Raw genomic sequence first — 72,089 nt, 5'->3', positions numbered from 1 at the left:
TCGAGCGCATCAATCAAGCAATACAAGTGGATCGGTCAGGATCAGCAATCCTGGAGTTCTTATTTCTAGAACCAGATTCATCTTTGCATATTATGCCAAGTTTGAACTACAAGGAGGTACTGGCGGCCGGATGTTGGTATCTGTGGTGGTTGCGACGGCAACATACACATCATGAGTCTTGTCTTCCTCCTTTTCGATGGACTAGTTCAGTTTTGGCAATTGTTGCAAATTTTATGAAGTCTCGGTCTTCATAAAATTTGCAACAATTGCCAGAACTGAACTAGTCCATCGAAAAGGACCGAGACACGATTGCTAAATTTTATGAAGTCTCGGTCGGAACAAGGATATGCTCGAGCATAAATGGAAGACCCCGGAACTGAAACTTACTAAATTAAACGTAGATGCTTCCTACCATGCAGAGGAGGGATCCGGGGCGATAGGTGTTGTCCTACGGGACGATAAAGGCCGTTTTATTGCTGCTCAATATAGATTCATTCCGGTGGCAGCTGATGTATCGGCAGTTGAGGCCAGGGCAATGCGAGATGGTTTAAACTTGGCAAACAGTTTGGGATTTAATAGAATTGAAGCGGAATCTGATTCTTTGAGTGTGATGAATTATTGTCAGGGGCAAAATCAATGGTGGGATGCAGCAGCTGCAATATTTGCAAAATGCATTGATACAAAAACTTCAATAGGGAAGGTCATCTTTTTACGTTGTTATCGTGATGCTAATTCGGTAGCTCATGAGCTAGCTAAATTCAGTTTTTGTAATAAGAGTGATGATAAATGGTCTGATGAACCTTCGGATTTTCTTATCAGCCAATTACTAAACGATGTAACTATTCTGTGATTTAATAAAGCTAGCTATGATGGCCTCCTCCCCCCCCCCCTTCAAAAAAAAGAACTTATTAATTAGCAGCCAGGAGCCAACCACTCACGATGGCTTGCCTGCGGGGCCATTAATTTGTTTTCTATTTTCTGTCTTCTTTATAAAGGCTATTTTCTGTTTTTAGTACGCCCTTGATGGAGGAGGTGAGGGACATTGCATCACTCGTTGAAGGAGTCTGTATGTGCCCGTGGTTGGCATCTAAGTGCCGAGTCAATCTCGGTGTGTTTAGTTCACCAATGTTGCACCGGTTCGTAGACAGGACCGTGGTTGCGTGTTCTTCATGTAGCAAATACTTCGTGAACCAATGGGTGGTGCAACGTGAATCATGTATGTGGAGGCAAACCTGTTGCACTGCATAGGAGATGTACGGACATGTGTGAACGTAATTTACTACATAGCCCCCCATAAGGCTGCTATAAGTCATAGGGTTGTCGAACGGCGTGTCGTCTATGGTAGCGAGCTTAGGAGAAGTGACCATGGTTGAGTTCATAGTGGCTTGCAATGTCATGGCCTCAAGGAGTGATGCAATGTACAAGTTCAAAAGGACATGACGTGCAACTTGCAAGGGCTGAAAAAGACAAATGAACAGGGCGCCCAAGCGAACACGGATGACTAAAAAATGCTCTTTTATTGTTTTATCCCGCGGAAGTGAACATCATGATGTGAGAAGATGAAGAATGTGATGACAAGTGTGTTCAAGTCAACAATAACATGGATCATAACCAGCGGTGGAGAAGACATGGGCAGAACGTGGAAAGAGTCCGGGTCGCATGGACTACTGCACCGTGCCCTTAGTTTCAAGGTCCTTCACATAAAACCCGAATGATCAAATGAAATGGTACAATTATTACTAGAAGTGAATTGTTGAACAAAGATCAAATATGAATAGTAATAGGACTATAGGAGTAACGAGAATATGGCATAAAAGAATAGGACAATTCGAGAAAAGAGTAGGGAGTAAGAGGTGGTTGGATGTGGCAAAAACGACGAAGGACCCGTTAACCTTGACAAATTGTCGATAGATAGTATGGATGGAGAGTGAGTGGAGAGTGCAAGCACTTGCAAACATGTGTAACGTAACACCCGACTCCATGTACAGGGACCATCGAGGGGTGTTATCGAACCGAATAGCGACGGAGGAGTGTTGGGCAAGCCTAGTAGCGCAAATATTTGGTTACTCCTTTCATACATGCCACATGTTGTATTTATCAGCCAATTATGATTAGGATCAGTGGCGCCGCCAGGAATGGGCCAGACCACAGGCGATTTAGGACAGCCCCAGGACACCTTCGCGCACTGTAGCTACAATGGTTGCTACATGCAACAAAGGGATTGGGCATTTCACAAACACAAAACAAAGAGATTGGGCCACACACCCAAAGGCCATGGCCCGAGCTGGGGTATTTCTTTGTCGTTGATAAGGATTGTACTATTTAGGATTGTTTTCTTTTTTTGCAGGGGTTATTTAGGATTATTTTCAGTCTTGTACAATGTAATTATATTTAACTAACACGAGATAGGACTATGGCAGGAAAGTCAGAATCGTGTCTCGGTCCCTTGAACTTTAAGATCAGTAGGCTACTTCCACATTATTCCATCATGTGTGCCCATCGCGCCAAGACACATACACGGTTCAATCGGCGCCGTAACACCATTCCTATCCACCTACCACTAGGATGAAAATGAAACGAAATCGAATAGAACAGGGTAGTACCACATTTGTTTTCATATGTTTTGTGGAAGCAGAAACGAATACAGAACCTTAAAATTGAATATAGAAATTACTGGAAACGATCACAGAGCGAACACGGAGTGGACATGGCAATGGGAGCGGCTGTTGACCAGAACATAGAAACCTATTGAGTTGTAGAGAAAAATACAAGCAAAATAAGAAAATAATCAATTGTTCACATGGCTATAAAAGAATATCATTAGGTTAGCAATTTAGTGTATTGTTGTAGTAGTAGTACTGGACAATGTTGTGTGATAGTAAAAGTTGGGCCTTATATGGGTCATTTTGCTCAATGTGTCATAGTTGTGTTGTTTGGTGGTTTTGGCAAATGATCTAAATCCACATGTAGGGAGAGGGCAAGAGAGTGACGGGGAGTTATGGAGTGGCGATGGAGATGGATGGATAACCTTTCGTACGATGAAATGGTTTGCGCGAGGGTTTGCTCCAAGCAAGCAAATGTGTGGCTACGTCCGATGTTGGGAAACCTCGAGTGCCAGAAGGCGTTCGCTAGGTTGAGCGAGATTTCTGATCGCTCGTCACATATCATTTCCCTAAAATTTTACTCCTTTATTAATTTATTGCCCGAAAGTGTAGATCAGGACGCAAATATTTGTTTTTTTCCTTTTCATACTTATCGCCTACCATATTTATCCACCAATCATGATTAGGATTGTATTGGGATTTTTGACAGGTGTATCCCGTATAATCTGTTCTATTAATATAATAGGCGATATGACTATTAACTAATTTGATTCTATTAATTAATACGCGATGGACCCTCAAAAAAAAATTAATACGCGATGGCACCTATAGGGATTGCATTGCGATTTTTTGAGATACAGTATGTATTCTATCGCCACGTCATGCGGCACCGTTCCTACCCGGCTACCCTACCCCCACCACGTAGATGCAGCCGCGCTGTACCGGGCCCCGAGCGACGGCTGGCCGATATTATGGACGCCCGTCGGTCACTCTGACCCGGGCCCCGCAGGTCAGTCGCGCTCGGTGTGAAACCTCGTGGCCTGACCGGCTGACCCCGACGGCGCCCCAGGTCAGCACTCACCACCACCGCTCCCTCCGTAGCTCGCTCCATATAAATCGGGATGCAGGATAGCAGATAGGGGAAGCAGAGCGAAGCAGGCAAGAGGCGAGCAGAAGGAAGGGAGGTGGAGATGGCGCCGATCAAGCTGTACGGGATGATGCTGTCGGCCAACGTGACCCGCGTGACCACGCTGCTCAACGAGCTCGGCCTCGACTTCGACTTCGTCGACGTCGACCTCCGCACCGGCGCCCACAAGCACCCCGACTTCCTCAAGCTCAACGTGCGCTCCCTCCCCTACCTCCCCCTCCCCTGCTCCGTCCTTAATTAGAAGTTCTTCGCCAAGATCTGACATCCAGGCGCTAATTTTATTTGCCTCGCTTCCCTTGTTCGTTGCAGCCTTTCGGGCAGATCCCGGCGCTGCAGGACGGAGACGAAGTTGTCTTCGGTAACGATTCTCATCTGATTATTAACCCAGATCTGGTTTGGTAGATGCACATCAGTCTCACTAGGATTTTAGATTTACTGACGCCGAGTCACTGGCCAACACACGGCTCTCTGTAACTGTATCTTGTTCTTCTCTAATAATTTTATTTTATCCTCCTCCGCCGATCTATCCAAACTTGGAGTAGGATCTACTTATAAAATTTCTCGAAAAAGGTAGGAGTAGAATATACTTGTAATTTGCCTGAGATTAAAAAATTAGAGCGCGAGGATTTGGTCATAACAAATCTAAGCAAGATTCCGAGGAGCAGGTCTACGAGCAATTAACTAGTCGAGCAGAGCTTGAGATTTTTTGTTCTTGTTTTGCGTGGAGCGGAGCTTGAGATTAACCCCCCCAAATCATCAACGAATTTGGCTGCAGAGTCGCGCGCCATCAACCGGTACATCGCGACCAAGTACGGGGCGGCCCTGCTGCCGACGCCGTCGGCCAAGCTGGAGGCGTGGCTGGAGGTGGAGTCGCACCACTTCTACCCGCCGGCGCGGGCGCTGGTGTACGAGCTGGTCATCAAGCCCATACTGGGCGCCCCCACCGACGCGGCCGAGGTGGACAAGAACGCCGCCGACCTCGCCAAGCTGCTCGACGTCTACGAGGCCCACCTCGCCGCCGGCAACAAGTACCTGGCCGGCGACGCCTTCACGCTCGCCGACGCCAACCACATGTCCTACCTCTTCATGCTCACCAAGAGCCCCAAGGCGGGCCTGGTGGCCTCCCGCCCGCACGTCAAGGCCTGGTGGGAGGAGATCTCCGCCCGCCCCGCCTGGGCCAAGACCGTCGCCTCCATCCCCCTCCCGCCGGGCGTCTGAGGCCTCGCCGACGCCGCCGTGGGTTCGATTTGCTTGCTTGCTTAGCTGCGGCGAGAATGGAATAAAATCGCGATGATGGAATAAACAACTTTTTAGAGAGGAAGCTTGGAATTCTTGGCGTCGTTGATGATGTTGAATGTTGGATCTTGGTGTTGAATGTTTATGGCGCATCTGTTTATCCGGTTTTTGGCTTGAAATTTGTTGGTAGTTCGGCCCTTAATTGTTTGTCAGCACATTTGGTGGCGCGAGATCTGCTGAATTGATTACGCGCCTCTGTCAACCACACCGTCCCGTGCAGTACGAGTGTTTGCTGTATCGGGAGCTGGGCAATGGCGTTGCGGCTGTGGAATGGGTTCATGGCGACGACAGGGCTGCCAACCACCCACGTTCAGAGCGCACGCAGGGGTCAGGGCACGAGGCAGGACCACGATCCGGCGGCGATCTGAGGCGATCGGGCGCGTGGCGTGACGAGCGTGTGCGTGGATGGACCATGGAGTGCAGAATGCGGAACACGAGGAGAGTCGGGGCTTTGCTCTTGTTCAGCGCAGACATACCACACGCCCATAGCTTAAAAAACCGGACCGCTGTCACTGCTGGTTCAGGCCTCTTAGGTTCGTAGGAATTCGTTTGTAGGAATTCTATAGGATAGGATTTGTAAAGAAAAATTCCTTTAAAACCTTTTTGTTTGCAGGAGGAGAAAAAACATTAGGCTAGACTTAATGGAAAAAATCATATCCAGGCCTCCTTTGGTTTAAAGGAATTTCATATGAATTCTAGAGGATAGAATTTTTATAGGATTTTTTTTCTTTAGAGCCCTTTGGTTCATAGGAACGGATTCCTATTCCTACATAGGATTGGTTCCTATCCTCCATATTTCATAGGAAAATAAAAAAAGCCTAGACTTGATGGAAAAATTCCTTTGGTGTCAACCAAATGACATCTTATTTCCTATTCCTACTCATAGGATTTGAGATATATGTCATCTCATTTCCTACAAGATTTCTATTTCTATGATAATCCTATCCTATGAACCAAAAAAGGCCTCACTTCTTAGGGCCTCTTTGATTCGTAGGATTTTGAAAACGTAGGAATAGGAAAAGTGTAGGGTTGGAGTGGCATGCCCATTTGAATCCTATAGAATTAGCAATGATTGTTTGATGCCACGGGAAAAACAAAGGAAGTGTAAAAAGAGGTTGGAGTGGATGTTAAATTTCCTATGAAATGTAGTACAAAAGATTCTATAGGAAAAATTCCTAAGAGATCCAATCCTATGAATCAAAGGACCAATATAGAAAAAAAATCCTAAGGACTTCAATCCTCCAGGAATCCTATAAAATTCCTTTGAATCAAAGAAGCCCTTATAATTTTTCTATTCCTATAAAATTCCTATCCTATGAACCAAAGAAGACCTCAGTTTTTCACTGGTTCGACCACTGGTTCATCGGTTTATTCGCTGGTATTTTAATCATAAAAATAATAACTACTCTCTTCGTTTCTAAATATAAGTCTTTTTAGAAATTTTCATATGGACTATATATAAATGTATGTGGACATATTTTAGAGTGTAAAATTCATTTTTTTTGCTCCACATGTACTAGTTTATATTGGAATCTCTAAAAAGACTTACTCCATCGGCTTTTCCTTCCCATGGCCCTCTTCGTCTTTGTTTTCTCTTTTGAGATTTTCCGATATTCTCAATTGAAAAAGGACAAAATTAAAACCAAAGTAACTTAAAATAATATAACCCAAATCAATATTTTCCTAAAAACAATGTCTTGCGTTAACTCAATCAAATCTTCCCAAAGTAACATCTAAATTGAAATTTTCCTTTCCTTCACCTTAAAAAACCTGAATCGAATCAAAGTTCTCAAATACATTTATTTAAGAAAATCCCGGTAACTTTATTCATACTCATAACAATTACATGTACACTGATTTGGATCTGAAATTTAAGAAAATACAAAGTAACTCTTATGACTAAGAACTACAATGAAATCTCTTGAAAACACTTTATTCACGGTGTCAATCTCTACTTGAAGAAATACTCCAAAGACTTCGGTAAAGAGGCTGCAATTGAACTGGAGCAATGTTGTTGTCACTCTTTCACCCGCACAAACATTATGAATACAAGTTTTTGAAAGCGCCTTGAGTCGCTCACCCAAAAAGATGGGAATCCTTGATCGATGAATGTACTTGGGCCGAGGATGATCCCCTAGAAGTGCAGGTCGTCGAATCACTACATCTTCACCATGGTGTCGACGAATGATTTCACATCCACAAAGAATCAGACCAACAAAAAAGGCTTGATACAACAACATAAACTCATTAGATGAGAATAATCGGATCTGCGATGACAGAAAACTCTTTAAACTCATGGGACCGCCAAAAGAACATGAGGAAATTTTTCTCACAAAACTATGATTTATGTTTTGATAACATATTAATATCACGAAGATACCAATTACAACCGGCCTCTGCACCAACAAGATATCAGAAGATATCAAGGATGCACACAGCCAAAGCAAAATTAAAAAAAAGAAATATAAAAACAAAGATCCCGTTACAGTGATGAAAAACTCGCAACAACGGCACTTTAACCACCACCGAAGACAACATCCAGACAACAGAAGAGGTTCTCCAAAAATGACGCCTCCAAGAAGGAAACAATGCTCAAGCATTGTCATCGTCCGACCAAGGATCTTGAGTTTTCACCTTGGAGAGAGTCCGGGATCCCAAAAACAATGCCTTCGCAAGACCACTGTCAGGTATAACCAATGAAGGGCAGACCTTGGGCTTTCATCCTGGAGATCGCGGCTCGGTACTCGAGAAGCACCCCAAAAAATGTTGTCCACCTGTGTTGCTGCCCCCTCCTGCCAAGGCCGCCCCTGTAAGTCCTCAACACCTGACACACAGGAACCCGTGCCGCCATTCTTCAACGCAACCAAAACTCCTCTCCACCATTACACGTCTCCCATTGCAGCCACCATGACTTTCTTCACCACTGTCAATGCCATGGAAATCTATACTTAGACATGTCCCATGGCATCGGCAAGACAGCAAAGCTTCATGCCACACCCTTGATACGTACATTTGCATCATGGTTTTATATCGATATTTATTGCATTATGGGCTGTTATTACACATTATGTCACAATATTTATGCCAATTTTCTCTTATTTTACAAGGTTTACATGAAGAGGGAGAATGCCGGGAGCTGGAATTCTGGGCTGGAAAAGGAGCAAATATTAGAGACCTATTCTGCACAACTCCAAAAGTCCTGAAACTTCATGGGAGCATGTTTCAGAATATATAAAAAATATTGGGCGAAAGAAGTACCAGAGGGGGGCCAGCCACCGTCCACGAGGGTGGGGGCGCGCCCTACCCCATGGACGCGCCCCCTGGCAACCCATTGATGCCCATCTTTGGCTATATGGAGTCTTTCATCGAGGAAAAAATCATAAGCTATCTCACGGGATGAAACTCCGCCGCCACGAGGCGGAACCTTGGCGGAACCAATCTAGGGCTCCGGCGGAGCTGTTCTGTCGGGGAAACTTCCCTTCGGGAGGGGGAAATCATCACCATCGTCATCACGAACGATCCTCTCATTGGGAGGGGGTCAATCTCCATCAACATCCTCACCAGCACCATCTCATCTCAAACCCTAGTTCATCTCTTGTATCCAATCTTTGTCCCAAAGCCTCAGATTGATACCTGTGGGTTGCTAGTAGTGTTGATTACTCCTTGTAGTTGATGCTAGTTAATTTATTCGGTGGAAGATTATATATTCAGATCCATTATGTATATTAATATCCCTATGATTATGAACATGAATATATTTGTGAGTAGTTACGTTTGTTTCTGAGGACATGGGAGAATTCTTTCTATAAGTAGTCATGTGAATTTGGTATTCGTTAGATATTTTGATGAGATGTATGTTGTCTCTACTCTAGTGGTGTCATGTGAACGTCGACTACGTGACACTTCACCATTGTTTAGGCCTAGAGGAAGACATTGGAAAGTAATAAGTAGATGATGGGTTGTTAGAGTGACAGAAGCTTAAACCCTAGTTTATGCGTTGCTTCGTAAGGGGCTGATTTGGATCCATATGTTTCCTGCTATGGTTAGGTTTACCTTAATATTTCTATTGTAGTTGCGGATGCTTGCAATAGGGGTTAATCACAAGTGGGATGCTTGTCCAAGGAAGGGCAGTACCCAAGCACCGGTCCACCCACATATCAAATTATCAAAGTACCCAACGCGAATCATATGAGCGTGATGAAAACTAGCTTGACGATAATTCCCATGTGTCCTCGGGAGTGCTTTCCTTTATATAAGAGTTTATCCAAGCTTGTCCTTTGCTACAAAAAGTATTGAGCCATCTTGCTGCACCTTATTTACTTTTATTACTTGTTACCCGTTACAAATTACCTTATCACAAAACTATCTGTTACCAATAATTTCAGTGCTTGCAGAAAATACTTTGTTGAAAACCGCTTATCATTTCCTTCTGCTCCTCGTTGGGTTCGACACTCTTACTTATCGAATAGGCTACGATAGATCCCCTACACTTGTGGGTCATCAAGACTCTTTTCTGGCGCCGTTGCCCGGGAGTGAAGCGTCTTTGGTAGGTGGAATTTGGTAAGGAAAAATTTATATAGTGTGCTGAAATTTACCGCCACTTGTTATTATGGAACATAATCCTTTGAGGGGCTTGTTCGTGTTATCTTCACCCCGACCAATAGAGCAAAGAGTTGCTCCTCAACCGACTGAACATACTGAAAATGTTTACTTTGAAATTCCTTCGGGTATGATAGAGAAACTGTTAGATAATCCTTTCACAGGTGATGGAACATTACATCCCGATTTACACCTAATCTATGTGGATGAAGTTTGTGGATTATTTAAACTTGCAGGTATGCCCGAGGATGTCATCAAGAAGAAAGTCTTCCCTTTATCTTTGAAGGGAGAGGCATTGACATGGTTTAGACTATGTGATGATATGGGATCATGGAACTACAACCGATTGAAATTGGAATTTCATCAGAAGTTTTATCCTATGCATCTTGTTCATCGTGATCGTAATTATGTATATAATTTTTGGCCTCGCGGAGGAGAAAGCGTCGCTCAAGCTTGGGGACGGCTTAAGTCAATGTTATATTCATGCCCCAATCATGAGCTTTCAAAAGAAATGATTATTCAAAAAAAATTATGCTCGGCTTCTCTCAGTAATCGCTCCATGGTCGATACTTCTTGTACTGGTTCTTTTATGATGAAGACTATTGAATTCAAATGTGATTTATTGGACAGAATTAAACGCAACTCTGAAGATTGGGATCTCGACGAAGTTAAGGAGTCAGGCATAACACCTAAGTTTAATTGTGTTAAATCTTTTATGGATACCGATATTTTCCGTGAATTTAGCACTAAATATGGACTTGACTCTGAGATAGTAGCTTCTTTCTGTGAATCCTTTGCTACTCAGGTTGATCTCCCTAAGGAGAAGTGGTTTAAATATAATCCTCCCATTGAAGTAAAAGTAGTTGGACCTATCAAAGTTGAAGAAAAGACTATCACTTATAATGATCCTGTTGTTCCTACTGCTTATATTGAGAAACCACCTTTCCCTGTTAGAATAAAGGATCATGCTAAAGCTTCAACTGTGGTTCGTAAGAGTAATACTAGAACACCTACTCCCTCTGAGCAAATTAAAGTTGAACATAGTGTTGCTATGGTTAAAGATCTCTTGGCCGATAATATTGATGGGCATGTTATTTACTTCTACGATGAAGCTGCTAGAATTGCTAGACCCGATACTAAAAATAAATATAGACCTGTTGTAGGCATGCCTGTTATTTCTGTTAAAATAGGAGATCATTGCTATCATGGCTTATGTGATATGGGTGCTAGTGCAAGTGCCATACCTCATTCCTTATATAAAGAAATTATGCATGAAATTGCACCTGCTGAGATAGAAGAGATAGATATTACAATTAAGCTTGCTAATAGAGATACTATTTCACCCGTTGGGATTGTTAGAGATGTTGAAGTCTTTACCCTTTACCTTTTATCTTTTATTGATGAATGCTAGAAGATTATCCAAACACACATTTTTGCTTTCTAGATGGTTATTCTGGTTTCTCTCAAATACATGTGTCAAAAGAAGATCAAGAAAAGACAATCTTTACTTTCCCTTTCGGTACCTTTGCTTATAGACGTATACCTTTTGGTTTATGCAATGCACCTGCTACTTTTCAAAGATGTATGACTGCTATATTCTCTGACTTTTGTGAAAAGATTGTTGAGGTTTTCATGGATGATTTCTTAGTTTACGGAACTTCTTTTGGTGATTTCTTAAGCAACCTTGATCGAGTTTTGCAGAGATGTGAAGAAACTAATCTTGTCTTGAATTGGTAGAAGTGCCACTTTATGGTTAATGAAGGTATTGTCTTGCGGCATAAAATTTCTGAAAGAGGTATTGAAGTTGATAAAGCTAAAGTTGATACTATTGAAAAGATGTCGTGTCCTAAGGACATTAAATGTATAAGAAGTTTCCTTGGTCATGCCGGTTTTTATAGGAGGTTAATTAAGGACTTCTCTAAAATTTCTAGGCCTCTGACTAATGTCTTACAAAAAGATGTTCCTTTTGTTTTTGATGATGATTGTGTAGAAGCATTTGAAATACTTAAGAAAGCTTTGATTTCTGCACCTATTGTTCAACCTCCTGATTGGAATTTACCATTTAAAATTATGTGTGATGCTAGTGATTATGCTGTATGGGCTGTTCTCGGACAAAGAGTTGATAAGAAACTAAATGTTATCCAATATGCTAGTAAAACTCTAGACAGTGCCCAAAGAAATTATGCTACTAATGAAAAGGAATTTTTAGCAGTTGTATTTACTTATGATAAGTTCAGACCTTACATTGTTGATTCTAAAGTAACTGTTCACAGTGATCATGCTGCTATTAAATATCTTATGGAAAAGAAAGATGCTAAACCTAGACTTATTAGATGAATTCTCTTGCTACAAGAATTTGATTTGCATATTATTGGTAGAAAGGGAGCTGAGAACCCCGTTGCAGACAACTTGTCTAGGTTAGAGAATGTTCTTGATGACCCACTACCTATTGATGATAGCTTTCCTAATGAACAATTAGCTGTCATAAATGCTTTTCTTTTGCTGATCAAATATTAGTTATTTTTCCAAGGTTTGGAGTCTCTAGATATTTAATGACTGATGGTGGTTCACATTTTATTCATGGTGCTTTCCATAAAATGCTTGCTAAGTATGATGTTAATCATATAATTGCATCCCCTTATCACCCACAGTCTAGTGGTCAAGTAGAATTGAGTAATAGAGAGCTTAAATTAATTTTGCAAAAGACTATTAATAGATCTAGGAACAATTGGTCCAAGAAACTTGATGATGCATTATGGGCCTATAGAACTGCATACAAGAATCCTATGGGCATGTCTCCGTATAAAATGGTTTATGGAAAAGCATGTCACTTACCTCTTGAATTAGAAAATAAGGCATATTGTGCCATTAAAGAGCTCAATTATGATTTCAAACTTGCCGGTGAGAAGAGGCTTTTTGACATTAGCTCACTTGATGAATGGAGAACCCTGGCTTATGAGAATGCCAAACTGTTTAAAGAAAAAGTTAAAAGATGGCATGATAAAAGGATACAAAAACGTGAGTTTAATGTAGGTGATTATGTATTGTTATACAACTCCCGTTTAAGATTTTTTGCAGGCAAACTCCTCTCTAAATGGGAAGGTCCTTACATCATCGAGGAGGTCTATCGTTCCAGTTCTATAAAAATCAACAACTTCAAAGGCACAAATACGAGGGTGGTGAACGGTCAAAGAATCAAGCATTATATCTTAGTTAATCCCATAAATGTTGAAACTAACGTTATTGAAACCGTAAACTGGGAGGAATACATAAGGGACACTTTCCAGAACGTTTCAGACTCCAAAAAGGAATATGTATGAGGTACGGTAAGTAAACCAACTCCAAAACAGTTCTAATGGCAATTTCTCTCCGTTTTGGAATATTTAAGAAAACAGGAAAATAAGAAGCAGTCCGGGAAGGACACGAGGGTGGAGGGCGCGCCCTACCCCCTGGGCGCGCCCCCTGCCTCGTGGGCACCTCGTGTGCTCTCCGGACTCCGTTTTCTTGCACGATACTTCTTTTGGTCGGTAAAAATTCATTATATAATGTCCCGAAGGTTTCGACCACCGTACCACGCAAACATCCTCTGTTTTTGTTTCGAGTTGTTTCTGCTGCAGATTTAGAGCAAGATGTCTTCTCAAGAGTCAGGCGGGGAGAGTCGGGTGTCTCATCCGACACCGGGGCCAAGAGCAAACAGCAATGCTGACCACTTTGGGCCATCAACTGAGGAAGAGATGGAGGCTGACTTGAAAAGGATAGATGCCATGGAGGAGGATGAAGAAGTTTCTTCTCATTTTCAAGTTGGATTCACGATGGGGGAACTACAAAGCTCAGCTATTCCAAACTCGGTCATCCCTTCCTATGTTAGATTTCTTTCTTATGAAAAAATGAAAAAAGTGTTACTTGTTCTCACGCAGCTATGCAACATCCTTGGGTGAAAGGAGCCTTAGCCATCACTGGCAAGCTCCGTAAGGAAATAATGGACCTCAAGCAGCAAGTCAATAAGCTCGAGGAAGAGAATCGTATCCTGAGGGGCATTACCGCCAAGAATATCACATCACCACCCCCGAAGAAAGAGACATAAACACATGGGTATGGGCACTCCCCTTGGCAACTGCCAAGCTTGGGGGAGTGCCCCGGTATCGTATCACCATCACACTTTTACCTTTACTGTTTTTCTTAGTTCGATTCTTTTGGTAATATCTTCATCTAGTAGAATAAAGTTTTAGTATGATCTAGTTTTAAGTTTTGCTTTATGATCCTTCTATGTAATCGAGTCCGTGAGCTATATATAATAAAGATTAGTGTTGAGTCAAGGGCTTGATTATCTTGCTATGATCTCGAGGGATTAAAAATAAAAGAAAAGGAATAAAAGGAAATAAAGAGATCATATGGATCTTATGGAGAGTAATGACTTCACATATAAGGAGTATGATGAATAAAAGTTGTTGAGAGTTGAAAAACATAGTTTTGGTCATCGTTGCAATTAATAGGAAGTAATAAAGAAAGAGAGGTTTTCACATATAAATATACTATCTTGGACATCTTTTATGATTGTGAGCATTCATTAAAATATGACATGCTAAAGAGTTGATGTTGGACAAGGAAGACAACGTAATGGGTTATGTTTTCTTACATCTGAAATAAATTATATTTTCATGGATCATCCAGCATGTTGAGCTTGCCTTTCCCTCTCATGCTAGCCAAATTCCTTGCACCAAGTAGAGATACTACTTGTGCTTCCAAATATCCTTAAACCTAGTTTTGCCATGAGAGTCCACCATATCCACCTATGGATTGAGTAAGATTCTTCAAGTAAGTTGTCATCGTTGCAAGTAATAAAAAACTGCTCTCTAAATATGTATGACTTATTAGTGTGGAGAAAATAAGCTTTATACGATCTTGTGATGTGGAAGAAATAAAAGCGACGGACTGCATAATAAAGGTCCATATCACAAGTGCAATATAAAGTGACATTCTTTCGCATTAAGATTTTGTGCATCCAACCATAAAAGCACATGACAACCTCTGCTTCCCTCTGCGAAGGGCCTATCTTTTATTCTTGTCTTATACTTTATACAAGAGTCATTGTGATCTTCACCTTTCCTTTTTACATTTTATCCTTTGGCAAGCACTATGTGTTGGAAAGATCTTGATATATATATAGCTAATTGGATGTGAGTTTTCATGAACTATTATTGTTGACATTACCCTTGAGGTAAAAGGTTGCGAGGCAAAACTATAAGCCCCTATCTTTCTCTATGTCCGATTAAAACTTCATACCCATAAGTATTGCGTGAGTGTTAGCAATTGTGAAAGACTAAATGATTGTTGAGTATGTGGACTTACTGAAAATCTCTTATATTGACTCTTTTCCAATGTTATGATAAATTGCAATTGCTTCGATGACTGAGATTATAGTTTGTTAGTTTTCAATGAAGTTTCTGATTCATACTTGAAATTGTGAATGAATTGTTACTCTAGCATAAGAAATCATATGACAATATATGTTGCTGTTCTAAGAATGATCATGCTGCCCTCATGTCCGTATTTTATTTTATCGACACCTCTATCTCTAAACATGTGGACATATTTTTCGATATCGGCTTTTTGCTTGAGGACAAGCGAGGTCTAAGCTTGGGGGAGTTGATACGTCCATTTTGCATCATGCTTTTATATCGATATTTATTGCATTATGGGCTGTTATTACACATTATGTCACAATACTTATGCCTACTCTCTCTTATTTTACAAGGTTTACATGAAGAGGGAGAATGCTGGCAGCTGGAATTCTGGGCTGGAAAATGAGCAAATATTAGAGACCTATTCTGCACAACTCCAAAAGTCCTGAAACTTCACGGGAGCACGTTTCAGAATATATAAAAAATATTGGGTGAAAGAAGTACCAGAGGGGGGCCACCCACCGTCCATGAGGGTGGGGGGCGCGCCCCCCTACCTCGTGGGCCCCCTAGCAGCCCTCTGACGCCCATCTTTGGCTATATGGAGTCTTTCGTCGAGGAAAAAATCATAAGCTATCTCACGGGACGAAACTTCGCCGTCATGAGGCGGAACCAATCTAGGGCTCCAACGGAGCTATTCCGCCGGGGAAACTTCCCTCCAGGAGGGGGAAATCATCACCATCGTCATCACCAACGATTCTGTCATCGGGAGGGGGTCAATCTCCTTCAACATCTTCACCAGCACCATCTCATCTCAAACCCTAGTTCATCTCTTGTATCCAATCTTTGTCCCAAAGCCTCAGATTGATACATGTGGGTTGCTAGTAGTGTTGATTACTCCTTGTAGTTGATGCTATTTGGTTTATTCGGTGGAAGATCATACATTCAGATCCATTATGCATATTAATATCCCTCTGATTATGAAAATGAATATGATATGTGAGTAGTTACGTTTGTTCCTGAGGACATGAGAGAAGTCTTGCTATAAGTAGTCATGTGAATTTGGTATTTGTTCGATATTTTGATGAGATGTATGTTGTCTCTCCTCTAGTGGTGTCATGTGAACGTCGACTACATGACATTTCACCATTGTTTGGGCCTAGAGTAAGACATTGGGAATTAATAAGTAGATGATGGGTTGCTAGAGTGACAGAAGCTTAAACCCTAGTTTATGCGTTGCTTCGTAAGGGGCTGATTTGGATCCATATGTTTCATGCTATGGTTAGGTTTACCTTAATACTTCTGTTGTAGTTGCGGATGCTTGCAATAGGGGTTAATCATAAATGGGATGCTTGTCCAAGGAAGGGCAGTACCCAAGCACCGGTCCACCCACATATCAAATTATCAAAGTACCGAACGCGAATCATATGAGCGTGATGAAAACTAGCTTGACGATAATTCACATGTGTCCTTGGAATCGCTTTCCTTTATATAAGAGTGTATCCAGGCTTGTTCTTTGCTACAAATTGGGCCATGTTTCTGCACCTTATTTACTTTTATTACTTGTTACCTGTTACAAATTACCTTATCACAAAACTATCTGTTACCAATAATTTCAGTGCTTGCAGAAAATACCTTGCTGAAAACCGCTTATCATTTCCTTCTGCTCCTCGTTGGGTTCGACACTCTTACTTATCGAAAAGGCTACGATAGATCCCCTACACTTGTGGGTCATCAACCCCGATGAAGCTTCTCTGGCCGAACATGAGGGCTCACCCGACCGGATCAATTCCGATCTAGACATCTAGTGGCGCCAAGCACCAAAACTTAAGATCTCTAAGAGGAAGACCGGAACCCGTCCATGTCCAGATAGAGGAGGCCCGCGTGAAGTCGGTCGAACTTTTGAAGAACGAAGAACAACAGGGTCAACCACCGCGGGACTCCTCTGGGTCCCGGCAAGGCCGGATCTGGGCAGCGCGCCCCCCCGACCGCCGCTGCCAACCAAGGCAAGAGTCGCCGGTGCGACCACTCTTCCACGACCAGGACGAAGACGAAGACCGGTCGTCTCCGATCTCCGCCTAGCGCCATCGCGCCCTAGCCCAGCGCCGCGCCCCACCCTAGCCCAGCGCCAGACTCCACCTGGAACTGAGCCGCGCCGAGCTCCCATACGCGGAGAGGACATAGGGCCCCATCGCCGCCAGCACCCGCGAGGCTTTGCCCGGTAGCACGGATCGGCGGCAGCGAGTGGAGGGGATGGCGGCGGGGGACTCTGCTCCGGCGGCAACTGGTTAATCTCCCGTGACGCGCATGCGGGGAGCGTCGCGGGAGCGATCCCTTTTTTGTGGGCGCCTTACACAAAACTATGATGGTCACTAGATGATGGCAAATAACATAGAGGTTTTGAAGATCCGAGGTCCCTCCCACCTCTCAGCTCCAAGAGGACAGCCGGAGGCGAGGGGACCTAAATTTCTTAGATGGCTACGGCGGAGGCGGCACGAGAAACCCTACAGATACATCAAAGGTTTGTCAAATACATTGATTTTCTAATAGTACTAGGCAACAACGAAGCCCACCATGTGACACATGTGGTAAGCAATCCAAACTATTCAAAAAAAAGGCACCAACGAAGCCCAGCTAGGGTTGTTCTGTTATATCCAGGTTACCTGGGTAGTACTCTCAATTCGTCTGAACTTCCACAAAATATTTTTCCGGTTGAACTGCACAGTTTTATTTCAAATTTTGCAGAAAACCTTTCAATTAATTTGATTTGTACTGGTCTAGTTGCAGAACGGTCCGTGGAGCTTAAAAAACCGACGCAAACAGTAAAGTCCATTTTAAACCTTATACTCATAGAGCCCGTCGGAATCGAACCCTAACACCGGAATCCCTGAAATTGATACCTTGACCTTTCTGATTCCGGTCAATATGAACCCTGCACTGATCCTAAACCTGTTTGTTGCACGAAAATAGGCAGTTCTGACCGGGATTACTAAGTTCTCTCATCGACTCAGGGGCCTTACATGTCATATTTTTCTTTCTCGGTATTGTTGCTTCGAGCTGCCCGATCGACTATGCTTACCTCGTTGCGAGCACCTGCAGCAGCTAGCACTGCGGTGCGTAGCAAATTCCACGGTATGCCCCAACGTTCCCCAGGTGTCTTTCCGCCGGTCGCCGGCAAGGGGTGCGCCAGTCCCATGTCACCTGCAGGTAGTGCCGCCGGCCGTTGCCGCATGTTGAAGACCCCGAAGCGACGCAGATCGATCAAAGCTAGAAGGCGTGTAAATTTCTACATACGTACGTGAGCTAACTCAGAATACATTGTACATCCACCTGCGTGCCTGCTTAAAGCCCGCTTCTATGTGTTCAAAAACAAGCCAGCTTCTACGTACGTGAAACTGTGAAAGTACGCCGTTGAAGGAAAAGCATCGGATGAGTCAGCTCCTCGTCTTGCCGTGGTCCGACGGCATGCCGGCGCCGGCTTCGCCTACCGCCGGGAATACGCTAGCTAGACACGTCTCCAGGCAGTATATGAGTATCTTGGTCGCCATGTTCATGGCGCGCTGCACCACATAGTAGCCAGCGATGTGGTTGCCGAAATGCCGAGGGAACTTGAGCACGCAGTCGAGCAAGCGGGATCATGTGTGTATTCTACGTGCACACAACATCGTGCACCTCCTGTCGGTCATCGTTGTGACGGAGCTCCCTGGCACGCGGGTCCGTCGCATCGACCTGGAAGCTCGCGTCGCGCTGCTCTACCATTTCTTGAATGGGCAAACACGGTTCCGCCAAGTCGACGTGAGCGCTGGTCTACCATTTCCTGGACGGGCAAACACCATTCCGCCAAGTCGATCGTGAGCGTGGCCACCTCCACTCCGTGCACGCCATCGCGTGCCGCCCTCCCAGCTCCCGTTCCTTTTTGACGAGTGACGACTCGCCGCGCACCGACTACATGAAGGGCACCTCCATAGATTCCCCGCGTGGGCCATGCGAACCGGAAACGCCCGCACCCGACGCCCTTCATCTGCGCTGCCCAGCCTCCTGCTTCTCCATGCGGCGTTGATTGCAGGAGAGATGATTGAGGATAGAAGGTGGATATGACATGTGGGACAGAGATGTTAGTGAGAACAGACTATGATCTTAGGCGGGATTGATATTTTGCCGGTGCGCCAAATTAGTCCAGGGTTGATGTTGACCGAGATTAGAGAAGTTAGATACAGATTTTAGGGATTCAGAGGTGAATGTTCAATTCCAACAAAGCCTACCAGTTTAAGGTTTAAAACAGACTTTACTCTTCTTTAACCATGCACAGCCCCTCACAGCATTTGCCCGAATGTGGCTGGTGGACTGTCACATTACGTCGGACGACTTTGAGGAATTAACAATTTACCAAGCGCCACCTGCAGAGCAGGGCCAAACCGACCAGTTGATTAAGCGGCGTGTTAGGTGGGGTGCCATCCGTGACTGCTCTGCTCTGCCGGCCACCTACCGGGATCCCCTCCGCAGCTGCTCTCCCGGTCTTGGATCTCGCCGGTCGCCACACCGTGCTTGCCAGCAGCAGAAGAGAAGCGATCCAGGCGCTATGGCCGAGGCGGCGGCGGCGGCGAGCACAAGGAAGCTGTACGGGTACGAGCTGTCGTCCAACTCGGTGCGCATCGCGGCGCTGCTCAACGAGAAGGGGCTCGACTACGAGCTCGTCGACGTCGACGACACCAAGGCGCCCGAGTTCCTCGCCATCAACGTCCGTACGCCCGGCCACGCACTCCCCTGCTACTGCCATCAGCCGATGCCATCGTTTAGTACTACTAATTTACTGCGTTTCCGTGCGTCGTGCAGCCCTTGGGCCAGGTCCCGGCGTTCCAGGACGGCGACGACATCCTCTTCGGTACGCCCAAGAAATTCAGACTTTCAGACTCGCCGGAGTTAATTGTCAACATTTTGGGCTAATCAACTGCACGAATTTGCTTGGACTTGGTTTGGGATCGCCTGCAGAGTCGCGCGCCATAAGCCGGTACATCGCGGCCAAGTACCGGTCCTCGGGCACGGACCTGCTGCCGGCGGCGCCGTCGGCGAAGCTGGAGGTGTGGCTGGAGGTGGAGTCGCACCACTTCTACCCGGCCGTGGCCGACCTGGTGTACGAGCTCCGCGTCAGGCCCCGGCTGCCGGGCGGCGCGGCGCCTGACCCGGCCGTGGTTGACGCGCTCGCCCGCAAGGTCGCCGACGTGCTCGACGTCTACGACGCCCACCTCGCCGCCGGGAACAGGTACCTCGCCGGCGACGCGTTCACCCTCGCCGACGTGAACCACATGGCGCAGCTGTTCGTCATGAGCCGGACGCCCCGGGCGGCGGAGCTGGTCGCGGCCAGGCCGAACGTGCAGGCGTGGTGGGACGAGATCTCCGCCCGCCCCGCCTGGAAGAAGACCGTCGCCGCGCTCCCCCTCCCGCCGGCTTGACGGACGCGCCGGTACAGGCACCGCTGCCCGGGCGTGGAATAAAAGCGTGATGTTTTGTTTTTAGCAGGAGCAAATTATCAAATTCACCAGGAATGTTGTTGATGTAAGTGACATACTGCTCTGGTATGAACTGAGTGAATTACACAAAACCATCACATTAGATTTACAGAAAACACTGCTTTTTATAAATTTCTGCCCAAAAACACTGATTCTCAACCTAATCTTTCGCAAGAAACACTAACGGATCGCTTTGGGCATTTTGACCTCCCCTATAATATGTGGGACCCACATTTGATGACATGGCATAACAGCTGGCGCTAGACAGCGTTTGGTATAATAATATAAAGGGAAGTGTTTATACCCGGCGCACCGGCCAAACACTCTGCCGGTCTCGCGTGCGTCGTGGGATTCTTGTGCGATCCAATGATCGTACGCAAGCCACGTGTTCTGCCAGGCCTACCCCACCCCACCGCTGAAGCATCTTCCTTCTTTATCCTCTCACGCGTGTACCACTCATTTTTTCCCCATCTCTTTCTCTGCTGCCATATCCCAGCACCCAGCTTCTCGCCCCGTCGAGCCGAACAACACCCCCCCTTTAATCCCAGCAATGGCTGCTAGCCGAGAAGCAAGCCAGATGTGAGGGTGTCATGCTTGGGAGGTTGGGCGGGGCTGTACAGGGGGACATCGTCGCATGCTCGACCTGGCCGACGCCGATACTTTTTTTTTTATCGACGGCGGGCTCCTACTGCACGACCGCGCCGCGTGCCGGAACCGGCGACGAACCATGCTGGAACCAGTCATCCGTCGTCCTGGGACCTGCGCCGGGTGGCCTGCCGACCATGGCGACTACGCCCGGTGGCCGGCAAACGGAGACGATGATTTTTTTTGTTGGAATCATTGTTTTTGCTGGAACGAGCTCCAAAATTTGCTTCCACCGTGTTTTGTTTTTGCTGGATCCATTCAAGTTTTTGCCACCACCATCCTTTGTTTGCTGGAACTGGGGCTCATCTTTTCCTAATTTGCTACCACCGAGTTCTTTTTTTGCTGGATTCAGCCAACTTTTTTGCTACCACCATCCTTGTTTGCTGGAGACGAGGGGCTAGATGAGCGTGGTGACCATGGACGGCGAGGACGGGCAGCGCTGCTCCAAGCAACATTTGGCGAGGACGAGCGGCGCGGATTATTGTGCGTGCAACATGCTACAACCGGCAATGAAAAAATTGCTACCACCAACGTCCTGTCTAGCTACAACCTTGTTTTGATTTTGCTACAACCTTATTTTGATTTTGCTGGAACCGGCTTATGTTTTTGCTTCCACCTACCCCCGCCCCAAATCTCCTCCCATGGTGTTTTTTGCTGGAACCGGCGAACGATTTTGCTACAACCGTTTTGATTTTTTGTTACTGCCTATGTTTGTCGAATTCTTGCTACATCTGATCTTCATGATATGCGAGACCCAGGATTCTGTTTCTTGCTGCAACCTTTTTGTCAGTCTTTTGTTACCACGGGTGTTGACGATTGCTACATTCATTCTCACGAGATGCTACGTCCCTGTGTTTTTCCGATCGATTATTTTTGCTACAACCATGTTTGATTTTGCTGGAACCGAAGTCAATTTTTGCTACTTCCATCCACGGCGGCGTTGCTCGACGACGGCGATGGATTTTTGTTGCTGCAACCGTATCGGAGTTTTGCTACTACCAGAGATGTCAGTTTGCTACTAACAAAGTTTGCTAAGATGGTGGTAGACAGCGGACACAATGGTACTGCGACCTTGACGGTGATGAGGAACCTGCGAGTAATATGCTGGAACCAGGTGGCTTGAATGCTTCGACCATTGCAAAATGAGCTTCAACCAGCTACTTGAAATGCTACAAGCGGCAAATTTGGTTGCTGGAACCATATATAGTGATTTTTTGCAAGTTACTTCGTCGTCTCCATTGGTCCATCGACTGCGGAGATAAGCTGTAAGCAGGGGACGGCGGCGGAGCTGCAGGCAGGGGACGACGGCGGAGCTGAGCTGCAAGCGGGGGATGACGACGGAGCTGCAATCATCAACGAGGCGGGAGCTGCATCTGGTGGCGCGCATGAGGATTTTTCATACTGGAACCGGCAAGGATTCGTGCCTCCATGCATCAATTTTTGAGCGGGGGGAGGAGATTGCGTGGGGGCGGCGAGCGGCGGCGAACGTCGGCGAGCCCGGCGTGCGGCGGTGCTTCGGACTCGGTCGCCTCGCGGGGGATTATGGCGGGGGGTCGATAGCGCCACAGCCTCCTGTAGCTGATGTGCGGCGCTCGCTGAAGAAGAAGGACAAAGCGGGGAGGGCATATCCAATGGCTAGCAATCATTGGCATCGCTAGGAATCCTACGGTCCTAGGTGGACCGGCCGAATCGTTTGGCCGGTGCGCCGGCGCAGAGTATCGCCCACTATTAAAAACTAGTCCCTAAAATTTTACATAGCCACCCCTCAATCATAAAGCAAAAAAGTAATTAGCCCCATGTGCACAGAACCCCGGCGGACTCTCGTCGCCGGCTTGGGGCGGTGGATCGACCTCGCCGGCATTGTGGTCGAGCACCAGGCGGGGAGACGAGAACTATGTCTGTCTGCACGCCGCAACTGGCCAGCAGAGCCGCAACGCCCGCAGTGAAGGCGAGCAGGTCACCAGCGACAAGCGGGTCCACGCGACGGCCATTGTGCTGCTGCCTTCCTTGCTCGAGCACCATGGTTGCTCCTGCAGAGAAGGCTGACGACGGTATGGCGGCTCGGTGCCCGGAGGCTCTAGTATGCTCTCGTCGCACCACGACGCCGCGCCGCTTTTACTCTCAGCCATGGTGGAGGACGTGACTTGCTCAAGCAGCACGGCAGAGGACGTGGCCGGACCAACGCGACCTTCCGTGCTTCATCCTCACGACCACGATGGCGAGGACGTGCGACGTGCAGCTCGCCCTTACCGGGGGGCGGCGTTCGAGGCCCTTTAGGCCGGCGAGCATGCCGGGGCATCCGCCGTGAGGGAGAGAAAGATAGAGAGAGCAGGTTATCCACTGGGCAGGGCATCCAAGGAGCTGGCAGGAGGAGTGTGATGGTTTGTAGGAGAGACAGATCCTGATCTAGATCAAGGAGGGAGAGAGATCTTTTTTTTAAAGGGAGGAGTTTTTGGCAAAAAGACCTTGTCTAGTGCCGTTACCACGAACTGTTACCCCACGCCAGCACAGAGCGCGCTCCATCTGTCATAACCGTCATCAAAACAGGCAAAGCCATCAACTAGTGTTTTTGTGCAAAAGATTAGGCCGAAGATCCATGGTTTCCGGCAAAAATTCATAAATCGGTGTGTTACAAACCTATGCATCAATATGGTGGTTTTCTGCAATTCACTTGGTCTATCAACGAATAACTCAAATCCTTTGTTCGCCAACGCCATGTGATGGCTTCTTAGGGTTCAGGCCAAATAAACTATTATGTTTCTTGCATTATTATGTTTGTAAAATTCATCTGGAATTCCTGTTGGCCAAAGAAGCTCGTGATTGTTTGACAAGGTAACCGAAATGTGCCCACTATTAGTGGGCAACTTTATATTAGCAATCAGTGTAGACGTTCATTTTCCTTTGGGCGACGACGGTACCCGTTGGGCGACGGCTTTGCAGCTATCAGGCAGGTTCCGCCGAACATTTCCTGTGCTTTTGTTTGTCTCCATGCTGCAACTATCTTTTCAAGAATGGACTGAGCAATTACGTACACCTAAGCTATCAACCCATGCATTCACACGGGCTACAAATACTACAAATATTTTTACGAACTTAGTTATTATGTTTTTGATAATTTTGTGGAATACTAGATCCAGCTGGGTGGCAAAAGAAATTATGAAAATGGAATTGTATGGGCACAAGGATCTCCCCGATGAAACTCGCAACAAATATTGAGACTACCCAAGGTCAGGCCCTCAGGATGGGTTACAAGCCAACTTGTTATGAACACCAATACAAACCTTGGAGCTTTTCTTTTCATGATACATTCGAACCATGCATGACACTAGAAGCAACCAAACCACCGGTCTTCGAAGTAGAGTCAAATCAAACCACTAATTGCAAATACTGGTACATGAAAGTCTCCCAAATTTAATCCCTGTGGAGCAACAATAGTTACGGGTTTCTATCCCTCCTTTTAAGTTTGACCTATCACAAGATTTACTACAACAATCAACTTACACGATTACATATAATACTCCTCAACTGATCCAGATGTATTGGAATGCCCAACCCGAGCCTTGCGCCTATTCACCTCTGATGGTACGCTCGTCCCTAGGGCTTCATTGCTAGACATGCCCTTCCAATCGAGGCTGCTCGTTGCCATCGTGTCGTCAAATTCCACGGGGATCCCGCCTTCAGGTGGCCAAACGAATGTAGGTTTCACCAGCGGTACTTCTGGTGGCGGCACTGATTTGGCTAAGACTTGCACTACCTCGGCCATGCTTGGTCGGTCAGACGAGTTCGGGTTGCTACATGCCATACCAAGAAGCAACAAGCGAGTGGCATCATCCGGATTGAACTCTTGCATGGAAGTCACTTTGTCATCAACCGCTTCGAGCAACCTTCTCTCCCGGTGAACCCACCATACCCACTCAGTAAGCGGTTGGAGCGTCTCATGGTCATGGTTGCCGGCAAGTGCTCGTTCTCCGGTTACAATCTCAAGGACTAGCACCCCAAAGGCATACACGTCAGTCTTGCGAGTGGCCTTGTGACATATTGAGTACTCTGGTGCAATGAAGCCCCATGTGCCGGCCACACCCACATCCGTGTAGGAGTTCTTGTTCAAGGTGACAATGCGGGCAAGACCGAAGTCACCTAGGCGACCACGGAAGGAAGAGTCAAGCATGATGTTGCTTGCTTTTATGTCGCGGTGGAGCACCATGTGCTCGTGCTCATGATGCACGTAGTGGAGCCCTGCGGCTACATCAGTGATGATGTCGTAGCGGGTTTTCCATCCTAGGATGCGCCGCTGGAGCCTTTCCTCAAAGAGGTATTGGTCCACGCTACCATTGGGCATATACTCATAGATAAGCAGGAGCTCCCCTTTCTCGTAACTCCAACCTGGAATATCATATTGGCAATCAGACAAGTAATGTTAAATTATGTGAACGCCTAGTTAATGGACAACATGGCTACACATGGGTCCAAAAGTTAATAACAGTCAATCTATAGCATGGGCCTTAGAATCTGCATGATTTTGGTTTCTTCTCAGTCAGATCTATGCATGCCAACTTGGTCAACGAGGGTCATGTTTTTCCCAGGAAAAACATTTGGATACCTGAAGTTTCGATAAAAATCCAAAAACAATATTTATAAGGGAGTGGTCTTAAACGAAGAAGCTTTTATAAGCGCAGATGGCAAGGAAGTAAGAATGAAAGTTATTGTGAAAAAACCGAACAATGCACCACTTGTTCCGACATGTCCTTATGCCACTCTTGTCTGATGCACTATTCACGATGAACGTAGTTTACCATTACCTAGGAGCATCACGAATACATGGGATGAAGCCAATTGTTTTTTTGGGATGAAGCCAAATGTTAGGGGTTCAAATCCTGACACAGTTAAGCTGTTCATGTTGCACGATTTAGAATTGTCACCATGAGTTTCTTTTTAGCTGAGTTGATGTTTCCATATTCTTGCAGGTTATCTGCAAGGCTACACATTGGATCCGTATGGATATGGTAGCATGTTCTTTGTTCAACCGATATGGGTCACGCTCTACTAATAGGATTATGCTCGGGTTTCCGTGCTCTATCGCGTATCGCTTACTTGCACTACGAGTAGCATGAAGGCATCATGTCATATCTATTGTGTATGGGTTGTCTTAGCTCACAAGTATTCAATTTGTATGATTCTTTACTAGACTTGCCATTGTGAAATGAAAGATGTTTGTGTGCATCAATCGATGCAGAGCCGGAGATTTTCCCTCTTTTTTTCAACTAAATGCCTAGTGTAATAAATAAAATGCACCTTCTAAAATACGAGTATTACTTTCTCTAGGAGACTGATGTGTGTCATATCCCTGTCAGTATTTGTAGAATTTTATTGGAAATTATAACTTTAACATTTTTTATGTGAAGTACAAGGCCAACGAGGCACCGAGTAGTTTGGAAAGTCTCATGTACGCGACATGTGGCCAATACATTTTTTTGGACACCATATTATGATTGTTTTACACCACTTTACGTTTTTTTATAATGTAAACACTTTTCTGATAAGGAATATATATGAATATTAAGAACACATAAATTACATCTGGCTTCTACAAAAATGCAAATCAAGAGCAAGCTAGGTATGCACACAACCGAATATATGATCATTTTGACAAACAAGGTTTTGCACACGTATATGTTCTAAAATGTTCTGTTTACAATGCATTTTGTTCCTTTTGAGAGGCACAAGTATGTGATCCAAATTATGTGGCATAAGTGTGAAGGAAATATGCCCTAGAGGCAATAATAAAGTTATTATTTATTTCCTTATATCATGATAAATGTTTATTATTCATGCTAGAATTGTATTAACCGGAAACATAATACATGTGTGAATACATAGACAAACAGAGTGTCACTAGTATGCCTCTACTTGACTAGCTCGTTAATCGAAGATGGTTATGTTTCCTAACCATGAACAAAAGAGTTGTTATTTGATTAACGGGATCACATCATTAGAAGAATGATGTGATTGACATGACCCATTCCATTAGCTTAGCACCCGATCGTTTAGTATGTTGCTATTGCTTTCTTCATGACTTATACATGTTCCTATGACTATGAGATTATGCAACTCCCGTTTGCCGGAGGAACACTTTGTGTGCTACCAAACGTCACAACGTAACTGGGTGATTATAAAGGAGCTCTACAGGTGTCTCCAAAGGTACATGTTGGGTTGGCGTATTTCGAGATTAGGATTTGTCACTCCGTTTGTCGGAGAGGTATCTCTGGGCCCTCTCGGTAATGCACATCACATAAGCCTTGCAAGCATTGCAACTAATGAGTTAGTTGCGAGATGATGTATTACGGAACAAGTAAAGAGACTTGCCAGTAACGAGATTGAACTAGGTATTGAGATACCGACGATCGAATCTTGGGCAAGTAACATACCGATGACAAAGGAAACAACGTATGTTGTTATGCGGTCTGACCGAAAAAGATCTTCGTAGAATATGTAGGAGCCAATATGAGCATCCAGGTTCCGCTATTGGTTATTGACCGGAGACATGTCTCGGTCATGTCTACATTGTTCTCGAACCCGTAGGGTCCGCACGCTTAAGGTTTCGATGACAGTTATATTATGAGTTTATGAGTTTTGATGTACCGAAGTTAGTTCGGAGTCCCAGATGTGATCACTCTCGAAAGAAGTGAGTGGGAGGGAGGAAAGTAGAACTTGACGAGGTAACTGTACCTGCTCCCTTATTGGAAAGTAGTACATCACAGAAACCAGTTTCTGTGACACCTACACCAATTAGTGAGGAAGCTAATGATGATGATCATGAAATTTCAGAACAAGATACTACTGAACCTCGTAGATCAACCAGAGTAAGATCCGCACCAGAGTGGTACGGTAATCCTGTTCTAGAAGTCATGCTACTAAATCATGATGAACCTACGAACTATGAAGAAGCGATGGTGAGCCCAGATTCCGCAAAATGGCTTGAAGCCATGAAATCTGAGATGGGATCCATGTATGAGAACAAAGTATGGACTTTGGTTGACTTGCCTAATGATCGGCAAGCAATTGAGAATAAATGGATCTTTAAGAAGAAGACTGACGCTGACGGTAATATTACTGTCTACAAAGCTCGACATGTCGCAAAAGGTTTTCGACAAGTTCAAGGGATTGACTACGATGAGACCTTCTCACCCGTAGCGATGCTTAAGTCTGTCCGAATCATGTTAGCAATTGCCACATTTTATAATTATGAAGTTTGGCAGATGGATGTCAAAACTGCATTCCTGAATGGATTTCTAGAAGAAGAGTTGTATATGATGCAACCGGAAGGTTTTGTCGATCCAAAGGGAGCTAACAAAGTATGCATGCTCCAGCGATCCATTTATGGACTGGTGCAAGCTTCTCGGAGTTGGAATAAACGCTTTGATAGTGTAATCAAAGCATTTGGTTTTGTACAAACTTTTGGAGAAGCCTGTATTTACAAGAAAGTGAGTGGGAGCACTACAACATTTCTGATAAGTATATGTGAATGACATATTGTTGATTGGAAATAATGTAGAATTATTCTGCAAAGCATAAATGAGTGTTTTGAAAGAAGTTTTTCAAAGAAAGACCTCGGTGAAGCTGCTTACATATTAAGCATCAAGATCTATAGAGATAGATCAAGACGCTTGATAAGTTTTTTTCAATGAGTACATACCTTGACAATATTTTGAAGTAGTTCAAAAATTGGAACGGTCAAAGAAAGAGTTCTTGGCTGTTTTACAAGGTGTGAAATTGAGTAAGACTCAAAGCCCGACCACGGCAGAAGATAGAAAGAGAATGAAAGTCATTCCCTATGCCTCAGCCATAGGTTCTATAAAGTATGCCATGTTGTGTACCAGATCTATTGTATACCCTACACTGTGTTAAGCAAGGGAGTACAATAGTGATCTAAGAGTAGATCACTGGACAGCGGTCAAAATTATCCTTAGTGGAATAAGGAAATATTTCTCAATTATGGAGGTGACAAAAAGATTCGTCGTAAAAAGTTACGTCGATGCAAGTTTTGACACAGATCTGGATGACTCTAAGTCTCGATCTAGATACATATTGAAAGTGAGAGCAATTAGCTAGAGTAGCTCCGTGCAGAGCATTGTAGACATAGAATTCGCAAAATACTTACGGGTCTGTATGTGACAGACCCGTTGACTAAAATTATCTCACAAGCAAAACATGATCACACCTTAGTACTCTTTGGGTGTTAATCACATAAACGATGTGAACTAGATTACTGACTCTAGTAAACCCTTTGGGTATAGGTCACATGACAATGTGAACTATGGGTGTTAATCACATGGTGATGTGAACTATTAGTGTTGAATCACATGGCGATGTGAACTAGATTATTGACTCTAGTGCAAGCGGGAGACTGAAGGAAATATGCCCTACAGGCAATAATAAAGTTATTATTTATTTCCTTATATCATGATAAATGTTTATTATTCATGCTAGAATTGTATTAACCGGAAACATAATACATGTGTGAATACATAGACAAACAGAGTGTCACTAGTATGCCTCTACTTGACTAGCTCGTTAATCGAAGATGGTTATGTTTCCTAACCATGAACAAAAGAGTTGTTATTTGATTAACGGGATCACATCATTAGAAGAATGATGTGATTGACATGACCCATTCCATTAGCTTAGCACCCGATCGTTTAGTATGTTGCTATTGCTTTCTTCATGACTTATACATGTTCCTATGACTATGAGATTATGCAACTCCCGTTTGCCGGAGGAACACTTTGTGTGCTACCAAACGTCACAACGTAACTGGGTGATTATAAAGGAGCTCTATAGGTGTCTCCAAAGGTACATGTTGGGTTGGCGTATTTCGAGATTAAGATTTGTCACTCCGTTTGTCGGAGAGGTATCTCTGGGCCCTCTCGGTAATGCACATCACATAAGCCTTGCAAGCATTGCAACTAATGAGTTAGTTGCGAGATGATGTATTATGAAATAAGTAAAGAGACTTGCCAGTAACGAGATTGAACTATGTATTGAGATACCGACGATCGAATCTCGGGCAAGTAACATACCGATGACAAAGGGAACAACGTATGTTGTTATGCGGTCTGACCGATAAAGATCTTCGTAGAATATGTAGGAGCCAATATGAGCATCCAGGTTCCGCTATTAGTTATTGACCGGAGACATGTCTCGGTCATGTCTACATTGTTCTCGAACCCGTAGGGTCCGCACGCTTAAGGTTTTGATGACAGTTATATTATGAGTTTATGAGTTTTGATGTACCGAAGTTAGTTCGGAGTCCCGGATGTGATCACGGACATAACGAGGAGTCTCGAAATGGCCGAGACATAAAGATTGATATATTGGACGACTATATTCGGACACCGGAAGTGTTCCGGCTGATTTCAGAGAAAACCGGAGTACCGGAGGGTTACCGGAACCCCCCCGGGAGAAGTAATGGGCCATATGGGCCTTAGTGGAGCAGAGAAGGGCAGCCAGGGTGGGCCGCGCGCCTTCTCCCCCTGGTCCGAATTGGACTAGGAGAGGGCGGCGGCGCCCCCCTTTCCTTCTCCTTCCCCACTTCCTTCCCCCTCCTAGTAGGAGTCCTACTCCTACTAGGAGGAGGACTCCTCCTTGGCGCGCCTATAGGGCCGGCCGGCCTCCTCCCCTTGCTCGTTTATATACGGGGCAGGGGGCACCCCTAGACACACAAGTTGATCCACGTGATCGTTTTCTTAGCCGTGTGCGGTGCCCCCTTCCACCATAATCCTCGATAATATTGTAGCGGTGCTTAGGCGAAGCCCTACGACGGTAGAACATCAAGATCGTCACCACACCGTCGTGCTGATGGAACTCTTCCCCGACACTTTGCTGGATCGGAGTCCGGGGATCGTCATCGAGCTGAACGTGTGCTAAAACTCGGAGGTGTCGTAGTTTCGTGCTTGATCGGTCGGGCCGTGAAGACGTACGACTACATCAACCGCGTTGTGCTAACGCTTCCGCTGTCAGTCTACAATGATATGTAGATCACACTCTCCCCTCTCGTTGCTATGCATCACCATGATCTTGCGTGTGCGTAGGAAGTTTTTTGAAATTACTACGTTCCCCAACAAAGTGGGCCCTTGTCACTACTATAGTATGCCACTTTTTGACATCATACATTTGCAATATGAACAAAAACTATGGGTCCATCAGTTTTTTGTTGTTGTTTCTCAGTAGTCTCATGCTATCTAAAAAAAGGGAAAACCACTCATATGCATGTACTCAAACACAGAAAAATGAATCTTAAGGCAATCCCGTAAATTGTACCTTAGGCAGCTAGGTATTGCAAAAAAAACATTTCAGAGAAAAAGATATTGCGAAACAAAATAAACTATGGTAAATTTTGTGGTTGATCTATCCCCAAGGACTTTTTTTATTTGCCATCATTTGAGTTACTAGAAACATTGCAAAGTAAGTTGAACCGCGGTCGTTCAATTATACAAATCAGTCTTACCTATTTGTGACCTAAAGATTGTATTTTCCATAAGAAGAAGTTGCTTTATATAAGGTGGCAAATCTACAAAGTCCATGCGTTGTTCAATTATGAAATCATGAGTGAGAAATTAACCTATTCAGTGTTTGGAATTCTCCAATACAAGCATTATGTCATTTCTCCTATGAACACATTATTTCACTACTGTAAATGTTCATCACTATAGAGGATAGACATCATAATATGACAAAAAACTAAATCATTGCCATTCGTGATGAAGGGCATCTCCAATAAATCCCCATACAAACTCCCCAAATAAGTGTTTATACGGACTGTGCGAATATATTTTTTAGGGGGGGGGGGGGGCGGTTTCTTTAGTACACCCCCAATAATATGTTTTCATCCTTTCCTCTTTAAACTAGCATACAAATTATGACCGGGGCGACGGCGAGCCTTCCTAAAATTTTCATGGAATGGCTGTTGCAGCTATTTTTTGGCCTAACTCCCTCGATATCATTTTTATATTATAAAAAAGAGATTTGTTGGAGATTCTCCAATGGCAATTAGCCTCTTGGACCAGCTAGTGTATAGAAACTAATAAACTAAAACTGAGTCTATCAATGGCAAGTTTGTCTATAAAGTAACTATGATCACCTTATGTGACTTTTTCCCCTTGCCATAAATTATACAATAAGTTCTAGCGTACTTCGAGTAAGAAAATTGAACTCACACATTTGTTTTTTCTTGTATGATAGAGAGGTTGTAACAAGTTAATTTGAATGACGTCCCATTGAGATAACGACATTTCATGTCATATATGTATTATGCTAACATCTCATCCGGGAGTATTATTGTTGTGACATAGACCTAACTTTATATACTCCCTCCATTCCCTTATACAAGGCCACAAAATCATATTACAGGTACCAAGATAAAATTTAATGACTCCTTTGCAAGTTAACTTTTTCTTTCGTTCACCGGGATCATTAATACACCACAAGCATGCAACGAATGAACGGGAAGGAAGTGACCGAGTGTTATTATGACTGCATGTATGTAAGTATTAAAAAGTTGCTAGTACGAGGAAACATCATTAAGTGTTGCCTCGATTACTGTTGGTGGCCTTGTATTGATGCAAAATGTATTTTTGGTAGTGGCCTTGTATAAGGGAATGGAGGGAGTAACTAAGGTGATTTCCATAGACAACCTCAACATTCAACCATGCATGGAAAAGGCCCAACTTAAAATATAAACTATGCATGAAAAAATGCCCAAATGTTTTAATTATATTACACTACTTGTATTCAATAAATATTTTATAATTGTAGAATAATTACATGTATTCTCCTGAATTTCTAATAATGTTAGTTCAAATATTTATGTCCATATTTTTTCCGGGTAAATATTTATGCCCATATAAGTAAATATTATTTATGTCCATACATGGAAATATTTATGTCCATGTTACTAAATATTATTTAAAATAATCTGCAAGACATTCTAACAGCAATACAGGGTATATCATCTAAATCAGCTACAATCCATATGAATCGGAGGGAGTAGTAAAATTTAATGTGGCGACGGAGTGTAAGACATACCTACGAGCGGCACGACATTTCGGTGGCGCAACCGGTTGATCACGTCGACCTCTACGAGGAAGTCGTCGTATATATATTAGTTAAGCTTCTGCTGACTAGATAATTGATGCATTCATTGTTTTGGTATGTACACATATTAATTAAGTCTTTATTCTTTTTTCTAGCCCTGCGGATCGAGCACAACTTCGGTAAAGAGACGAGACCCAAAGAAAAAGTTGACCTCGGATGAAAAGTTTGAGATCATAGCAATCGCGCCCGACGGCCAACCGATTGAACCCCTCCGGACAAAGAGCGCATTTGTTGCTCAGTGCGGGGTTTTGGTTAGGGACAAGATCCCGATCAGTATCCAACAATGGTTAAAGCCGGCTACAGAAGACCCTGAGGTGTCTTATGTCAATGATATGCAGAAAAATGATCTGGTTGATAAAGGGATCGAACTAGAGACAATTAACTGGCCAGACCGTTGCCGGACTTGGTTCTTCGGGGCTGGCGGAACCTTAGACCCTGTAACAAGGAAGTGCATTTGGACGAACGATCAAATGGACATACCAGTCAGGAAGCTTCAGCAGTATATCGAAGCAGCGTAGCAAGGGACGTTCTTTCCAGACAGAGAGAACGACGAGCTCACAATGGCCCTTGGGATTCCTGAGCACCCTGGACGGACACGAGGCACGCCAGGCTCCATTCCGTGGAAGGTTGGGTTTCCGGACGCAGGCGGTTACAAATGCCAGGAGAGGAGGAAAAAAGTGCAGCAGACCCAAATGCAGGCGCTGCAAGCAAGGGTACAAAAGATAGAGGAACGAGAAGCAAATCTCAGCAAACGAACTGCCGAAGCTTCCCCCGAAGCTACCCCGCCATCTCAGCGGAGAAGCAGCGTGGTTTCCACCGAGCTGCTTCAGCCGGAGCATGCCTTGACGGCTCCTGCCAGCTATCCCGTGGATGCTATTACGGAGTCTCAAAATTGCCACCTTATGACGCAATGGATGAATTTGAAGGTCAAGGCGGCTGTTGGCTCTGTTTATCCTACTGAACCCGGCGCAACTTTTCACTGCCGGTCGATTCTAGAATGATATGCTAGGGTGATGGTGGATGAAATAACGGAGGGATTTGAGGACCTCCAGCTAGACCACCCTACCGGTGAAGGGGAGACTAGGCTGGGTTCTGCTCTGAAGACTCCATGCCTATGGCAGAAGGAGCTCATCAACCTTCCAAACTGGACGGCTCCGCCTCCTCCTCCTCCTCCGGCAAGTCAGGGCACTCCGCCACTTCCTCCGGCGAGTGACGATCAGGGCACTCGACCGGCTCCTTCTCCGGCGCGAGGCGGCACTCCGCCTCCTTCTCCGCCTGCGCCGACGCGCCCGAGCAGCCAGCCGCCTCCTTCTCCGCCTCGTCAGCAAGGGCGGAAGAGACCTGCCGCCGCTCCGGCTGCTCTGGCGCGTCGTAGTCCTTCTCCTCCGCCTCGTAAGTAAGTAAATAAGACAACCGCTCCGTCTACTCTGCCGGCGTCTAGCAGTATAGCTAGAGGCGGGAGGAAATACAGATTCGGTCCTTCTCTGAAGACTCTAGAGAAGTTACCATGCGAGAGGACCCCGGAGGAGAACGCCGAGATCGCACGGGAAGAAGTGAGGAACTACTTTGAAGGGGTGAAAGCAAATAAACATCCACCTCCGGAGGAGAAGGTAAATCCGGTGAAAGCGAAGCGCACTCTGGCTGCCCTGACAAAACCACCCAAGTCTCCGCCGAAAGGAAACTATGAGCGCATTATTGGAAAGGAATTTGCCGAAGCGGAGCGGTCGGGAAGTACTGTCAGTGATCAAAGGCTGAAAGAACGACGAGCTGGGAAACAAATTGCCTAGCTCGGCGAACAAGCGAAGCAATCGTGCCCCCCGCTCAAGGTGCCTAGCGACATCGTCGCTAATGATCCGAGGATGGTGCCCGGTTATAGCAATCTTGGCGATTACCTGCCCGACGATGTACATTATGATTTCATGAAGGTGCAGATACAAAGATACGAGTACGGGAAGCCTCTCGTCAAAGATGAAAGATCTCTATCAACGATGATGCGAAGATTGCATGATCGGTACTTGAAAATCTGCAGAGAGTCTGGGGGAGGAGTACTTTGTATGTGAGAGTTAAAAAGGAGCATGACCTCGTTAGAATTGAACTGTTGCCTGTTCCATTTGAGGAGTTCTTTTAGTTTTTCAATCAACTGGCCCTCGATAAAACAACGGTCACCTGCTACTGTCTGTAAGTAGTACTTCTTCTGTCATTAAGTCTCTCTATATAGCTCAGCTCTTTCATTGCATGTATTTATAATCATCCTCACTATATTATGCAGATTGAAGATCGCCGAATTGAAGAAAAGACAAGTCGATGATATTGGGTTCATTAACACATATCTCATAGATGCAACTGAGGTTAAATTTCATGCCGCAGATACCGAGGCCAACTTGCTACGATCGTTGGTAATAAATGAAAACAAAATATAATACTCTTTCCTTACAACTTCAAGTGAGTGTTATTGTCTTGTGCGTATTCGGTTTTCCTTATATATTAGTCAAGGTTATAGCAATGTAATTGATGGGTTATGCATGCGTGTGCAGTTTCCACTATATTCTCCTAGAGATTAAGCTTGAGCAGGGACTAGTAACCGTCTTAGACTCAAGACGAAAAGATCCCCAGGACTATGCGGACATGACTCAAATGCTCGAGAAGTAAGTTAAATCGATCATTATCCACCATATCAGCAACTTTGTTCATTTCCTGATATATCAAGTAATTGTTTTCTTTGTCTGGCAGGGTTTGGAAAAATTCACCAAAAAAGCTCCAGGACTCCCGAAGAAGCTGCAATTTAGACACCCAAAAGTAAGTACTATAGTAGCATGTTCCGCGCATCTCCTATTGATTCAAGCGCTAGTTTCATCAATACCATTTGGCATTCTTGCTTATCAGTTTGATTGACCTCTATTTCTTGTAAAGTGGTTGTGGCAGGAACAAGGGAATGATTTCTGTGGATACTACGTTTGCGAGTCCATCCGCCACACGACCTGTGAGCGGGGCTACACTGACGAACAATATGAAGTACGTAAATAACAACATTCACAATTTTATTTTATTACCATCATTTGTGTTGAGTTTCATTCATTCATATATATATGTATTGACCCTCTTCTTCAAATTAGATGTTTCGGAAGCAGGATGAACTCCTAGCACCAGCTCGTATGCGAGCAATTCAAGAGGAATTGGCGGCATTCTTTCTTGACCACGTGATCGCTGAAGACGGAGAATACTATGTGGACCATGAGTCCATATGATTATATTTGTAAGAGATAATTATTGTATATATGTAGCCGATAGCGTCGGATAGATATACGAGAACTTGTTGTTCGATCAATCTCTCGGAGAAGGAGAGGTGGTCGATATCACTTCTCTCTGTATGCATATATGTTCATGACGATCTTCTGTTTCCTTCGTTTGCTTATTAGCTAGGTAGCGTGTCTAATCCTCTTTATACGTATGTATAGTACGTAGCGTCGACCAAGCACGGACATAAGAGAGGACACTTCTCTCTATTAATTATAGCTAGCTAACACAATATATGAAACACCTAAATTAACCCCCCAAACTCCCCTCCCCCTCCCTTAAAAAAAACAAAAACTCCAGCCACAGAAATGCTGACGCGTGGATGCCTATTGGTCCCGATTGATGCCACCAGCCGGTACCAAAAGCCCTCCTGCCTGGGCTCCGCCCACAGGCCACGTGAAGGCCCATCTGTCCGGTTCTGGATTGAACCGGGACTAAAGGGACAGGGCATTAGTACCGACCCTTTATTCCCGGTTCAGGAACCGGGACAAAAGACCATTACAAATCAGAACAACATGCCCTTTTTCTATCAGTGAATTCATATGAATCGGAGGGAGTAGTAAAATTTAATGTAGCGATGGAGTGTAAGACATACCAACGAGCGGCACGACATTTCGGTGGCGCAGCCGGTTGATCACGTCGACCTCTACGAGGAAGTCGTCGTAGCAGCGGTCTCGATTGCGCGTGAACTTCTTCACCGCCACCTCCACGACCTGGCATGTCTTGTCTGACTGGAGCCGGAGCGTTCCCCTGTAAACTGCGCCAAACCCGCCTTTCCCTAGCTTCCTTGCCTCGTCGTAGTTGTTCGTGGCCTTCCTGATCATGGCGTACTTGAACTCCTTGGGCGTGCCCGGAAGCCGCCGAATGGCCTCCGACAGCTTCAACTCCATCTTCAGGGCTTTATACCTCAAGTAGAAGTAGAAGACCGCGACAGATATTATGACGACGGTGGCGGCCGCTGACCCAAGAACCGCGGACAGTATCACCTTCCGTTTTCGAAGGGCTCTGTAGTCGGGAAGCTTTCCGACTGTCAGGTTCCACCTCAGGATCCGGTGGAGCTCGATGCCTTCCCCGGTCGATGCAGTGAAACCAATGAACACTTGGTGGGGGATGTGGTTGCTCAGGGTGAGAGGCGCGTCAAGGTAGGCCTTGTCAGGCTTGGGCAGACCATCGACAGCCATGTACACCCATATGTAGTGTCCGGCTCCGTTGTAATCGATCCACACGGTGTAATTTACCGTCATGTGAAGCGGCGCGAGGGTAATGTCGGAGAGCGAGACGACGTAGTCGGAGACGATGCTGCCGATGTTGAGGCCGATGTGGTTGTCATCGGGATCGTAGTCGTTCATCGAGGTGTCAAACTCGACGGCGACGAAGCTGCCTGAGGCAGTGGCCGAGTTTGAGATGGTATTGGTGAGACCGAGGAAGCCACCCTGGCTGCCCGGCGGAGGACCGTGGAGGGACGGGACGATGGCGAACGCAAGGCCGTCGCCTTGTACGTTGTCCCATCTATTGAGGTTCATGGTGAAGGAGGTGTTGAAGGACGCGTCGTGCTTCACCTCGTTGGAGTCGACGGCCCAGAGCGTGATGGGTGATCGGAGGAGGACAGAGCCAGCTCTGCCCTTCATCCCGTCGCTGTCGGGAGTGAGCATGAGGGCTCCCATTTTTACACCTGCGTCCCCGAGAATCTCCAAGTTCCTTGGAGAATCACGGGGGAAGGAAGGGAAGCTGTAGGACATGATACCGTCCAGCTTATTCTCTTCACAGGGGCACGATGCCGCCATGGAGCAAGGTATAGCTGCAGAGCACAACAACACGGCCATGACGAAACATGGGAATACTTGTGTAGGTATCATCTTGCAGGAGCCAGGAGACTTGAACAGGACGGTGGCATGGCTATGATATAAGTGGGTTGAGATGAGATGCCCACTTGCAGCCAGAGAATAAGTGGATGAAATCCAACAATTATAGCAATTGGTTCATCCTATGCAAGAGGTTCATTGTCTTGTAATGAGCATTAAAATCTAATGATTATATAAGGTTGTGCAAGCTTTCAGTTAGGTCAACTGTATCCAATGAGACAATACTACTGTGCTGGTTGCACCAGTGTGTTGATTGTCCGGGAAAAAGTCCAATTGGATTTGTTATATTCTTCCATCCAAGGCTTCCATTGAAAGCTTATCATGGTTTTCCTTTCGACCTTTCAGCATAGGATAGGTGTGAGGCATGTTACCACTTTGACAGAGTCATGTGTTTTTAATAAAAAGTCGATATCCTCTCATACGTCCCACTGAGCATGACACATGACATTATGATATTGCTAGCCTAGACATGGCAATGTTATTGGCTCGCTGCAATAATGAACTGTGCAAAATTTCTTTAACATTTATGTGGAATACATGTCGGCCAAAGAGGCTCGTTTAATAATTGTTTGACGAGGTAATAAAATTAACTCTTTGATTCACAAGGCAAAGTTGATGTAACTGCATTGCAATTTCTAAGCTTCGACTTCGAAGGAAGTACACTTTCTCTTCTAATGTAAAATTTGCAAATTTACAAATGCTTACGTGGAATATTTAAAATCCTACACGTATTACTGATGGAAAACCAAAACCACTATCCTATTTGTGTGTAAGCAAGGCCGGGAGCAAAATCTATAATAAAATTAAAATGTCTCTGCATAAAACCTTGCTAAGGCCAATGGCTGTAAAGTATCCTCATAGTCTGATTCTACACACTGATTTTGCAAACAGATTTAGAGGCTGGTTGTACGACATGATAGGTCTTGATGGTTGCCCCACGATGATTGGTCTGAGGGGATGGTTTTAACACGTGGAGGATGGCACTGGTATTTGTTTATATGAGGTTTTGGTTCAAATATCTTGTTGCAACAAAAATAAAGATTTTTCAAGGTTTAGATGGATAGTATTTCCATATCCGGCATAGAAAAATATGAGCATTAATTATGTTTGTAAGAAAAATCGATAAATACATATATACGCCCTCCGTACCTAAATATACGACAGTTTTGATATACATAGGAGTGCATTTAGTGTGGTGATACCCATACAGAAAAATACTTTACCCCTAGATGTCTAGTCAACTGTTATGGTCAATAACTTGCAAATTAAGGTAAATAAGAAGGAATAAACTAGGAGTGCACATGGCTAACTCAACTTAATTAGAAGTAACTTTTTTCTCCAGTCAATAGCTCAGACATCAACTGCAGTCCAATCAAATATCGTCTCGTCCATTTTATATTTGCACAAATCTTGCATTTAGATTGAATGGTTCTTAGTAGTGACTTGGTAATAGGTATTTTGTCAGCCATCTAAAAAATAGCACAAATAGAAAGAAAAACAATTATGTAGCATGCAATGGGTCGCCAGAAGCAATGAAATCTAGTGGGATGTTCACCTAGACTGGAATTAGACTTGGGACATATGAGATTACATCAAAGGAGGAGAAATGCTTCCTTAGATGCTCAAGTTCGACCGTGCATGTGTTTGGATTATGATACCTCAACTCCTTCATGCGAACAACGTCCTTGGCAACTTTGGTTTGGAGATCATAGTTAATGAGACAACACAACACCTCATCTTTGAACACGATGTCACCATCAAACACTGTAATGGGAGATAGAGACGCTAGACCACACGCCGTGGCATTGACTTTGTAGCACAGATCCCATCTCGGATTGTTGATGTCGTCGCACATCCACATCTCGATTGTGGCACCCACACAAGCTACGACTAGTTCCCCGCGCAGTTCAACAAAACTAGTCATGGTTTTATCAGACGTTGGGTGATAAGGAGGCAGCGGCGTGATCACGAATTCCTCATCCTCCAAGCCGAAGCGAAGGAAACATGGCGCGACATCTTTGAAGATTTCATCTGATATTGTCCAAAGCAAGAATCCTTTGAAGAAGGTAGCCGTCCGCTGTGGCACGATAGGGTACTGCGGTTGCGCCGCCATCTCACGCCAATACCGGAGGACTCCGACGGTGAACACCTCCATCCCAGTCGTATAGCTGCCCCCGGAGACCGCGGAGCGGTAGAAGAAGCGGGCGACCTTGTGCGTGTTGGAGCGCGGATCATGCCCGAAACCAAACGCCTGGTGGCTGCCGGACAGGGCAGTTAATCTGTCGGGATATCGACGTGCAGATCTAGATTGGGGCTCCGGGGCAGCCACACGGCGCGCCGCTTGGCGGGGTTGATCACTTGCACCATGGCGTCGTGGGGCACCAAGACCAGCCCGCCGCAGTGCGCGAAGCCGTGCACCGTGTCGGCCAATATCATGGTGTAGACGACGAGGGGCGCGCCGGCGTCCTTCTGACCAGCCTCCCGCCTGTACAAGCCAACGGTTTCTGGGCAACAACGGTTGGTTTCGAGGAATCTCCAGCGTGAGGAGACGAGCAGGCATTGCTTCTGGAGGCGGTGGTGCGCGCGGTGGAAGGACGCGTCGCTGGAGATGGTGGCGTGCCACGCCCTGCACACGCGGGTGAGCCGCAGGCCCGCAGCAGCAACTGCACGGGCAGGTGGGCCAGGATCTCCGAGACGAGCTCGTGCGGCATGTGCGGATTCTTCTTCTTCTTCTTCTTCTTCCTCCACCTCCTCCGCCTCGTCTTTGGTGCTGGTGGTGCTGCTTCGCCGTCGTCCATGGCCGGCCGCCCGATAGATGGATCTGTTTCAGGAGTGTGCTTGCGTGATGTTGCCTCTAGTCGGTATATTATATGGATAGTTCGCTATGGATTACGAAGCCTGTATTCCAGGCCGACGAAAGCCCGTACCGGATCACTGATACGACGCACGAAGTACTGCAGGCCGAGGTGTGCCAATATTTCTATTTCTTCGTGATATCAACCCCCTGATCCCGAGTTCCCGACTCAAAAAAAAAAAAGAAAAAAACCTCCTGATCCTCATCGAACTCATATAAAATTCTTCCTCCGTCCCAAAATTCTTGTCTTAAATTTTTCTAAATACGAATGTATATAGTTACATTTTAGTGTTAGGTACATCCGTATCTAGACAAATGTAAGGCAAGAATTTTGGGACGGAGGGCTCAGAAGCAAAATATATAAATACTAGTGCAAACCGCTAAAAAATAAATAAAATATCTACTACCACTATAAAAGAAAGAGAGGGCGGAGAACCAGATCATCCTATCCATCGAAACCTGCAATCTGATGGTCTACATCCCTCCAGCATACTAAACGTGTTTTACGCTTTAATTACCCACCATGCCATCTACTATATAAAAAAGAGAGGGACAGATCCAAACAATCAGATCCATCCATCTACAAGATCTAGTGGCTCGTAATCCTTCAATATTTAACGCTGCAAGCCACGGGTTAATCAACTACTCCATCAATCGCTAACCCAACCCGCTGTTCGCAAAAAGAAACCGCTGCGCACCATGCCCGCACGACTTCTGCCCGCTCGCCCCGCCAAAAGAAAAAAAGACTTCCGTCCGCTCCTCCTCATCCATGCCCGCACACCAGCCGTTCCCCACAGCAACAGGCGGGCCGCCCATCCTCCCGCCGCCTCCTGCCGTTCGCCACCCGCATCATCCTCCTCTCAGCTTGGCCTCCCCCCATCCTCCCGTCATTAGCTAGCCGCCCTCCCGCCATACGCCACCCGCGCCATATGCCGTTCGCTAGAGATATGCGGGCGGGCGGTTGGGCTGGCGAGCGGTGGCAGGTTCGTCGCGCGACAGGTCGCCTGGGATGCTAGCCGATGTATGCGGGTCAAGCCAACTCGGGCGGCAGCGCATCTTCGAGAGAGGAGAGGGGAAGAGAAGGAGAGTCCTGGCGGCGGCTGAGGAGGTGCTCGCCGGCGAGCTGGCTCCGACGGCTGCCTGGCGCGCGGGGTTGGATGGGGGTGCTTCCCGGCGGCCGCAGCCGTCCTCGCGACACCAACTAGCTGAAAGCATCGCCGCTCCCCGCCGCCTGCCCCTCCTACCCACGCGACAATGTCGCTCCTCGGCTCCTCCCCGCATGACACTGCCTTCCCCAAGAACGCCCACCCCGTCGTCCTCCTATTCCTCAGTGCCTCCTTCTCGCCCGCCCGCAACGCCTTGCCTTGCAGCGGCGCCTGACACACGCACGGCCCACACTGGAGCACGCCGCCCCTCTCTGCCCGATTTTCTTCTTTTCCGTCGCACTGTGCGGAATCTGCCCCATGCTCGGTCTAGATCTACATAAGCGGTTGAGAGAGAGAGAGAGCACAGCGAAGACGCACACTGTAGATTGTGGAAGAGGTACGTAGGACAACACCCCTCTGTGTTCTTCCTTTTGGGTCTACTTTCTCTCACACACATGTGTATCTGTACTGATTCCTTACAGGAAGAGTACATGCTGTTGGATCCAAGCACCTGTCGGAGGAGCATAGGCATAAGGAGGCATCCATGAGACAAGTTTTTTTAATTCGTATTTCTATGTCTGCATGATGACATTAGTTAACTGGTAATAGTAAGTCACTGTCATACATCACTGATGAAATAGTTGTTTTTTCCCATTTAGCAAAGAAATTATGATTTGTTCCTCTACCAATAATTGTAAATTAGTCATGACACCCAGTCTATCACCTGTCATGTTGTTTGATTTGTCTCTCTCTATATATATATGTTCTCATGAGTGGTCATAGTTTTACATGACGATTTCCAGAATACGAATACACTGAAAGTTAATTTGATTTTCATAAATCTGTCCAATTTTGGTTGTATAAATTATTTTTAAATTTGGCATCCCATTCCATGCCAAGAATCAAATGACAAGCTGAATTTGTTCCTATGTAACGGGGTTCAGTAGCTTCCCTCTCCTGAATTATTCTTTGTATAATTTCATGGTTATGCAATTATCAATCTTCTCTTACTCATTTCACGTGTCCATAGTTAGCCAGGCAACTGAAGGTGGGTCATGTATTTTAGCACAGATTCGATGTGGCGGTTGTTAACTTATTCCAACTGTGAAGAATGGTAGTTGTTGCCGGATGAATTTCTGGTCTCGCACCTCCTTATTTCTGGTCTTGCACCATGGACGGCCTGAACGGCGCTGATGCGTGCTTCTCCGGAGGAGGGCCATGTGACGGCCAGACCGGTAGACATAGCCAGGTAAGACCAAGTGCTAGATATTGTCATGAGATAAATTTTGATGGATAGGATTTTAATAAGTTAGCGGTGTAGGTCGAGACGACGAAGAGATCGGTATGCACAATGTGTAGGCAGAATATGATACATTTACATTGACAAGTCTAGGCTCGGCTGGAGAGCTTTAGGATTTTTATTGATTAAGCTTAACACTTCTGCTCACTCATTATTACTTTGTATTCATCAAAATTATTTATTTTGTACTATATTGTAGCATGTTCGACGAACACAAACAGAGACGGCCATGGTGCTAGCTGATAGCACTTGCTAACTTAAAAAGTTTGCATACCTTTTCTCTAATTATATAAGTGTTTCTCACCAACTATTGAGCCTCCAGTTTTAGATCTATGTCTCTAAGGCCACTACTCAACTTCAGGTCGGTACTTTGCGGTAGAGTATACCTCCATAATTCTCCATCGAAGATACTAAAGTTTGTTGACGATGATTTGTTTCAGGATATGCGGTACAAGGGATTCGAGGCAAATTGAGGAAGGAGCTGGAGCAGGTGGTGGATTAAGGAAAGAGCTGGAGCAGAGACGGATTAGAGCTGCTTAAGTGCAGATTTTTAGACTAGCCTGCTTAAGTACATGTTCTTAGATTGCATATGGAAGGGAACTTACGTGCATGTTGTTTGGATTGCAGGATGGAAGGGAACTTAAATGCATGTTTTTGGATTGTACATGAACTAAGTTCCTACTGAAAAATGGTGACTGCATTTAGAGCTGGCATTGGTGCTTGGTCAGACATGGTGTCTTTGTAACTACACTAAGTTCCCTGGTTCTTGCTTAAAAATGTTTACAAGATAACATTTCTAAACATGATCTAGAAGCCCTCAAACCAGATCAAGCTCGGTACATTGGAATAAAAACAATGACAAGGCAGTTAGAAGTTCAGAATTCTATATAGGATATATATACTTGGTTGTACCATATTTAGCTGAACTAAAGTAGATGCTCTAACTGTGTTCACATGATTTTGAACAGGCCCATGGAGAGAAGCCCTAATGTACACCCAAGGTTCAGGGAGGTGATCCAGGTTTCCAAGAAGGTTAGAAGGTTAGTTGCTTGTGCAATTCAGTTCAAATGTAGCTTGTTGCTGGAAGGAGTAGAGTTTGATTAGATCGGATCAACGTTATTTGGTATTTTGGTAGTGGTTAAGTATGGGATATGCACCTGCCATTTTTCTATGCATATTGTTCTGTCCATGTATGTTGCATCCTTTTGACTTATGTATGATGTGTTCAATGATGTCATTGGTGACTCATGTGAAGTTGCTTTGTTTGATTCAAGTGCAATTAGACCGTGGCAGCCATGCAGAATATATGCATGAAGCCGTGAGCAGTGAGCAGCTTACCTATTTATTATTGTTGGCCTTTTCAGTTGGATTTAGTATAGCTAGATTACCTACTTCTCGGATGACGAACAGAGACTAACATTATTTGTTTATTCTTGCATCTTATACCCTCCACTTGAGAAAAACAAACCTTATCATTTCCATTTGTAGAATTAATATCATATTTGAGGGATCAGTTGGCACTGATGCCTAAAATGTGTTGTTTTTTCGCATGCTTAATTGTACACAGCTAGATAGACATGCATAAGTATTTAGGTTGATGCACAAGTCAATTTACAGTAGGATTATGAGGACAATCAACTAAGCTCCAACAACTTATCTTCTATTTTCTTTCTTAACCATCAGACCGAATAGTTATGTTTGTTGAGTTTATGTAAACAATTATACTTGAGACCTTTTAAAGCAAAGCAATCTGTAGGACTTGTAGTGAAAGCAAGGGTTATCATTCAGGTTACTTGTTGTGACCTATGACAGAAAACCAATCTGTAGAACTTCTGTTTGCCTGATCCCTATGCCTTTTCTATATATAGTGTCCCATCTAGGTTAACTGTTGGGATGGAACCTTTCAAGGCTGGTTTAGTCTGGTCGATCTTATCAATGTATGAGGGAAAGTCTGCATTCTAGATCAATGTAGATGTCAAGCTGGAATAAAAACATTCAATAGCTTCTCAGTATGGACATTGTTCTACTGATTTCATTACTTCGCCATGGTTTTAGCCTGTCATATATGGAGAATCATCATCCAGCTACATCTCCCTTAGAATCAGGAAAACATTCCCCATTTAAAGACCACACATGCATAATCTATTTAGAGTTTGAGTTTGTTTTTTGTCTGATATCTCTGTTGCATCTGTTATATTACTAAATTGCTATTAAAACAAGGAAGAATGGCCTGATGTTTCCTTTGAATCCGATTGTCGGGTACTGGTGGAGATGTGGAACTCAAGAAAACATAATAGATGGAGATTATTGGCTTCCTGTCAGAAATTGAGTTGAGCCAAGCTTTTTGTTCTTTTACTCTGTCTTTTCTTCTTAGAGAGGTTAATTTTTAACACACCTGTGTACAAACCTGCCCTGCAGGTTAGTGACCGGAGACTATGTCGTAAATTGTAATGCTATACCTTCAGAATAGAGCTAGCTCATTTGATTGTCAAAAGTGGATTGTTTCGTGTTAAGATTTTACTTTAGAATATTGGTTCAATACCATTAATTTTTTATGTGAGATATTTGTTTTATATTTTAGTAGTCGTTCAAGTGTGAGTTATGTTTATCTGTAACACGTAATTGACTACAGGAAATTTCATAATACCTTACCAAGGCCATTTGCAGGTTTATATAAGCATTTGGTTAGCAACCTCATATTATATAGTATCTGTAGACTTAACTATCTCTTTATCTTTTTCCCCAGGTTTTAGTTATCCATTGCTTACACAATGAATTTAGACCAATTGTAGAGTTGCATCTCCACGTACTGAACACAATGCAAGGTTGCTTTTTAATCATAACTAGATTTCTTTTTCTTTTGCAACCTATCAAACCTGGGGATGTCTCATTTATGGAAAAACTACTCGAGTGACATAACAACATTGTGTATTAATCAAATTTATATATTTGTGGTCAACATTTAACGTGCGTTGCACGTGCAAGCTTACTAGTAAATACTAGTGCACACATGACCAGTTAACATTTTTTGCATGAATCTGAAAAAAATATCAGAAAGATTGATCCATCTTTCACCACCTTGCCTTTATTCAGTTTGGAAACATTAAGGTCTGAATCATGGGGCGATTAACTGTAATCTAAATCATGAAATTGTCGGGAACTACTGTTGTTTGGCCAATTGTCTTGTCCAGAAGATTTCTTTTGATATGGATCCACTTGGATTCCCAGTAACATTATTGCCCAAACTGCTTCTCTTTTGGTCATGGAGCTACTACGTCAAGCTGCTTAAATATCTCCTCAACCCTCTTGTTTGATTGAGGTGGGACATGAGGAACATTATCACTAGAAGATTTGTGATTTGGATATTTCTGTGTCTTTCTACAGTTCACAAAGACTGACCAGTCCCAACCAAGTCTTTCTGATCTAGGAGTTTCCTGGAGAGGCAAACTGCCTTCAGCCAAATCCGAAACCGAAGTATGGCCAAGAGGAAAGTTTCCTGAGGACTCCCAGGAGCATCTTAATTTGCAGGGAGACATCATATTTGACTTTTGACAAAACCAAAGTCGATCCTCTTGGTTTCTATGCCTGCAAGGAAGATGATTTATAAAGGATCCCGATAACTGTCACACGTGTGGTGTATCGGGTAGTTGTGACACACGCCTCGTGTGGCATGGATAGCAACCAGCCCACACACCTACGTGTAGGCAAAACAACTAATGTCCACACACATCCTTTTTTCCCTCCTGAACCCTCTCACACGCGTGCGTGTGGGCGAAGTTGATAACGCCCACACGCCCGTATGTCAGGCCTCGTACCCTTCTAGTCCCGCACGCGACGCGTGACGCCCACCGCGCGCCCGCTGTTGCCATGGTCCAGACCCTCGTCCATGTTCGTTTATCTGCAGTTGCCATGTCGCTGAACTACGGTTGCCATGTCGGACAACTGCAGTTGCCATGGTTACTCAACTGCAGTTGCCATGTATGGTCTGATCTAATGTAGTTGCCATGATTTCATAACTTTAGGAGTTGTCACATACTAACACTAGGCGGTTGTGAGAGTTGCCATGTGCTCACAAGCATGCTAGGGCAGTTGCCATGTAAAAAGGAAGAGTTGCCATCTGCTTACGTGCACGTTAGGGCAGTTGCCATGTACATGCACATTGGGGCAGTTGCCATGTACCATGCAAAAACACATGACAACTCGGTAAAAGACAGTTGCCATCTGCTTACGTGCACACTAGACAGTTGCCGTGTACCCTGCAAAAACACATGGCAACTCGGGTAAAAAAGAGAGAGTTGCCACCTGCTTATAAAGCACACTAGAGGCAGTTGCCATGTGCGCTGCAAAAACACATGGCAACTAGCAGCTTACGTGTGGGAGAGGAGACGGGCGTGTGGGCGAGATGGCAAATGCTCACACACCAGCCCTTGTGCGTGACTGAAAACTGGTGTGTGGGTGAACTGCTAAACGCCCACACACCGGTCCCTCCGTGTGGTAAAATAGATGTGTGGGCGAACTATGTCACACATCACACACACGCCTTGTCCTACGTGGCACAGAAAATCAGCCAAATTGTGTCAAGATTCATGCATATAGTACTGGACGGTGATGAATGCGTGTGGTCGAGATAGTCAACACCCACACGTATGGGCATTAACATTTCCGTTTATAAAAGCTTTGGTGAAAGAGGACCTCCCTCCCCAAAGCGCCACACGCGAAAGAAGACCGTCCTTTAATCATCTTTTGATTGGCGCCCTGTTTCGTGCCATTGGTGCAGCACATTTGTCTCTATACTAGTATGGTTTCCACTGTTTGTTTGATTTAAGTGCATAACGAGAGTGATAGTGTGTGCATCAATATCATTCTAGTTAAATCCTAGTGCACAAAATAAGAACAGTTGGTGGAACCTGTAGAAGCAATGAAATCTTATATTGCACTGGCTTACAACTAGACTAGAATTAGGCTTGGAACAAAGGGGATTACATCAATAAGCCCTCGTGAAAGATCCTCTTGCTCTCATTTTCTTCCCCAGATCACAATCTGATTTAGCAAGTTCGAGGATGAAGAGAAAAAAGAGAAAAGTGGTCCATTGAAGGGTGTATGTTGGCGCTCGTTTCTTGTTTCATTCAAGTCGACATCTAGAGTTCTGGACTATCAACTTGAGATGTACATGGTCAAAAATAAATTTACAAAAGAGAATAGTTACAAGTAAAAGTACCACACACATAGATAGAACATATAGTGCAATAGTCCGTCACTTGAAGCAAAGAAATCTTTAACGAAATGCAAATCTCATGCTAGATTGGAATTAGGCTTGGGGTGTAGGGGATTACATCAAAGTAAAAGGACTGCTCAGGCGTACTTGTGCTTGGCTTGTGATGCCTCAAGTCCTCCATGGAGAACATTTTACTGTAAGATTTGGTTCTGAGATTGTAGCGCCTCGTGCCATACACGTAATGATTGAACACAATTTCGTCCCCAAAGGCAGCAACTGGAGAGCAATCAGGGGGGCTGAACCCGCAAACATCGATTGTGTAACGCATAACCCATCTTGGCTTGTCAACGTTATCGCACATCCACAACTCAACTGAATTGATACCCTCCCGTTCACAAGACAAGCACAGCTCCCCACGGAGCTCTACTAATCTGCACAACACGTATGCTAACCTCAGGTGAGAGGCGTGATTCTGGACCATGGTTCAGCCGAACCTATGGTCGACGCCGTACGATTCAACATGTGGATCCGCGTCATGCATTGTTTAACATGCAAATAGCTCCCATCATGCATTTTTTAATCAATCATGCACAGATCCTTATAAAAAGTGTCCAGAAATCAATGGTGTCGAGCGTAGGTTCGGCTGAGCCATGGTTCCGTATAACATTTTCGAACCTCAGGTGGCAAGGAGGTGGATGCATGACCCCAAAAGACTCGTCTTCCAAGCGGAAACGGAGGAAACCCGGAGCAGTGTCCCCAAAGACGGTCCAGATAAGTGACCCCTTGAAGAAGGTCGTTGTTCGCTGTGCCACTGTATGGTACGGCGGCTGCGTTGGTGTCTCACGCCAGTGCCGGTCGGTTCCAATGGTGAATACTCAGGGCCGGCCCTGAGGGGGGGCAGGGGGGCGGCCGCCCCTGGCCCCCGACTAGGAAGGGCCCCCGATGGCTTGGTTATCTTATGTGTGTGATATTTAGGAAAGAGTTGTAATTTTTTGGAAATAATTCTTTCCCGTGTTGACAGATCGCCTAATTCTAAAAAAGGTATAAAGAATTATTTGCATGTAACAGATCACCTGATTTTTACGTGTTTGTTGTTTAGGAAAGAATTCTTTCCCATGTAACAGATTGATTAATTAATTCTCAATCAAAAATGGAAAGAACTATAACAGAGCGATTAATATTAATTCTGGCCTTGCCTCACGCGAGTGGTGTTCTCGTCTTTCTATTTCTTCTCTTCTAAAATTGGCAACCAATCGGCCATGCCGATGCAAAGTTCAACGCCATGTCACCCGCATGGTCTAATTGTGATTTTCGGCTGCCGGACGCGATTAGTGGAGGAAGGTAATGCGATTTTCAAGATTCCATCAACGTCCTCTTCTTTTTATATAGTCTTGTATGATTGTTGAGTTCATGAAGTTTTAATCCTCGTGCATCTGTCTCTCACATACTCCAATTTCCCGTATTGTTTGGGAATAGACAAGGGAAACTGGGATTTCTGTCTGTGACTCGTAAGCAGCAGCAAAAGCTTGCAATTTCTATTTTCTAGCCATCAAGGTACCTTATTCCATGCCTCTTTCTTGGCATTTTTTTATTTAATTAGCAGTGTTCTTCATTTCTTGTATCGCATGTGTGTGCTACTTAGCAAGAATGCTATTAATTTAGTTCTAAAGTATCCATTTGACAAAGAAAGAGAGAGAGAAAAAAAAGAACATGCATATGAATTGATTGAGTCCTACAAAAATGTTCTACTGCTTCCCCAGAAACAAAGAATGTGCTGCTAGGGATTTCGACGAATTAGCTTTAGTTACTGTTGAAGAACAACCTGGCGAAATATTATAAGATGATAAAAATTTATGTTGGCACAGAAATTTAACTAATTCATCTAATAAAAAATATAAGTATCGATTGAAAAGAGTAAAAAAATATAAGTATCAATTGAAAAGAGCGACCAACTTTTATGTGCATTTTTTTTTTTGAATAGTTGAGGTAACAAGGAAGCATAAATTATAGTGTAAAATTTGAGATTGGAACAAAAACACATATATTTATATAGCGTTAGGGCCCCCTTTTTGTTATCTTGCCCCGGGCCCCCGAAATCTCAGGACCGGGCCTGTGAATACTTCCATCTTGATGGAGTGATAGTCGGTCGTCCTTCCAAGGTTGCCCAAAGAACGGTAGGAGTAGGAGTAGGACAAGCACGCCACCTTGCATGCACCAGAACGCGGGTCATTCCCGAGCCCGAACGCCTGGCGGCTCCGGCTCATCTCAGTGCCGAGGGGCCCTCGGCGTGGGGGTTCGGCACCATGGCTCCGAGGCAGCGTCAGGGTGCGGCGTGTGGCCGGGTTGAGCAGGTGCATGGCGGACTTGGCGTGCAGCAAGACCAACCCATCGCAATGCGCGAGAACGTGCATGAACGCGTCGGAGGATAAGTCCGTGGCGTATACGAGCGGCACGGTGGCGCCCTGCTGGTTCGCCTCCAACCTGTACAGGCCGACCTTGTCAATGTGCACGCGCTGGCGTATATCGTTGTCCAGTGTGTTCGGGGAGACTAGCATGCATGGCTTCTGGAGGCGGAGGTGCGCGCGGTGGAAGGACGCGTCGCCGGAGATGGTGGCGCGCCACGCCTTGCAGACGCTGCTGAACCGCATCAGGGACTTCACGGGCAGACGGGCGAGCATCTCCGAGACGATCGCGTGCGGCATGTACGGCATCTCCCTCCCCATGGCTTCCGGTGATGGCGCCTCGCCGTCGTCCATGGCCGGCCTCTAGACGGACCGACGTAGCTATCTCAGAACAGGACTGCTGCAGGGGTCCGCGTGCGCGACGTCGCCTCGTCGGTATAGTAGCCGTCCTTCAGATTTGGTAGTCTCACCGGATTTAGGAAAAGTCTGGCCGCCGGATGGGCGTCGATCTCAGGGGTCGGTCCTATATGGGTATCTCACCCTTTGCCCCTCCATCGATTGTTTCTTCGGAATCTGCTAACTAACATCCGCCTTAAAAAGTATAAAAGGGTATTTTCGTCCTTATACTAATTAAAATTAGTTGCCTAATACGCAGGTTACGTTCGCAACGAATCACAAAGCCTACATAATAGCCCCAACGAGCAAATTATTCGTGATGTTTCGGCCCACTAAACAACACGCGGCTTCCTCACCTGTTCAGAATCTGCTAATTAACATTCTTATCCTAAAAAGAATGCTAATTAACATTCCTTTTCTTGAGAATCTGCTAGTTGACGGACAACTGAAAGAAAATGTCCTGTTTTGAGCAGATATCTGGCATGAGGATTAATTTTCACATATGTGACCTAGTTCCTATCAATATAGATAGAGATGAGGCCCTGGTGTTTGCTCAAACCTTAGATTGCAAAATTAGTGCTTTCGCTATTAAGTACTTGGGTGCTTCTCTTCATTTTAGCAAGATTAGGAAAGAGGATCTTCAACCTACTGTTGACAAGATCATCAAAAAAGTTGCTGGATGGAGGGGTAGACTTCTTTCTTTTGGCAAGAAACTTATATTAGTTCGAGCCTGTTTAGTTAGTATACCTACTTATCTTATGGGTTTCATCAAATTTCCCAAGTGGGCTATTAAACTCATTAATTCCCAACTAGCTCATTGCTTTTGGGATGATTATGCAGGGCACCAAACATATCATTTGACTGCCTAGAGCTCCATAACCATGAAAATGGAGTTTGGGGGATTTGGCATTACTGATATTGGGGATATGAATTTGGCCCTGTTATCTTCTTGGATCAGTAGATATTATAACTCTGAGGGTAAGATTTGAAAAAATATTATTGATTCCAAATATAACCCACGGGATAGCAACATTTTTGCTTATTCTGCTGCTGGGGCCTCCCATTTCTGGAAAGGGGTGCTCTGGGCAGCACAAGCTGCTAAAGTTGGTTTTCCTTGGAAAATTGGCAACAGTAAGAGGGTTAGATTCTGGGAGGATTACTGGTTTGGGAATGCTAATCTGGCTACCCAGTATTGGGACATATATAGCTTAGACAAGGAGCATAATGCCACCATTGATAAAATCTGGGATGGCTATACCCTTAAGCTCACTTTCCGAAGATGTTTCACCCAGGAACAGATGTCTATATGGTTTGAACTCATGGAGATTGCTAATTCTATCCACTTTATAGATGAGGATGACTCCTTGGTTTGGAATATGAATTCTAAAGGAGTTTATACAGTTAAATCCTTCTACAAATTTATTAATTTCAGGGGGGTGCTACCAGCCAGCTCTCCTGTTGTTTGGAATATCAAGATCCCCCCTAGGATTCATATTTTCCTTTGGCTGTTGGTTAACACCAAGCTGCTAACTAGAGATAACTTGAGCAAAAGACAGGAAGTGGGTGATCCTACTTGTGTGTTTTGCTCTGAACAAGAACCTTGTTTCCATTTATTTAGTGCTTGTGTTGTTGCTACCGAGTTCTAGAAAGCCATTTGTGTCCTAACTGGAGTGAGTGGAGACATCAATATGATGTCCATCTCCTCCTACTGGCTCAGAGGAAATAGCTTTGCAGCGATTAACATTGTTCATGAAGCTGGGCTATGGGCAATCTGGAAAACTCGCAATGACATGGTTTTCAATTCTGTTTGTTGGCCAGGTTTGCAGGCTATCTGGCGAAAAACAGCGTTAAATCTATTTACGTGGGAATGCCTTTCCTTAGAGTGTGCCAGGGACAAGCTGGCGTGGACTGCGAAAGAGTTGGAGATAAAGCAAGAAGCCCACCTCTGTTGTTGTGGCCAGTGAAGGAAATATGCCCTAGAGGCAATAATAAAGTTATTATTTATTTCCTTATAATCATGATAAATGTTTATTATTCATGCTAGAATTGTATTAACCGGAAACATAATACATGTGTGAATACATAGACAAACAAAGTGTCACTAGTATGCCTCTACTTGACTAGCTCGTTAATCAAAGATGGTTATGTTTCCTAACCATGAACAATGAGTTGTTATTTGATTAAACGAGGTCACATCATTAGTTGAATGATCTGATTGACATGACCCATTCCATTAGCTTAGCACCCGATCGTTTAGTATGTTGCTATTGCTTTCTTCATGACTTATACATGTTCCTATGACTATGAGATTATGCAACTCCCGTTTACCGGAGGAACACTTTGGGTGCTACCAAACGTCACAACGTAACTGGGTGATTATAAAGGAGCATTACAGGTGTCTCCAAAGGTAGATGTTGGGTTGGCGTATTTCGAGATTAGGATTTGTCACTCCGATTGTCGGAGAGGTATCTCTGGGCCCTCTCGGTAATACACATCACATAAGCCTTGCAAGCATTACAACTAATATGTTAGTTGTGAGATGATGTATTACGGAACGAGTAAAGAGACTTGCCGGTAACGAGATTGAACTAGGTATTGGATACCGACGATCGAATCTCGGGCAAGTAACATACCGGTGACAAAGGGAACAACGTATGTTGTTATGCGGTCTGACCGATAAAGATCTTCGTAGAATATGTAGGAGCCAATATGGGCATCCAGGTCCCACTATTGGTTATTGACCGGAGACGTGTCTCGGTCATGTCTACATTGTTCTCGAACCCGTAGGGTCCGCACGCTTAAGGTTACGATGATAGTTACATTATGAGTTTATGCATTTTGATGTACCGAAGGTTGTTCGGAGTCCCGGATGTGATCACGGACATGACGAGGAGTCTCGAAATGGTCGAGACGTAAAGATTGATATATTGGAAGCCTATGTTTGGACATCGGAAGTGTTCCGGGTGAAATCGGGATTTTATCGGGTTACCGGGAGGTTACCGGAACCCCCCCCCCCCCCCCCCCCCGGGAGCCATATGGGCCTTGATGGGCCTTAGTGGAAAGGAGAAAGGGGCAGCCCAAGGTGGCTGCGCCACTTTCCCCTCCCCTAGTCCTATTAGGACTAGGAGAAGGTGGCCGGCCCCCTCTCTCTGTTTCCCCCCCTTTGGGGAATCCTAGTTGGAATAGGATTGGGGGGGGAGTCATACTCCCGGAAGGAGTAGGACTCCTCCTGCGCCCTCTCCCTTGGCCGGCGCCCCCCTCCCCCCTTGGCTCCTTTATATACTGAGGTAGAGGCACCCTAGAAGACACAAGTTGATCCACGTGATCTATTCCTTAGCCGTGTGCGGTGCCCCCTGCCACCATATTCCTCGATAATACTATAGCGGAGTTTAGGCGAAGCCCTGCTGCTATAGTACATCAAGATCGTCACCACGCCGTCATGCTGACGGAACTCTTCCCCGACACTTTGCTGGATCGGAGTCCGGGGAGCGTCATCGAGCTGAACGTGTGCTCGAACTCGGAGGTGCCGTAGTTTCGGTGCTTGATCGGTTGGATCGTGAAGACGTACGACTACTTCCTCTATGTCGTGTCATCGCTTCTGCAATCGGTCTGCGTTGGGTACGTAGACAACACTCTCCCCCTCGTTGCTATGCATCACATGATCTTGCGTGTGCGTAGGAAATTTTTTGAAATTACTACGAAACCCAACAGTGGCATCCGAGCCTAGGTTATTTATGTTGATGTTATATGCACGAGTAGAACACAAGTGAGTTGTGGACGATACAAGTCATACTGCCTACCAGCATGTCATACTTTGGTTCGGCGGTATTGTTGGACGAGACGACCCGGACCAACCTTACGCGTACGCTTACGCGAGACCGGTTCCCTCGACGTGCTTTGCACAGAGATGGCTTGCGGGCGGCTGTCTCTCCAACTTTAGTTGAACCAAGTATGGCTACGCCCGGTCCTTGCGAAGGTTAAAACGGAGTCTATTTGACAAACTATCGTTGTGGTTTTGATGCGTAGGTGAGATTGGTTCTTACTTAAGCCCGTAGCAGCCACATAAAACTTGCAACAACAAAGTAGAGGACGTCTAACTTGTTTTTGCAGGGCATGTTGTGATGTGATATGGTCAAGGCATGATACTAAATTTTATTGTATGAGATGATCATGTTTTGTAACCGAGTTATCGGCAACTGGCAGGAGCCATATGGTTGTCGCTTTATTGTATGCAATGCAATCGCGATGTAATGCTTTACTTTATTACTAAACGGTAGTGATAGTCGTGGAAGCATAAGATTGGCGAGACGACAACGATGCTACGATGGAGATCAAGGTGTCGCGCCGGTGACGATGGTGATCATGACGGTGCTTCGGAGATGGAGATCACAAGCACGAGATGATGATGGCCATATCATATCACTTATATTGATTGCATGTGATGTTTATCTTTTTATGCATCTTATCTTGCTTTGATTGACGGTAGCATTATAAGATGATCTCTCACTAAATTTCAAGATAGAAGTGTTCTCCCTGAGTATGCACCGTTGCCAAAGTTCGTCGTGCCCAGACACCACGTGATGATCGGGTGTGATAAGCTCTACGTCCATCTACAACGGGTGCAAGCCAGTTTTGCACACGCATAACACTCAGGTTAAACTTGACGAGCCTAGCATATGCAGATATGGCCTCAGAACACCGAGACCGAAAGGTCGAGCGTGAATCATATAGTAGATATGATCAACATAGTGATGTTCACCATTGAAAACTACTCCATTTCACATGATGATCGGTTATGGTTTAGTTGATTTGGATCACGTGATCACTTAGAAGATTATAGGGATGATTTTCTAAGTTGGAGTTCTTAAGTAATATGATTAATTGAACTTAAATTTATCATGAACTTAGTACCTGATAGTATCTTTCTTGTTTATGTTTAATTGTAGATAGATGGCCCATGATGTTGTTCCATTGAATTTTAATGCGTTCCTTGAGAAAGCAAAGTTGAAAGATGATGGTAGCAATTGCACGGACTGGGTCCGTAACTTGAGGATTATCCTCATTGCTGCACAGAAGAATTACATCCTGGAAACACCGCTGGGTGCCAGGCCTGCTGCTGATGCAACTAACGACGTTAAGAACATCTGGCAGAGGAAAGCTGATGACTACTCGATAGTTCAATGTGTCATGCTTTACGGCTTAGAACCGGGACTTCAACGACGTTTTGAACGTCATGGAGCATATGAGATATTCCAGGAGTTGAAGTTAATATTTCAAGCGAATGCCCGGATTGAGAGATATGAAGTCTCCAATAAGTTCTATAGCTGCAAGATGGAGGAGAACAGTTCTGTCAGTGAGCATATACTCAAAATGTCTGGGTATAATAATCACTTGATTCAACTGGGAGTTAATCTTCCGGATGATTGCGTCATTGACAGAATTCTCCAATCACTTCCACCTAGCTACAAGAGCTTCGTGATGAACTATAATATGCAAGGGATGGATAAAACAATTCCTGAGCTCTTCGCAATGCTAAAAGCTGCGGAGGTAGAAATCAGGAAGGAGCATCAAGTGTTGATGGTCAACAAGACCACTAGTTTCAAGGAAAAGGGCAAGGGGAAGAAGAAGGGGAACTTCAAGAAGAACAGCAAGCAAGTTGCTGCTCAGGAGAAGAAACCCAAGTCTGGACCTAAGCCTGAAATTGAGTGCTTCTACTGTAAGCAGACTGGTCACTGGAAGCGGAACTGCCCCAAGTATTTGGCGGACAAGAAGGATGACAAGGTGAACAAAGATATATGTGATATACATGTTATTGATGTGTACCTTACAAGAGCTCGCAGTAGCACCTGGGTATTTGATACTGGTTCTGTTGCTAACATTTGCAACTCGAAACAGGGACTACGGATTAAGCGAACACTGGCGAAGGACGAGGTGACGATGCGCGTGGGAAATGGTTCCAAATCGATGTGATCGCAGTCGGCACGCTACCTCTACATCTACCATCGGGATTAGTATTAGACCTAAATAATTGTTATTTGGTGCCAGCGTTAAGCATGAACATTATATCTGGATCTTGTTTGATGCGAGACGGTTATTCATTTAAATCGGAGAATAATGGTTGTTCTATTTATATGAGTAATATCTTTTATGGTCATGCACCCTTAAAGAGTGGTCTATTCTTATTAAATCTCGATAGTAGTGACACACATATTCATAATGTTGAAGCCAAAAGATGCAGAGTTGATAATGATAGTGCAACTTATTTGTGGCACTGCCGTTTGGGTCATATCGGTGTAAAGCGCATGAAGAAATTTCATACTAATGGACTTTTGGAACCACTTGATTATGAATCACTTGGTACTTGCGAACCGTGCCTTATGGGTAAGATGACAAAAACACCGTTCTCCGGTACTATGGAGAGAGCAACAGATTTGTTGGAAATCATACATACAGATGTATGTGGTCCGATGAATGTTGAGGCTCGTGGCGGATATCATTATTTTCTCACCTTCACAGATGACTTAAGCAGATATGGGTATATCTACTTAATGAAACATAAGTCTGAAACGTTTGAAAAGTTCAAAGAATTTCAGAGTGAAGTTAAAAATCATCGTAACAAGAAAATAAAATTCCTACGATCTGATCGTGGAGGAGAATATTTGAGTTACGAGTTTGGTGTACATTTGAAACAATGCGGAATAGTTTCGCAACTCACGCTACCCGGAACACCACAGCATAATGGTGTGTCTGAACGTCGTAATCGTACTTTACTAGATATGGTGCGATCTATGATGTCTTTTACTGATTTACCGCTATCATTTTGGGGATATGCTCTAGAGACGGCCGCATTCACGCTAAATAGGGCACCATCAAAATCCGTTGAGACGACGCCTTATGAACTATGGTTTGGCAAGAAACCAAAGTTGTCGTTTCTGAAAGTTTGGGGCTGCGATGCTTATGTGAAAAAGCTTCAACCTGATAAGCTCGAACCCAAATCGGAGAAATGTGTCTTCATAGGATATCTAAAGGAAACTATTGGATACACCTTCTATCACAGATCCGAAGGCAAGATTTTTGTTGCTAAATTCGGAAACTTTCTAGAGAAGGAGTTTCTCTCGAAAGAAGTGAGTGGGAGGAAAGTAGAACTTGACGAGGTAACTGTACCTGCTCCCTTATTGGAAAGTAGTACATCATAGAAACCAGTTTCTGTGACACCTACACCAATTAGTGAGGAAGCTAATGATAATGATCATGAAACTTCAGAACAAGATACTACTGAACCTCGTAGATCAACCAGAGTAAGATCCGCACCAGAGTGGTACGGTAATCCTGTTCTGGAAGTCATGCTACTAGATCATGATGAACCTACGAACTATGAAGAAGCGATAGTGAGCCCAGATTCCGCAAAATGGCTTGAAGCCATGAAATCTGAGATGGGATCCATGTATGAGAACAAAGTATGGACTTTGGTTGACTTGCCCAATGATCGGCAAGCAATTGAGAATAAATGGATCTTCAACAAGAATATTGACGCTGACGGTAATATTACTGTCTACAAAGCTCGACTTGTCGCAAAAGGTTTTTGACAAGTTCAAGGGATTGACTACGATGAGACCTTCTCACCCGTAGCGATGCTTAAATCTGTCCGAATCATGTTAGCAATTGCCGCATTTTATAATTATGAAATTTGGCAGATGGATGTCAAAACTGCATTCCTGAATGGATTTCTGGAAGAAGAGTTGTATATGATGCAACCGGAAGGTTTTGTCGATCCAAAGGGAGCTAACAAAGTATGCAAGCTCCAGCGATCCATCTATGGACTGGTGCAAGCTTCTCGGAGTTGGAATAAACGCTTTGATAGTGTGATCAAAGCATTTGGTTTTGTACAGAATTTTGGAGAAGCCTGTATTTACAAGAAAGTGAGTGGGAGCTCTGTAGCATTTCTGATATTATATGTAGATGACATATTACTAATCGGAAATGATATAGAATTTCTGAATAGCATAAAGGGATACTTGAATAAGAGTTTTTCAATGAAAGACCTCGGTGAAGCTGCTTACATATTGGGCATTAAGATCTATAGAGATAGATCAAGACGCTTAATTGACTTTCACAAAGCACATACCTTGAGAAAATTTTGAAGAAGTTCAAAATGGATCAAGCAAAGAAAGGATTCTTGCCTGTGTTACAAGGTGTGAAATTGAGTAAGACTCAATGCCCGACCAATGCAGAAGATAGAGAGAAAATGAAAGATGTTCCCTATGCTTCAGCCATAAGCTTTATCATGTATGCAATGCTGTGTACCAGACCTGATGTGTGTCTTGCTATAAGTCTAGCAGGGAGGTACCAAAGTAATTCAGGAGTGGATCACTGGACAGCGGTCAAGAACATCCTGAAATACCTGAAAAGGACTAAGGATATGTTTCTCATATATGGAGGTGACAAAGAGCTCATCGTAAATGGTTACGTTGATGCAAGCTTTGACACTTATCCGAACGATTCTAAATCGCAAACCGGATACGTGTTTACATTAAACGGTGGAGCTGTCAGTTGGTGCAGTTCTAAACAAAGCGTCGTGGCGGGATCTACATGTGAAGCGGAGTACATAGCTGCTTCGGAAGCAGCAAACGAAGGAGTCTGGATGAAGGAGTTCATATCCGATCTAGGTGTCATACCTAGTGCATCGGGTCCAATGAAAATCTTTTGTGACAATACTGGTGCAATTGCCTTGGCAAAGGAATCCAGATTTCACAAGAGGACCAAGCACATCAAGAGACGCTTCAATTCCATCCGGGATCTAGTCCAGGTAGGAGACATAGAGATTTGCAAGATACATACGGATCTGAATGTTGCAGACCCGTTGACTAAGCCTCTTCCACGAGCAAAACATGATCAGCACCAAAGCTCCATGGGTGTTAGAATCATTACAATGTAATCTAGATTATTGACTCTAGTGCAAGTGGGAGACTGAAGGAAATATGCCCTAGAGGCAATAATAATGTTATTATTTTATTTCCTTATATCATGATAAATGTTTATTATTCATGCTAGAATTGTATTATCCGGAAACATAATACTTGTGTGAATACATAGACAAACTAAACGTCACTAGTATGCCTCTACTTGACTAGCTCGTTAATCAAAGATGGTTATGTTTCCTAACCATAGACATGTGTTGTCATTTGATTAACGGGATCACATTATTAGGAGAATGATATGATTGACATGACCCATTCCATTAGCTTAGCACCCGATCGTTTAGTATGTTGCTATTGCTTTTCTTCATGACTTATACATGTTCCTATGACTATGAGATTATGCAACTCCTGTTTGGCGGAGGAACACTTTGTGTGCTACCAAACGTCACAACGTAACTGGGTGATTATAAAGGAGCTCTACAGGTGTCTCCAAAGGTAAATGTTGGGTTGACGTATTTCGAGATTAGGATTTGTCACTCTGATTGTCGGAGAGGTATCTCTGGGCCCTCTCGGTAATGCACATCACATAAGCCTTGCAAGCATTGCAACTAATGAGTTACTTGCGAGATGATGTATTACGAAACAAGTAAAGAGACTTGCCGGTAACGAGATTGAACTAGGTATTGAGATACCGACGATCGAATCTCGGGCAAGTAACATACCGATGACAAAGGGAACAACGTATGTTGTTATGCGGTCTGACCGATAAAGATCTTCGTAGAATATGTGGGAGCCAATATGAGCATCCAGGTTCCGCTATTGGTTATTGACCGGAGACATGTCTTGGTCATCTCTACATTGTTCTCGAACCCGTAGGGTCCGCACGCTTAAGGTTTCGATGACAGTTATATTATGAGTTTATGAGTTTTGATGTACCAAAGTTAGTTCGGAGTCCCGGATGTGATCAAGGACATAACGAGGAGTCTCGAAATGATCGAGACATAAAGATTAATATATTGGATGGCTATATTCGGACACCGGAAGTGTTCCGGGTGATTTCGGAGAAAACCGGAGTACCGGAGGGTTACCGGAACCCCCCCCCCCCCGAGAGAAGTAATGGGCCATATGGGCCTTAGTGTTGAGAGAGAAGGGCAGCCATGGTGGGACGCGCGCCTCCTCCCCCCTTGTCCGAATTGGACTAGGAGAGAGGGGGGCGGCGCCCCCCTTTCCTTCTCCCTCCCCACTTCCTTCCCCTTCCTAGTAGGAGTCCTACTCCTACTAGGAGGAGGACTCCTCCTTGGTGTGCCTATAGGGCTGGCCGGCCTCCTCCCCTTGCTCCTTTATATATGGGGGCAGGGGGCACCCCTAGACACACAAGTTGATCCACGTGATGGTTTTCTTAGCCGTGTGCGGTGCCCCCTTCCACCATAATCCTCGATAATATTGTAGCGGTGCTTAGGCGAAGCCCTAAGACGATAGAACATCAAGATCGTCACCATGCCGTCGTGCTGACGGAACTCTTCCCCGACACTTTGCTGGATCGGAGTCCGGGGATCATCATAGAGCTGAACGTGTGCTAAAACTCAGAGGTGCCGTAGTTTCGGTACTTGATCGGTCGGGCTGTGAAGACGTACGACTACATCAACCGCGTTGTGCTAACGCTTCCGTTGTCGGTCTACAAGGGTACGTAGATCACACTCTTCCCTCTCGTTGCTATGCATCACCATGATCTTGCATGTGCGTAGGAAATTTTTTGAAATTACTACTTCCCAACAGGATTACTTTGGTACCTCCCTACTAGACTTATAGCAAGACACACATCAGGTCTGGTACACAGCATTGCATACATGATAAAGCTTATGGCTGAAGCATAGGGAACATCTTTCATTTTCTCTCTATCTTCTGCATTGGTCGGGCATTGAGTCTTACTCAATTTCACACCTTGTAACACAGGCAAGAATCCTTTCTTTGCTTGATCCATTTTGAACTTCTTCAAAATTTTCTCAAGGTATGTGCTTTGTGAAAGTCAATTAAGCGTCTTGATCTATCTCTATAGATCTTAATGCCCAATATGTAAGCAGCTTCACCGAGGTCTTTCATTGAAAAACTCTTATTCAAGTATCCCTTTATGCTATTCAGAAATTCTATATCATTTCCGATTAGTAATATGTCATCTACATATAATATCAGAAATGCTACAGAGCTCCCACTCACTTTCTTGTAAATACAGGCTTCTCCAAAATTCTGTACAAAACCAAATGCTTTGATCACACTATCAAAGCGTTTATTCCAACTCCGAGAAGCTTGCACCAGTCCATAGATGGATCGCTGGAGCTTGCATACTTTGTTAGCTCCCTTTGGATCGACAAAACCTTCCGGTTGCATCATATACAACTCTTCTTCCAGAAATCCATTCAGGAATGCAGTTTTGACATCCATCTGCCAAATTTCATAATTATAAAATGCGGCAATTGCTAACATGATTCGGACAGATTTAAGCATTGCTACGGGTGAGAAGGTCTCATCGTAGTCAATCCCTTGAACTTGTCAAAAACCTTTTGCGACAAGTCGAGCTTTGTAGACAGTAATATTACCGTCAGCGTCAATATTCTTGTTGAAGATCCATTTATTCTCAATTGCTTGCCGATCATTGGGCAAGTCAACCAAAGTCCATACTTTGTTCTCATACATGGATCCCATCTCAGATTTCATGGCTTCAAGCCATTTTGCGGAATCTGGGCTCACCATTGCTTCTTCATAGTTCGCAGGTTCATCATGATGTAGTAGCATGACTTTCAGAACAGGATTACCATACCACTCTGCTGCGGATCTTACTCTGGTTGATCTACGAGGTTCAGTAGTAACTTGTTCTGAAGTTTCATGATCATCATCATTAACTTCCTCACTAATTGGTGCAGGTGTCACAGAAACCGGTTTCTTTGATGTACTACTTTCCAATAAGGGAGCAGGTACAGTTACCTCATCAAGTTCTACTTTCCTCCCACTCACTTCTTTCGAGAGAAACTCTTTCTCTAGAAAGGATCCATTCTTAGCAACAAATATCTTGCCTCCGGATCTGTGATAGAAGGTGTACCCAACTGTCTCCTTTGGGTATCCTATGAAGACACATTTCTCCGATTTGGGTTCGAGCTTATCAGGTTGAATTTTTTTCACATAAGCATCGCAGCCCCAAACTTTTAGAAACGACAACTTTGGTTTCTTGCCAAACCACAGTTCATAAGGCGTCGTCTCAACGGATTTTGATGGTGCCTATTTAACGTGAATGCGGCCGTCTCTAAAGCATAACCCCAAAACGATAGCGGTAAATCTGTAAGAGACATCATAGATCGTACCATATCAAGTAAAGTACGATTACGATGTTCGGACACACCATTACGCTGTGGTGTTCTGGGTGGCGTGAGTTGCGAAACTATTCCGCATTGTTTCAAATGTAGACCAAACTCGTAACTCAAATATTCTCCTCCACAATCAGATCGTAGAAACTTTATTTTCTTGTTACGATGATTTTCAACTTCACTCTGAAATTATTTGAACTTTTCAAATGTTTCAGACTTATGTTTCATTAAGTAGATATACCCATATCTGCTTAAATCATCTGTGAAGGTGAGAAAATAACGATATCCGCCACGAGCACATTCATTGGACCACATACATCTGTATGTATGATTTCCAACAAATCTGTTGCTCTCTCCATAGTACCAGAGAACGGTGTTTTAGTCATCTTACCCATGAGGCACGGTTCGCAAGTACCAAGTGATTCATAATCAAGTGGTTCCAAAAGTCCATCAGTATGGAGTTTCTTCATGCGCTTTACACCGATATGACCTAAACGGCAGTGCCACAAATAAGTCGCACTATAATTATCAACTCTGCATCTTTTGGCTTCAACATTATGAATATTTGTATCACTACTATCGAGATTCATCAAAAATAGACCACTCTTCAAGGGTGCATGACCATAAAAGATATTACTCATATAAATAGAACAACCATTATTCTCTGATTTAAATGAATAACCGTCTCGCATCAAACAAGATCCAGATATAATGTTCATGCTTAACGCTGGCACCAAATAACAATTATTTAGGTCTAATACTAATCCCGATGGTAGATGTAGATGTAGCGTGCCGACTGCGATCACATCGACTTTGGAACTATTTCCCACGCGCATCGTCACCTCGTCCTTCGCCAGTGTTCGCTTAATCCGTAGTCCCTGTTTCGAGTTGCAAATATTAGCAACAGAACCAGTATCAAATACCCAGGTGCTACTGCGAGCTCTTGTAAGGTACACATCAATAACATGTATATCACATATACCTTTGTTCACCTTGTCATCCTTCTTGTCCGCCAAATACTTGGGGCAGTTCCGCTTCCAGTGACCAGTCTGCTTACAGTAGAAGCACTCAGTTTCAGGCTTAGGTCCAGACTTGGGTTTCTTCTCCTGAGCAGCAACTTGCTTGCTGTTCTTCTTGAAGTTCCCCTTCTTCTTCCCCTTGCCCTTTTTCTTGAAACTAGTGGTCTTGTTGACCATCAACACTTGATGCTGCTTCCTGATTTCTACCTCCGCAGCTTTTAGCATTGCGAAGAGCTCAGGAATTGTTTTATCCATCCCTTGCATATTATAGTTCATCACGAAGCTCTTGTAGCTAGGTGGAAGTGATTGGAGAATTCTGTCAATGACGCAATCATCCGGAAGATTAACTCCCAGTTGAATCAAGTGATTATTATACCCAGACATTTTGAGTATATGCTCACTGACAGAACTGTTCTCCTCCATCTTGCAGCTATAGAACTTATTGGAGACTTCATATCTCTCAATCCGGGCATTTGCTTGAAATATTAGCTTCAACTCCTGGAATATCTCATATGCTCCATGACGTTCAAAACGTCGTTGAAGTCCCGGTTCTAAGCCGTAAAGCATGACACATTGAACTATCGAGTAGTCATCAGCTTTCCTCTGCCATATGTTCTTAACGTCGTTAGTTGCATCAGCAGCAGGCCTGGCACCCAGCGGTGTTTCCAGGATGTAATTCTTCTGTGCAGCAATGAGGATAATCCTCAAGTTACGGACCCAGTCCGTGCAATTGCTACCATCATCTTTCAACTTTGCTTTCTCAAGGAACGCATTAAAATTCAATGGAACAACATCATGGGCCATCTATCTACAATTAAACATAAACAAGCAAGATACTATCAGGTACTAAGTTCATGATAAATTTAAGTTCAATTAATCATATTACTTAAGAACTCCAACTTAGAAAATCATCCCTATAATCTTCTAAGTGATCACGTGATCCAAATCAACTAAACCATAACCGATCATCACGTGAAATGGAGTAGTTTTCAATAGTGAACATCACTATGTTGATCATATCTACTATATGATTCACGCTCGACCTTTCGGTCTCAGTGTTCCGAGGCCATATCTGCATATGCTAGGCTCGTCAAGTTTAACCTGAGTATTCTGCATGTGCAAAACTGGCTTGCACCCGTTGTAGATGGACGTAGAGCTTATCACACCCGATCATCACGTGGTGTCTGGGCACGACGAACTTTGGCAACGGTGTATACTCAGGGAGAACACTTCTATCTTGAAATTTAGTGAGAGATCGTCTTATAATGCTACCGTCAATCAAAGCAAGATAAGATGCATAAAAGATAAACATCACATGCAATCAATATAAGTGATATGATATGGCCATCATCATCTTGTGCTTGTGATCTCCATCTCCGAAGCATCGTCATGATCACCATCGTCACCGGTGCGACACCTTGATCTCCATCATAGCATCGTTGTCCTCTCGCCAATCTTATGCTTCTACGACTATCGCTACCACTTAGTGATAAAGTAAAGCATTACAGGGCGGTTGCATTGCATACAATAAAGCGACAACCATATGGCTCCTGCCAGTTGCCGATAACTCGGTTACAAAACATGATCATCTCATACAATAAAATTTAGCATCATGTCTTGACCATATCACATCACAACATGCCCTGCAAAAACAAGTTAGACGTCCTCTGCTTTGTTTGTTGCAAGTTTTACGTGGCTGCTACGGGCTTAAGCAAGAACCAATCTTACCTACGCATCAAAACCCCAATGATAGTTTGTCAAGTTGGTGTTGTTTTAACCTTCACAAGGACCGGGCGTAGCCACACTCAGTTCAACTAAAGTTGGAGAAACTGACACCCGCCAGCCACCTGTGTGCAAAGCACGTCGGTAGAACCAGTCTCGCGTAAGCGTACGCGTAATGTCGGTCCGGGCCGCTTCATCCAACAATACCGCCGAACCAAAGTATGACATGCTGGTAAGCAGTATTGCTTATATCGCCCACAACTCATTTGTGTTCTACTCGTGCATATAACATCAACACATAAAACCTAGGCTCGGATGCCACTGTTGGGGAACGTAGTAATTTCAAAAAAATTCCTACGCACACGCAAGATCATGGTGATGCATAGCAACGAGAGGGGAGAGTGTTGTCTACGTACCCTCGTAGACCGGAAGAGGAAGCGTTAGCACAATGCGGTTGATGTAGTCGTACGTCTTCACGGCCCGACCGATCAAGCACCGAAACTACGGAACCTCCGGGTTCTAGCACACGTTCAGCTCGATGACGATCCCCGAACTCCGATCCAGCAAAGTGTCGGGGAAGAGTTCCGTCAACACGACGGCGTGGTGATGATCTTGATGTTCTACCGTCGCAGGGCTTCGCCTAAGCACCTCTACAATATTATCGAAGATTATGGTGGAGGGGGCACCACACACGGCTAAGAGAATGATCACGAAGATCAACTTGTGTGTCTAGAGGTGCCCCCTGCCCCTGTATATAAAGGAGCAAGGGGGAGAGGCCGGCCGGCCCTTGGGGCGCGCCAAGGAGGGGGGAGTCCTCCTCCTAGTAGGAGTAGGAATCCCCTTTCCTAGTCCAACTAGGAAGAGAGAAGGGGGGAGGAAAGAAAGGGAGAGGGAGAGGGAAAGAGGGGTCGCGCCCCCCTCCCCTAGTCCAATTCGGACTCCCCATGGGAGGGGGCGCGCCACCTCCTGGGCTGCTGCCCTCTCTCTCCCCTCAGGCCCACTAAGGCCCAATACTTCCCCGGGGGGTTCCGGTAACCCTTCCGGCACTCCGGTTTTCTCCGAAATCACCCGAAACACTTTCGGTGTCCGAATATAGCCGTCAAATATATCGATCTTTATGTCTCGACCATTTCCAGACTCCTCATCATGTCCGTGATCATATCCGGGACTCTGAACAACCTTCGGTACATCAAAATATATAAACTCATAATGAAACTGTCATCGTAACGTTAAGCATGCGGACCCTACGGGTTCGAGAATAATGTAGACATGATCGAGACACATCTACGGTCAATAACCAATAGCGGAACCTGGATGCTCATATTGGCTCCTACATATTCTACGAAGATCTTTATCGGTCAGACCGCATAACAACATACGTTGTTCTCTTTGTCATCGGTATGTTACTTGCCCGAGATTCGATCGTCGGTATCCAATACCTAGTTCAATCTCGTTACCGGCAAGTCTCTTTACTCGTTCCGTAATACATCATCCCACAACTAACTCATTAGTTGCAATGCTTGCAAGGCTTATGTGATGTGCATTACCGAGAGGGCCCAAAGATACCTCCCCGACAATCGGAGTGACAAATCCTAATCTCGAAATACGCCAACCCAACATGTACCTTTGGAGACACCTGTAGAGCACCTTTATAATCACCCAGTTACGTTGTGACGTTTGGTAGCCCACAAAGTGTTCCTCCGGAAAACGGGAGTTGCATAATCTCATAGTCACAGGAACATGTATAAGTCATGAAGAAAGCAATAGCAACATACTAAACGATCGGGTGCTAAGCTAATGGAATGGGTCATGTCAATCACATCATTCTCCTAATGATGTGATCCCGTTAATCAAATGACAACACATGTCTATGGTTAGGAAACATAACCATCTTTGATTAACGAGCTAGTCAAGTAGAGGCATACTAGTGACGTTTAGTTTGTCTATGTATTCACACAAGTATTATGTTTCCGGTTAATACAATTCTAGCATCAATAATAAACATTTATCATGATATAAGGAAATAAATAATAACATTATTATTGCCTCTAGGGCATATTTCCTTCAACACCTTCTAAAGTTCTTCCAGCAAAGTGCTGCCAGATCTCGCAGTTATGGCAATAGTTCATTTTCATAGCTCGGCGGAGTTGTTTTCTTTATGTTTCCATTCTTAGATGTGCGTCGCCGTAGCTTTGTGATGCACTGGATTACTGCGGCAGTATGCCTGCCGGCCGCCGTGCGCGCTTTCACTGTAATAATAGTACTGGTTCCCTGGACATCTTGTTTCGTTTCTGAATGAAATGGAGCAGGGGCACTGCCCTATTCTTCTAAAAAAACTAAAAGGAAAAATAGTTCAGCCGATTACTACCCAACACCAATATTTCCCAACACACATCGCCCAAGTCCGACAACAATATGTATGTATGCATTTTATGTTTGTGTCGTGTTTCAAAAATAATGAGATGATATCAACTCAGAAATAAGTATTTTGAGTCAACAACTCAGACATCATCGGTATCCGATCAATCAACTTCTCGTCCATTTTATATTTGTGCAAATCTTGTATTTAGGTCGGATGGTTCTTAGAGCATGGTTAATAGTATAACCAACTACCGGTTATATGGAGTTTCCACATCACATATAGCCAACGTAATAGCCGAAACACATAATAGATAGTTGCTATGAAGTAGTACATTATTAATGCATGACCCACCTTACACTCTTACAATGTTTCTTGGAGCCTGTGCTATAGCCGGCTGTTAATCTACACCCCGCGTCACTTCTCTCTTCTCACAACAAAAATATAATTGTTTAATCCTTACAGCCTACCGATTGTACATTATTATACTTGCTCTTAGTAGTAGTGGAGTCACCACAGCAAAGACGAGGCTACCAATAACCGAACCTAAGAGCATCTATAGCTGGATACACCAAATCTGGCCCTTGAAACATTTGCGGACGCACCCTATCACACCTCAAATTTTTCTTTGCACAACTGGATACCTCAATTAGCAAACCTCAAATCCATACAAACACATGCAACGTGAACTATCTCTACAATGCAACACAAATCGTGCAGCTACTATGTCAACATATGCCATCGGACTACCAAAAATTGGCTTGTTCTACCTACATACTAGCTATTGGGAAAGATCATCCACATCTACCATTCCCCTTCCCGACGCCTTTGTCGTCTTTGTCACGAGAGTAGCACTCGAAAACTCAATATGGATCAAGCCAGATTTGCTCATCGCCGGAGCAGTCCGACTAGTTAATGTCCTCCTTCTCTTTGGGGGAAGTCCGGCCATGGCACGGACTGCCCGATTTTGCTCGTGATCGAGGGCGTGCATCTTCCTCCTCTGCCGCTTCTTTAGGATGCAGGCACGGAGGACTTCCTCCTCTGCGGCAGTGCATGCCCGCATCTGCCGCCTCCGCCACCACCATGTCTGCAGCGAGGTGGGTGTCGGCCACCCTCATTATCTCTTCCCATGGCGGGTACACCGGTCCCTGTAGCACTCATATGTTGGCGGGCCGTAGATGGGGAGGCTAACGGACCATGATGCTCCAGCCCCGGTGGATTCGAGCGCCTGTTGCGCCAACACAATGGAGTCGCGCTGGACAGATCTCGATGTCGGTCAGGCGCACTCCTCCAGGGAACGGAGGAGAGCAATGCAGACGACTATAGCTTCCGCCATCTCGCATTGGACGATACCCCAATCAATGGACCCGGAGTGATCAGAGTCAGATCCGTTGTCTGCCATGCAGGAGAGGGCCAAAGATCGCCAGAAGGAATCTTGGGGCGGAGTGGCTAGGGTTTGGTCCGGGTAGCAGATGAGGATGAATATATGAGGGTTCATGCTGGGCCAGCATGGGCCGATTCAGGCATGGGGGGGGCTCCTTGCCGCACGGAGGCCTCCCCATACCCACCCTAGATTTGGGCCAAATATGAGGGGTTGCCAGTCAGCCCGAGCATTTGAGGCAGGTATGAGGCGTCCTTCTGGGTTGGCTCGTTTTGACCAGTCAGTGCCGGGTCATCTGTCCGGGCGTATAAGGTATGTTTGAGGCGTCTGGCTGTAGATACTGTAACATTGATGGCACACCTAACATGAGGCTACTTAGATAAGCATATCAGAACTGAACCGCACTGACTTGGGAAAACTAACAGACCCCAATGCATCGAATACACCAAGCTATTGCCCAAGATGGCAAGGATTTCTTGCTCCAAGAGGCTTGTCCTTTTTGTGATAAAGAAGTGGAGACCATCGATCACATCCTCTTGGGTTGCGTGTTTGCGAGGGAGATATGGTCTACCATGCGCTCAGCAATGAACAAGCCTGATTGGGTGCCGCAAGTGGGCTTAAACTTGGGAGAGTGGTGCACTAGCTAGCGCCCCTCATGATTTAGGCTCTCAATAATATATCAACTGTTGAACCTAATGGCTCCTTACAATTTGTAATTTAACTAGGAAGGTAATTTAGATATTTAAATTGAACAATTCTTTTCAATGACAATGAACATGTCGTTTATGAGCAGTGCTATGTGAATATAGCTATTTTTATTTTATTTTCTTTCTAAGGATGCACATGTTTGTGTGGGGAAAAAAGATATTGTAATTGGTATCAACACAAATTCAATGCATCATGGTCAGTTGTACCATGCTTTCCTTTGAAGTGTAGCACTTCGTACATGCACTTTTTTTGTTTAAGACTATTGATAAAATACATTACATGACTAATGCTCCCATGAATGTCTCAGTGACATTGGAAGAGAGAAAAATATCTCAGTGATGTAACAAAATATGGTCTTGAGCCATTGGGCTAGAGAAGCGTGGCTCTTTTCCCGGTGAACGCATGGGCGTGTTTTCTAGTAGGTTACTATATAATCTACTCCATGGCAGAGCCGAAAAATCTACACACCGGGATCAACGCAAGCCCAAAAATGTTGACGCACAACACCTGGATGGTACTTGAGTTCCCCAAGGATGGCCCCAAGTGGGTAGAGTAGAGCACCGCTGCCACCAATCCTGAAACGACAGGTTAGGGTTTTCATCTGGAACCCTGCCATGGAAAGGAAATCTGAAAGGACGCCATAAGAGGTGAGTGACACCCACAGGCATCATCATTGCCAATGCCAAAGCGTAAGGCTTTCACTCGGCTCCTCTCTAATGCCACCCACGGCACCAGCAGACCCGACCCAACCTTAGGGAAGGACAACATTGCCAGCATGAGACCTCCAGATCCAGACCAGGCGCCACCACTAT

The 72,089-nt window shown here is 44.7% G+C and overlaps 5 protein-coding genes across 5 annotated transcripts; 2 read left to right on the top strand and 3 right to left on the bottom strand.

Moving 5' to 3' along the window:
* Positions 1-3,737: 3,737 nt before the first annotated feature.
* On the top strand, positions 3,738-5,165 carry LOC125529378 (glutathione S-transferase 3). Its single transcript, XM_048693793.2, has 3 exons — positions 3,738-3,943; positions 4,060-4,108; positions 4,526-5,165. The coding sequence occupies exons 1-3, from the start codon at positions 3,794-3,796 to the stop codon at positions 4,966-4,968; spliced, it is 642 nt and encodes a 213-aa protein (XP_048549750.2). The 5' UTR covers positions 3,738-3,793; the 3' UTR covers positions 4,969-5,165.
* Positions 5,166-19,443: 14,278 nt separating this feature from the next.
* LOC125529376 (glutathione S-transferase 3) lies at positions 19,444-20,667 on the top strand. Its single transcript, XM_048693791.2, has 3 exons — positions 19,444-19,782; positions 19,878-19,926; positions 20,034-20,667. Exons 1-3 carry the CDS (start codon positions 19,624-19,626, stop codon positions 20,492-20,494), a joined length of 669 nt encoding a protein of 222 aa, XP_048549748.1. The 5' UTR covers positions 19,444-19,623; the 3' UTR covers positions 20,495-20,667.
* A 4,034-nt stretch (positions 20,668-24,701) lies between these two features.
* LOC125529377 (putative L-type lectin-domain containing receptor kinase S.5) lies at positions 24,702-38,424 on the bottom strand. Its single transcript, XM_087517078.1, has 2 exons — positions 37,236-38,424; positions 24,702-25,579 (listed from the first exon to the last, which is right to left on the bottom strand). Exons 1-2 carry the CDS (start codon positions 38,422-38,424, stop codon positions 24,702-24,704), a joined length of 2,067 nt encoding a protein of 688 aa, XP_087373204.1.
* Positions 38,425-40,057: 1,633 nt separating this feature from the next.
* Positions 40,058-40,657, bottom strand: LOC147981304 (uncharacterized). Its single transcript, XM_087515930.1, has one exon. The coding sequence runs from the start codon at positions 40,655-40,657 to the stop codon at positions 40,058-40,060; it is 600 nt and encodes a 199-aa protein (XP_087372056.1).
* Positions 40,658-51,088: 10,431 nt separating this feature from the next.
* LOC147981303 (putative F-box protein At2g02030) lies at positions 51,089-51,772 on the bottom strand. The gene has a single exon (XM_087515928.1). The coding sequence runs from the start codon at positions 51,770-51,772 to the stop codon at positions 51,089-51,091; it is 684 nt and encodes a 227-aa protein (XP_087372054.1).
* Positions 51,773-72,089: the final 20,317 nt, after the last annotated feature.

This window comes from Triticum urartu, chromosome 3A, assembly GCF_056163025.1.
Source record: "Triticum urartu cultivar PI428250 chromosome 3A, HENAU_Tu73, whole genome shotgun sequence".
NCBI classification, from domain to species: domain Eukaryota; kingdom Viridiplantae; phylum Streptophyta; class Magnoliopsida; order Poales; family Poaceae; genus Triticum; species Triticum urartu.
The sequence above is the reverse complement of the archived record's forward strand: the minus strand, read 5'-3'. Positions and strand labels throughout refer to the sequence as shown.

Bases quoted from the DNA above. Each gene is read 5' to 3' on its own strand.
- LOC125529376 (XM_048693791.2), top strand. From the start codon at position 19,624: ATGGCCGAGGCGGCGGCGGCGGCGAGCACAAGGAAGCTGTACGGGTAC. The intron at 19,783-19,877 runs GTCCGTACGCCC...TGCGTCGTGCAG, and splicing joins CCGAGTTCCTCGCCATCAAC to CCCTTGGGCCAGGTCCCGGC. The intron at 19,927-20,033 runs GTACGCCCAAGA...GATCGCCTGCAG, and splicing joins CGGCGACGACATCCTCTTCG to AGTCGCGCGCCATAAGCCGG.
- LOC125529377 (XM_087517078.1), bottom strand. From the start codon at position 38,424: ATGGCGGCATCGTGCCCCTGTGAAGAGAATAAGCTGGACGGTATCATG. The intron at 25,580-37,235 runs GTATGTCTTACA...ATGATATTCCAG, and splicing joins AAATGTCGTGCCGCTCGTTG to GTTGGAGTTACGAGAAAGGG.
- LOC147981304 (XM_087515930.1), bottom strand. From the start codon at position 40,657: ATGGAGGTGTTCACCGTCGGAGTCCTCCGGTATTGGCGTGAGATGGCG.
- LOC125529378 (XM_048693793.2), top strand. From the start codon at position 3,794: ATGGCGCCGATCAAGCTGTACGGGATGATGCTGTCGGCCAACGTGACC. The intron at 3,944-4,059 runs GTGCGCTCCCTC...TGTTCGTTGCAG, and splicing joins CCGACTTCCTCAAGCTCAAC to CCTTTCGGGCAGATCCCGGC. The intron at 4,109-4,525 runs GTAACGATTCTC...ATTTGGCTGCAG, and splicing joins CGGAGACGAAGTTGTCTTCG to AGTCGCGCGCCATCAACCGG.
- LOC147981303 (XM_087515928.1), bottom strand. From the start codon at position 51,772: ATGGACGACGGCGAGGCGCCATCACCGGAAGCCATGGGGAGGGAGATG.